Genomic DNA, 72,089 nt, shown 5'->3' on the forward strand with positions numbered 1-72,089 from the left:
GTGGGCTGATGGTATGGAATGGCTGGATGGAAGGCTGCGGTTTGTCTTGATTGGCACTCTCTAATGCTCCACATCCAGGCCATTAAGGACTCACGGCACCCTTTACTCTAGCAACTGCTGACCACATTGGTTCACCGGAGAAACCAGAAAGTGAGAGCAGTTCCAACATTGTATACATTCAAAAAGTTGAAAGCCACCTAGCTGTTATCAGCTTTGGAGGTCTGACCCTGAACTCCACACTCATAACTTGGCTAGCTTGTGCTCTCTTGTTCTCCGGCTTTCGTTCAATTGTATTATAGAATGCATACAAAAATACAGAGAAGTCAGTGTTGGCCCGAGGTGTGCGTGTGTGCGTGTGTGCATGCGTGCGTGCATGCGTGTGCATGCCTGATCTGTGGGTGCATGGTGGTACCATTTCCTAAGGAAAGAGAGGAGAAGTATGGAATGGGTCTTGGTAGGAAACAGTGTATTGTGATTCTGGTTTGAAATGTTCCCAAGTGAGTTGAATCAGTTTTCATTTACAAGTCTGGGAAGGCTAAGGACAAAGTCTCTAAAAGTACATATTGTAGCTTTTTGTGGAAATGTTGCCTTTTATTTTACAATTCTTTGTCTCTTTAAACTAATATAGCTACCTTGTTTGAGGGTTCTGCATGGGATCTTCTTCTATCCCTCTCCTAACAATATCTTCTCTAGCTCAGCTCAGCACCTTGTGGTTCAACTGTCATCACTGTCTTCTCAGTCTGCTAGTCCAATTTACTTTCAACTGTCTCTTATTTTTCACTCTTCAAAATCTCTACTCTTTTCTAGTCCGACTCCATCCTCTTTCTTCTTCTCTGGCCTACGCCTCTGTCTCCTGGACCCTACTTCTGCCTCCTCCTACTCCTCTCTCCAACACATATGTCTTCAGAGAGAGGGGGTGGGGGAATACTTGACAAAGTGCACAACCATACTGCATACAAGAGACAAGCACCCAAGTAGTCACTGTATTCTTCACTCTTGGTGATGTTTAAAATGTTTTATACTGAAACTTGATATAGGTTTTCTTCCCTGGGGCTGCAGACATTGCAAGCTGGAGTTACCAGACATGAGAATCGAACTTGGATTATCTGGATGAGCAGCAAACCATCCTAATCCATGAGCTATTTTCCCGGCCTCCGCTTAGTCCTGTAGAAAGAACCTTGAGGAAATGACTAAAAGGAGGGATAGGGATTGAAACCCACCTCTTACTTTGCTCATGGGAAAGATGTCCCATTTCATGGCCGACATCTACACCAGACAGCTCTGCTGCTGAGAAGGAGGGAACACCTCAGAAGAGATGGGAAATGGGAGCAGGGAGGGCCACGTCACGCTACGCTCAAATGCTTGGAATAAATGAACACGGGAGATGCTGGGCATCTTAGCACCTAACACTCACACCTTGGTGAGCAGCATCCCACTACCCTGATTTCCCATCCATCTGGGTGTTACCATGCCTGCTTTTCTTACTGTCAATCACAGAGTTGCACTGCTGAAGGGAGAGTTTAAGCAGTGTTGCATGGATATTCTGCTGTGGCTCAGAGAAGGGAGATCTGTGTCCAGCTTCCTGACAAAAGTACTTCACAGATCTGAGCGAATGAAGAAGGAAAAAGACACAGCTGGCTTCAGGCTACGTGTGTTCCAAGTGACCAGGTTGGCTGAGATGGACTGAAGACAGACTCTTTCCCCAGAGTGAAGGGGTTTCCCAACCATCCACTTTTCTATCAGGAATACGTCAGAGAGAGCTGGATCCCAGATGGCCACAGACACACAGGAGCCCGAGAAGGCTGCAAACCGAGTCCCTGATCGTGGCAAATGGGCCAGCAGTAGATTGGGAATGTCCTGTAGTTAGCATGATCTGGCAATAGACGCTGAGAGGGGAAGAGGTAAGCACAAGCTTCAGGACTGACTCAGTGTTTGGAATGTCATGGATGATGCCTTCGTAAGAGGCTGGAATGTTCCTTGCATCCTGGCTACTTCAGTTACCCTCTCCACTTAGAACACCCCTTTATGGAAATGCTGATGCTCCCTGCACCCCTTAGTACAAATTACAGTGCACAGCTGTAGGAGCAGCAGAAGCCCAGACTCCAGGAGAGAAAGTCTGGAGGACTGACTAGGACAGGGCCGGGACGGAAGCATCCCATACTTCCCAGAGAAAACAGTCCAGTTCTCACTCTCCCTTCCCCTTCCCCCTCCTCCCTCCCCCTCCCTCCTCCTTCTCCCTCCTCCCTCTTCCTCTTTCTCCCTCTTCTGTCTCCATCTCTTTCTGTCTTTACCTCCTCTGTCTCTGTCTCTTTCTGCATCTTCTCTCTGTGCCTTTGTCTGTCTCTGCCTCTCTCTCTCTCTCTCTCTCTCTCTCTCTCTCTCTCTCTCTCTCTCTCCTTTAGCTTTTTATCCTTTTCCTTTATCTCTATCTGTCCTTTTTCTCCCTCCTCCCTTCTCCTACATCTCTCATTCCCCTTCAGGGTCTCAGGGTCCCAGTGTGTCCCAGGCTAGCCTCAGACTCACTGTATAGATGAAAATGACCTTGGCCCTCCTGCTTCCTCTTCCTGAGAGCTGGGATTCTATGCACCCACTCCACTGCCTGGTTTATGTGGTGGTGTTAAGCTTCCTGCATGGTGCTAGGTAAGTACAGTACTAACAGAGTTACATCCCCAGCCCCAAGAATCCAAATGCTGCCTGTAAACCGTTATTAGCTGCCAGAATCCTAGCATTCTTGGGACTTAAAAGGCAAGCAGTCACAGTTTACTAATCAGCTGAAGGAAAGCAGGACAGAGGAGAAATGTGGCAAGATCCCCACAGACCTAAGTGTGTCTGTTTGTCTGGTATGAGAACTAATCCTCTCTGGGTGACCCCGAATTAGGCTCACAGGAGAGAGGCATCCTGCCTGGCCTTTGCTTTGACCTGGAGCTTGCGCACCACCAGGCCAGGGCCCCGGAGCTGACTCAGGGGTGAAGCCTTCCTATCTCACCCCATGTGAAGGAAGCCTCGTTGAAAGGTATGTGTTGATTTTCAAGAGAAGTTGTTTAGGTTCCGAGCCTAAACAGTCCGCTGTGAAATGTGTAAATCATGGTGGAATTCAGCTGTGGTGTTGGTTGGGCTAAGCGTACCCTATCTGCATAGCACAGAAGTTGATATGGATACATAAACAGGCTGTTAACTGATGTCAGGATAGGGGAACTACAGATTTTCCATAGTGCCCCTCTGCCGCTGGAAATCAAAGCTACTCATGTAGCAAGGCGTGTGCATTTTGATTTGATATTGACGTTAGTGAAGCAGCAGTTATAACACATGTCCCCAAACATTATCAAGAGAAGAAACTACCTTGATTTTTGTTGTTGTTGTTGCTGCTGCTGCTGTTGTTGTTGTTGTTAAGATAAAACAAAACTCATCATATCGAAGTTGGCAAGGCAAACAACAGAAGAAAAAGAGCCACACGAGAAGGCACAGAGTCAGAAACCCACTCACATGTTCTGGAGTCCCATTAAAGTGCTAAGGTGAAAGATATGATAGCTACACAGAGGACCTGGTGCAGACCCCGGCAGGCCCTGAGCTCACTGCTTCAGTCTCTGTGAGCTCATACAACCTTTGCTCAGTTGATTTAGAGGGTCTGGTTCTCCTGGTGTCCTGTGTCCTCCACACCTCTGTTCTGCTCCTTCAGGTTCCTCTGACACTGAGTTCTCTGAGCCCCAAGGGGGAGAGGTTTGGTAGAGACATCTCTTTAAAGCTATCGCTCTCTCTCTCTCTCTCTCTCTCTCTCTCTCTCTCTCTCTCTCTCTCTCTCTGTGTGTGTGTGTGTGTGTGTGTGTGTGTGTGTGTGTGTGTGTGTGTGTGTGTCCTGGGACATTTTGCAGTCAGAACAGATTTTAGACCAAAGGTTTTGTGGTCGGGTGGGTGTTTAATTTCTCTTTTGGCAGCCTGCAGAGTACCTAAACATACCACAGTCATCAGAGATGGGTTGAGGGCTCTATGTAGTCACCAGCTCTACCTCTCCATGCTCCATGAATTGTGTGGGTGTTGTCTTCAACAGTGGGTCCTTACTGTTAATTTGTAAGCTATTGTCTTGGCAACAGCCTGGGTTCTTTGGGGATTCCCATGGAACCCGTCTGGCCAACAATTGGATGAAACCCAACACCAATAATGGAAGCTTTCTTTAGTGGCAGGAGATGATCAGTTGGGATAACCTCCATTTTTAGGAGACCTCACTAAATTCATATATTTTAGCAACGTTTCAGTGCACTGGGTTACCATACCGTCCTCAAACATCCCTCAATTCTAGCTGTCTCTCCTCACATTCCTTCAATCCCATCTCCCCTTTCCCTTCCCCAATCCTTGTTTCTGCCCCGCCCCCTTGGAGGAACTTAGCCAAGCAGGCCCAGCTACAATGCTGGCATAAGTGCCGCTGATACTTCCTCCCTGAGACATCCTAGAATCCGTTGGCACAGCAAGAGACTGCTGATGGAGAGAGCCACTGAGGAAAAGACAGCACCACATCTGGCTACTTGAGAGCCAACGAGATGCTGGGGGTGGGGGTATCAGGTTCGTCTGGTTCCTGTAATAAACGAGTCTGCTTTTCCCACTTGTCCAACTCCCAGCCGGTGTCATTGACTTTGCACCTTCCCACCCCTGCTCCAAAGGGTCCTGGTTGGGGTGGCAAGCAGCACCCCCTCACCAGCCCAAACCCCAATCCGCCTGTAAAATTTCTTCTATTTCTTCCTCTCAGGGAAATCTACATGTTCCCCCGTCCTCTTCCTCTATCTCTAACCTGAGTCTACTAATAGCCACATGTAAGTCAATACATATCGTTTTTATTTTTCTAGAACTATGCTACATCAATCTGGGTTTGGTTTTTTTGTTTTGTTTTGTTTGGTTTGGTTTGGTTTTTTTTTTGTTTTTTGTTTTTTTGGGTTTTTTTTGTTTTGTTTTGTTTTGTTTTGTTTTTGTTCCATCCATTTGCCTCCAAATTTCATGCTGTTAGGTTTCTTTTTTTTTTTAAACAGCTGGGTAATGCTTTGTCATGTAAATGTACCGTGTTTTCTTTATCCGTTCTTCTGTTGAGGGACATTTAGATTGTTTCCAATTTCTGGCTATTTTGAATAGAATAGTAATAAACAGGAAAGGAACCACCTTGTTTTTTAAACAAGACAAGGTTTTTTAAATGTTACAGATTTTTAGAAATAAAAAAACCACCGCCAGGCTCATCCCTCTACAAGGCAACGGTGTCTTTCTAAGGAGACCAGATTGCTCTCGTTTTTATCGGTGCCTTCTGCTTCCCTGTAGCATACAGTTTCCAGACAAAGATCTCTGTCTCCATCCCCAGCTGAAAACACAGCTTTAAGCACCCGACCCCTTTGTTCACTGCCTCTCGACCATCGTCGGTCTAGCTGTTTACTCTGCTCCTTTATTGACTAAAGGTGATGCAGGATTCTTTAGTGTGGACCAGAGAAGAGGTCCCCCTTTACACAGCTTCCTCTGTCAGCACAGGGAGACCACACCGTCTATTAGCTCGATACATATCTCTACAGTACGTTCAGAGACTGGTACTGCATGCTATGCCTTTCTTTGAATCCACGCTGGATCTCTAACTCTGCTGTGATTCAGTCTCATATTAAAATCTCATCATGACACTAATTTCTCGTGTTTTCCTTTAAAGATAAGCAAGCCCAGGGGCCTAAGACACCGACGTTTTATAAAACTAAGCAATGCCTGGCTTGCATTACCGTAAATGGGCAGAGTGGGTATTCACTTCCTACAAGACACAAAATGCCACAGGTTGCACAAATCTTGTTATTTCCCAGAGACTCCTCCTCCTCTCACACCCAGGTGAATTATTGTAGAATCCTGTAATAAATGCCTAACCCTCTCACAACCTTCTGACAACCTGCTCCATCTCGCCATGCTGGCCCGCCATCTACCTAAGCAGAGAGTTACCCAGACAACTCTCTGGAGCTTTTCAGTCAGAGTATAATTTATGTGCCAAATCATAATATCTATCTTGAAAATATTTAAAAAGTCAATATAGTGAAAAGCTTTCCCTTGTCTCTTTCTTGAAATTCTTCTCCTGCTTAACCCAATTTTCTAAGTCACTTAGAGGCCTTTAAACAAAATGAAATCTTAATGACGGCTCTTCCATGAATAATTAATTGTTGGTGTACAATCATCTCAACAAAATCCATTCTCATTAGATTAGAAGTTCCGCCAAGATGCATGGGAGCGTTGTAGGCATTTCTACATCTTTCTTGTATCTCCCCTTCTTTCTATTTCTTGTCTGTGTTTGGGACCCGTGATTCCATCCCCCTGACAGCTTCCAAAGAGAAATAACTATAAGACCATTAAAGGCCCTGGGGAAGTGTAAGCTGCATTCCTGCTTTGAAATACAGTGGCTTAGCTGAAGACAGTAGCAATGGGGAAAAGCTTAGAACTGCTGCGGCCGGAGACGGGAGTTTGTTCTTTCAGAGGGAGCAGTGTCATGTGCCTAACTCCCTTCGTACAAACTGATTTCTCCACTGATCAGATGCCTGTGTTTTCTGTCCTCTTGATGAGCAGAAAATTTGGATAGAAGGGAACATTATAACAAGAGGTTCTTGAGAATTCAGGTGACACAGGGCAACGTTATAGTCACAGCGGGAGACACTAAAGGTCATTTCCCACTCAGAAAGCAGAGAGCTGAGACCCTCACCTGTAACAGTGGCACCACTGTGTCCATACCTTAGAGCCTTCTCCCCATTCCTCCTTAGTCCTTACACATAAATACATTCAGGGGTTCCAAGGGATTGCAGAATCGAATCTCACTAAATCTCTGTTTTAAGTTTTAAAAAGCTAATCCAGAAGAAGAAAGATCGTATATATAACCTTAAACACGTGTTTACATTTTTTTCTAAATGGGTTGCATGACTTTTCCCTACAGACATGGGAACAAGTTTCCATTCACCCTACACAAGGCACGAGCAGCAGAGCAAATAAAGGACTCCAGTCAAGTCCAGGATGGGGAAGTAGAGTTTATTGGACGGACTTACAGGAGCATGGGTGACGAGTTGCCTGCAGGAGCTTGAGCAGCTTCGTACCTGAAACGCCCACCCCAGCATGGATGCCGTCCAAGGAAAGCTGCATCTCTAGACATCCTCACCCACCTTTCGGTCACCTCCATTTCAAAGTGTCATCTCCACAGTGTGCACTGCTTAGACCACCTTGGAGAGGCACTTAGGAATCTTGAACTGTCCGTCCTTTCTGAGTTTCCTAAGTTTCTTAGCTTCCTAAGTCTTCTGAGCTTTCCTTCTTGCTCCAGGAGAAAATAATTCAATCCAGGGGAAATAGCTACACAATGAAGCATTTACGTTTTGGAGTATAACTTGGGCACTGTTGTTTTTCAGAGTAATGGTCTAAGGAACACCCACTCTGGACTGCAGTGGCAAGGGCTTTTGCTTCACCGTGGTCGTAGGTAGTGATAATCCTCTTACAGACTACTCTTATATACTGTTTCCCCTCATTTAGTCTCATTGCCGTCTCTGTGGTGCGGTCTCCACAACGGTGATTTAAAGGCTGCCTGGTATCTCTGAGTAGATGCGACCCAGCAGCCACTTCTCTCTCCATTTCTCTCTCTCTCTTTTTTAGATTTATTCATTCATTATATATCAGTACCCTGTCAATGTCTTCAGACACACCAGAAGAGGGCATCAGACCTCATTACAGATGGTTGTGAGCCACCATGTGGTGGCTGGGATTTGAACTCAGGACCTCTGGAAGAGCAGTCAGTGCTCTTAACCCCTGAGCCATCTCTCCAGCCCCTCTCTCCACTTCTTACCACTGACGGTACTGTTGCAGGTGAGCATGTTTCTGGGTGAACTTTTATCCAAGTTTGTGTTCCTAGGTTCAACTATCAGAAACAAAAATCATCCTATAAAAAGAAAACCCTTTTTGACAGTTTGTGAAGGTTTCCATAGAACCACTGTGCTAACATGTGCTCCCCCACATTCTCAGATGCACCCAGATAAAATAGGCCAACCAACCCTCAGCTCCATGTACACAGGAGAGTAGGCTTGTGGTTTTGTGAAATGCCCAGGACAAACAGAAGTATTTGAAATGTATTAAATCCAAAGAACAGTAAAATTATACTCATGTGTACATTACCCCGGTTAAGAAAAAGTGTAGTATGACTACCTCAAATGATGTACGTAGTATACAGTACATACATCATTGCTATACTGGAGCAGTCACAGACAGGTCATACAATCTCCTTGACTTAAAATGCCAGGAACAAAATGTCATAATAAACCCATTCCTATGTTAAAAAAATAATGTATGGTAATAATTTTAAAGTACATGCAAACATTGGGAGATACAGTTCACAAACTCTAATGGAGGCCTGAAACAGTATATAATACCAACCCTTATAGAGCTGGATTCTGATGTTTGAAGACTGGTCCCACATGAAAGGCAGAAGACAGGCAGACAGATCTGGAATTACACAGAACACAGTTTACCGGAGGATGACCAAAGCGTAGTCCTAAGTAACAACAAAACCAGTAGAATTCCCAACATGTGGATCAGAGAGATGTATTTATGGATTAGACAAAAGTAACTGTTTGATCTCTGGGATGTACCTGGCTCATGTTAAGATGATATTAAAGGGAGACACAGCTCTGGAGAGAGGGTCTGATGGTCACAACCTACACAGGACTCCGAGGACTTGTATAAGGTTTTGTCAATTTGTGTTTTGCTGCACAACCGTGTAGACAAGCAAGCTAGGACTACTTAAGGGCAGTCCTGGTAGGGATGACTCAGGAAGGCTGTGGTCATGTCGAGCTGCATCTACATGACTAATAAAAAAAAAAAGCATTACGATATGCTGCAATCAAGTTCTGTGGCTGTGCTTGCTCAGTGTCCTATTGTTCCGTTCTTGCCCTGCCTACGTGCCGACATACCATCTCCACGATGGGTGACGCGGGAAGGGGGTCAACGGACACTGTGAGGTCCCCTTAGGCTGTTACAAAAGGGTCATTTGAACACTACCACTGCAATGACAACATAGAGCACAGCACGGCCTGAAACTCGTGCTTTGCTCATTGGGGGACGCTCCCACTTAATATTTTCTGTGCACAGTAACCGAAACCACAGAAGGCAGGATGTCTATCACAGGTCACACAGGCTTGCCTTCACCCCAGGAGTAACTCCAGGCGACTCTGAATCGCTTCTATCTTATGACTCGATCACTTTGGAGGGTTCTTTGAAAAATTCATCAAAATTAGGATGAATAAAAACAGCACAGAGAACCTACACTGCTATAATTGCCTCTTCCACCACACCCACTTTCTTTATTGGGAAGAACTGTCACAAGCTGTCGCCTCTACCCTGAGGAGGCTGGCAGCGTGGCCCTACCCTTGCACAGGACTTCCCATCGCAGGTGACTACTGTCACGGTGCCCCATTTCCCTAGGAGATAACCATCCCTGCCTCTACTGTTAGTCCTCCCTAGCTTGTCCGCACGGTTTAAAGACTATGACTGAGAAGCACATGCCTATGGAATACAAAGGAAGCATGAGCACTATTACAAAGGCACGCATCGAAAGACGTAAGATGGCAGGTTGTCTAGGTGACAACTGACTTCAGGTTCCCTGAGGATTTACAAGCCTTTTTAGGCATATCACTGGGCAAGGCCACGAGTGAGCCTTGGAAACCAGAGGTATCAACGTGGGGCATTTAACAGAACAGTAATTTGGGTAATTGACCACATGTCTATCAAAGGGAAAGAAATGCTTTGTATTGTCTTATAAATTCAGAGAAGCCATCTAACAGGCCTAAGAAGCTATTTAAGATGAATCCAAATACCAAGAAGGAAGTAAGGATTTTAACGGTACACCATCGGCAAGTGATGAGAGCATGGACTACTTTCATCAGGCCGCTTTGCCTCCATATATAAGTATGGCATTGAGGCAGCATCTTGGAGTGGGCGGTACTCAGTGCGCAGTGGCCATCTTCTTTGTGTGCTTGTGACAGCCATCCTGGGGTCTTCCCTCACTATCCCCAGGGGCAGTCCCTTCAACTCCCCCATGTAAATCTCCTGGTCCGGCCACTGTGGAAATCACCGTGGCAGCTCTTCGGGAAGTTGAGAATTTCTCTACCTCAAGAACCAGCTGTAATATTCTGGGATGTCCACCCACAGGCTCTCCACCCTACCACAGAGATGCTTACTTGTTCATCCATGTTCACTGCTGCGCTATCCATGGTAGCCAAAAACTGGAAATAGCCTAGATGCCCATCAGTTGATGAAAGAGTAATGAAAATGTGGTACATTTACACCATGGAATAGTATTCAAGTGTTAATAAAAATGAAAGTATGAAATTCACAGGTAAATGGATGGAGCTAAAAAAGAAAGTCTTCCTCAGGGAGGTAATGCAGACTGCAAAAGGCAAATATTGAATGTTTTATGTATGAATTTTAGCTTTATATATATGTGCTACAATCTCCATAGCTACAGAGCTTTGGTGTCTACTTAGGAGCCAGGGGAAAAAGAGGATGTCTTGAGGAAGAAGAAGTAGAATACAGGGTTATAGGAAAACTAGAATATGAGGATTAAGTGGGGAGGAGATGTATCTTAGTTAGGGTTTCTATTGCTACAATGAAACACCATGACCACAAAGCAAGCTTGGGAGAAAAGGGTTTATTTGACTTACACTTGTATATCACCGCTGTTCATCATCAAAGGAAGTCAGGGCAGGAACTCAAGAAGGTCAGGAACCTGGAAGCAGGAGCTGATGCAGAGACCATGGAGGAGTGCTTCTTGCTGGCTTGCTTTCCACGACTTGCTCAGTCAGCCTTCTTATAGAACCTGGGACCACTAGCTCAGGGATGCAACCATTCACATTGAGCTAGGCTCTCCCCCATCAATAACTAACTAAGAAAAATGCCTTGTAAGCAGATCTTATGGAGGCATCTTCTCAGTTCAGCTCCCCTTCTTTCAGATAACTCTAGTGAGTGTGTCAAGTTGACCTAAGACCAGCCAGCACACAGTGGGACAGCAGGGTAAAGGAAGGAGTACATCGATGGATAAGTGAAACTAAAGGCCTTTTGAAAATCTGTGTGAAAACTTACTACTATAGAACGTTTAAAATACATATATAAAGGTAACCTAAGTGACACCCTAAATAATAGAATAGACAATGCCCAACTAGGCATCCTATGCCACCAAGCAAAACCTCCAGTGCCAGGAACGGGTTATATCTTGTTGAGTCATTGGCCAAAGGTATCCCATGGAACCTCCTCTTCTGTGATGGTTTGTATATGCTTGGTCCAGGGTGTGGCACTATTAGGATGTGTGACCTTGTTGAAGTAGGTGTCACTGTGAGCGTGGGCGTTAAGACCCTCTGTTCTATTGAACTACCTGAGGACCCAGCTATACCTCTCCTGGGCATATACCCAAAAGATGCCCCAACATATAACAAAGACACATGCTCCACTATGTTCATAGCAGCCTTATTTATAATAGCCAGAAGCTGGAAAGAACCCAGATGCCCTTCAACAGAGGAATGGATACAGAAAATGTGGTACATCTACACAATGGAATATTACTCAGCTATCAAAAACAATGACTTTATGAAATTCACAGGCAAATGGATGGAACTGGAAAATATCATCCTGAGTGAGGTAACCCAATCAATCACAGAAAAACACACATGGTATGCACTCACTGATAAGTGGATATTAGCCCAAATGCTTGAATTACCCTAGATGCATAGAACACATGAAACTCAAGAAGGATGACCAAAATGTGAATGCTTCACTCCTTCTTTAAAAGGGGAACAAGAATACCTTTGGCAGGGAATAGGGAGGCAAAGTTTAGAACAGAGACTGAAGGAACACCCATTCAGAGCCTGCCACACATGTGGCCCATACATATACAGCCACCCAATTAGACAAGATGGATGAAGCAAAGAAGTGCAGACTGACAGGAACCGGATGTAGATCTCTCCTGAGAGACACAGCCAGAATACAGCAAATACATAGGCAAATGCCATCATTAAACCACTGAACTGAGAACGGGACCCCTATTGAAGGAATCTTAGAAAGGACTAGAAAAGAGCTTGAAGGGGCTTGAGACCCCATATGAACAACAATGCCAACCAACCAGAGCTTCCAGGACCAAGCCACTACCCAAAGACTATACATGGACTGACCCTGGACTCTGACCTCATAGGTAGCAATGAATATCCTAGTAAGATCACCAGTGGAAGGGGAAGCCCTTGGTCCCTGCAAGACTGAACCCCCAGTGAACGTGATTGTTTGGGGGAGGGTGGTAATGGGGAGGAGAACAATCGATAGAGAAGGGAGGGGGGAGGGTTAGGGGATGTTGGCCTGAAACCGGGAAGGGGAATAACAATAGAAATGTAAATAAGAAATACTCAAGTTAATAAAGATGAAAAAAAATTTGGTTTATTAGGTCCCAAATGTCTCAAGCTAAGGATAGCAGGAAAAATGTTGAGTGGTCATATGTGACTCTGTATTAGCTTTGTAACTTCATTGTAACATTTTTTAAACTTCCAGAATTGTAAGTTCAGATTGTAAGAGCTAAAGGAATGATGTCAAAACAGCACTTAGCAATTAAGATCATCTTGGTTTAGATCTTTTGGTTTCAGGCAATAATGATTAAATCCCTGAACTATGGAATCAGAAAAAGAAAGCAAGCAAGCTATTCTCTAGAGAATAGCTAGTGGGCATAAGGTGTGGGATGGAGCGTCAGTAAGCAAAAGCTTAGGGCGTGAATAGATCGGTGCCATTAGAGTCTCTCCAATATTGAAACGGCTCTCGCCTGGAAAGCAATGGGCCAGTCCCACCACCAGGAACTGATTCAGGATGGAGAGATCCTCGGATAGTCGCAGGGAATGGCCAACTCTGTAGAAGACATCTCATTAGCACCTGGAGCGCCCTCCTCTTCTATCTAGCACCTCTGAGCCACCTGTACAAGGACCAACTCTGTTTTCTAATATTCTATAATCATGTAAGAGTAAAAGTTTATACTTTTATGCCACTTTCAATTTTGAAACAACTTCAAAATTTACCATGCATTATAAACAGCACTGAAAAAAAATCCCTGCATACTACTTACCCATCTTTTCAAAGAAAGACACAGTACAATAATCAAAACTGTGACAGGACCTTTGAAGCATCACTATTAGCTAAGCTACAGGCTATATTCGATTGCTAATGGTTGCCCCACAAACATCCCTCATCTGAAGTCCTCGGTGCACCTAGCTACCCTGGCTCCTTATTGTCCCCAATCCCTCACTGACAAGGCAGATTCCCAGTCTTCCTCTCTCATAACCGCCATCCTTCTGAGAAGTGCCATAAACCCGGGAAACCCCCGGAGTGGCTTCATTCAAAGCACCTCTGTGGTTGGTTCCAGGGTGTCTGGATGGACTGGCTTTTCTTGCAGGAAGAACTGCAATCACCAGCAAGCCCTAGAGTAGACAGAGGAGGGTGGGAATACGGTTGGTAGGTGCAGGCCTGCACCGCCCCCAGCCCATGCCCACCACCCCTGGCTTACTGATAAAGGGAGGTTTGTAATCTCTTGTCTCTTTGAACACCTTCCACAGTGCGGAGCTGGTTACCCAGACATCCCCCTCATTCACAAGATCTGCTGGGAGCATGGATGCCTACATGGACTCGTCAGGGCAGCTTAGGACCAGGAGTAATTAGTAACAATGGTCTCCAACCTTCCTTGGAGTTTTACACCAGGACCACATTATCAAGGTCAAAGGTTTCCTCTCTTACATGCTTTTTCTCCTTAAGGTAAGGTAGCATCCTCCCGACCAGGCTCCCCAAGAGCTGAGGAAAAACTGTCAACAGCATAGATAGTGCGGTACTACATCACCACCTAGTGTTCAAAGTAACACAGTGCAGCCTAGACCTACCCCTGCGGTTCTGTCCATCACTGGGAATAACTGGTTCACAATCTTCAAGATACACAAAAACTTGGCAAGCTTGCTCTAAATTTCCAGCATGACAAGCCAGATTTACCAGGGAAAAACTCTGGAGTCTGGCAATCCCTCCTCTTGTTTTAGCAAGCTTTGTTCAGTTACTGACCTTCCTAATACTTTTTTTTCCCCCTACAAATACACGAGTGCTGAATCCATACCAGGCCCAATAAACGTGTTCCCTTTCATCCCCTACACCACTGGTTTCTCAACCATGAGACCCCACAGGGGTGGCATAGCAAATATCCTGCCTATCAGATATTTATATTGCAATTTATAACAGTAGCAACATTAGTTATTAAGTAGCAACAAAACAATTTTGTGGTTGGGGGTCACCACAACACGAGCAGCGGTGTTAAAGGGTTGCAGCATTAAGAAGACTGAGAAACATTGCTCTGTATCTTTTTGTAAACCAAAACCTTCCATATCACCCTGAAATGACCAGAGGAGAGTTCAGAAAAGGCTCCTGAACTCTTACTTTTGTTGCTAATACGTCTGCTCGTCCCTAACATCAGCAGGTGCCAATCATTCTCCTCAGCTCTGGAGCGCTCGTCTCTGGCAGTCCTGCGATCATGGTAATAAATGTTTACACCATGACTTTTCTGGTTTTCACAACAGAAGGCTTGGTGCAAAACAAGCTCACCCTACTTTGCTTCAGAGCTAAGAACCCCACAGGCCTTGTTCGTAAGACTGGACTGTAAATGTTGAGAGTGCACCTTATGAAGCGAACAGAATGCTATGATGTACCCCCTGTGCGGTCTGGAGCGAGTTACTTAATTAAGTGTGGTGTTCTCATCTGGGAAACAGAAGTAACACTTGGAAGTTACGACCTTGAGTTGTTTTGAAAACATTTTAAAATGATGGTGTACAATTGACATAGAATAGGTATCCTGTCTTGTTTTGTCAACTTGATACAAGCTAGTTATTTGGGAAGAGAAATCTCAACTGAGAAAATGCCTCAGTCAGACTACCTGTAGGCAAGACTGTAAGGTATTTTCTTGATTAGTGATTTATGTTAGTGCACCTAGCCAATTGTGGGCAGTGCCACTCCTGTGCAAATGGTCCTGGGTGACATAAGAACGCAAGTTAAGCAAGCCATGGGGGGCAAGCCATGGGGAGCAAGCCATGGGGAGCAAGCCATGGGGAGCAAGCCATGGGGACAAGCCATGGGGGAGCAAGCCATGGGGAGCAAGCCATGGGGGCAAGCCATGGGGGGGCAAGCCATGGGGAGCAAGCCATGGGGAGCAAGCCATGGGGGCAAGCCATGGGGGGCAAGCCATGGGGAGCAAGCCAGTAGGCAAGAATCTTCATGCTCTTCCCTTTAGTCCCTGCCTCTAGGCTCCAGCCTTGAGATCCTACCCTGACTTCCCTTCAAGGTGAACTTTCCTCCCCAAGTTGCTTTTGGTCACAGTGGTCATCCCAGGACAGCAGGAATATGGCATGTGTTTGAACATCAGCCTTAAAGTATCTATTATGTGACTGGGCAAGATGGCCCCAAACCAGCCTCTTCTGTGCTTCTTCCATGAGAATGGCAATGGGTGAAGACCATGTGTGTTCATGGTTTCCCACTTGCCTCTTGTAGCCTTGGGTCACTCGGAGAGGCTGGAGCTGCTGCACATACAGTGCACACGAACAGTGTGTACAAGCAGTGGCCTGCTCATTGTCAGTGGAAGAGTCCGAATTCAGCAGGACTGGCCAGTGAGTGTTGACAAGATGACTTCCAAATGGGTCCCCAAGACTGGGACCTCCAGGATGTACCCAGAGGACGATTCTCAGCAGGCTCCATGGGGTCCTTTAAGGAAAGGCTTGCACTGTTCCATACTCCTGTTCTACATGTTTCCTAATGCTTGAATATCGGAACATCCAAAGTATAATGAATGTAAAAGAAATGCGGCACAATAAATGTGCTTTGTGCCCACCAGAAGGCTGCCACACCTTGCGGTCCCAAGGCTGGACCTTCCGCCAGTGGAGATGAGCCAGCTAGCCGCACTGGCTTCCCAGAGCCTGGCCGGGTTCTACAGCTCCAGTGCCAGCATTCCAGAGTCAACAAGATTCGAGGTAACCACAGTCCACTAAACTGTGGATATGGAGCCTAACTATGAGGGGAAAATTAATCATGGATTTAAAAAAACAAACCTGCCGCTGGACTACACAACTGTGGCTCCAGAACTGGTCTCTAGCCCAGTGCCGTCTCAGCAGTGATGGTGGAGAGACAGAGACGACTTAGTGTACTGGGCTGTGGGGTCACACGGCAGAGCAAATGTCTTCTCTCCCCTGCCCTTGAATCGCCCCTTTCTTTGTCCACACATAACAGAATCTTTCACTGGAGAAAACCTCATCTTTTCTGTCAAGTGTAAGAAATAGAAGAAGTCCTTAGAAGCATTCTAGAGAGCATGGTTCTGGTAGTCACTAGTCACCAGTGGCCTTCGGACCAGTCCCCCGACTTCTGTATACCCTCTTTCCCTATCTGAAAACCATGTTTAAGCAGCACGGCTGTTCGGCACCATCAGGCCCCTCCAAAACATGGCGGACACCTGACTAGTTTGTTTTTACCAAGACTTACTGAAAGTCAGGCTGGTGTGAGCAAATTAACAAAATAGAGATAATAATTAAAAACAGGAACACATTTACTATCTCCAGAACCCGTAGCTACTCCCCTCTCAGGCAAACCTGACCAGCATCTTCCTCCTGAGGCTCGGCCTGGGCTAAGACACAGTATCCTGCAGTGTCCCTGTAACTATGGCACTTCCACAAAAGTGCCCCCAAGGTGCTGCTTCTCAACAAATCCCACAAGGCTTCTCGCTAGCTCCCAACAAAAGGAAATACACTTGTCAGGAGTTCCGATAGCTATGCGTTCCTCTGCTAGAACTGCAGGCTTTTCTGTAGGAGCCTCAGGTCCCAGCCCGGGGAGCATATCTGCCAGCATCAGTTGGCCTGAAAACCAAGAGGTGCCCTTTGGAATGGAAGAAGGCCAGACTGACCTGAAAGACATTAAGTCTTTCAAAAAAACTTGTAAAATTTAAATATACTTTTGCAGGTAAATTAGTATTGAAGAGCTTAAATAAGTATCCCATAAGGCTGTTTATCATAATTGACTTTTTATTTAAAAAAGTACAGGGAGCAATTTCCAGCATATTTTATAAAAGTACTGCCATATCAAACATTTTGTGTCACTTAATTCCAATGAAGAGCTGCCTTTTTTTCTTTTAAGGTACTAATTCCAACTGATGGGACATGTGTCCTTAAAATAGAAAGTTTCCATCATTTATTCAAATGTCAAAATTAATATTTTTGAGAAGTTTATTGCTTTATGGGTGGGCAAGATGCTACTAGCACATTTTAGGTAAATAAACTTTATTAAAAACTATGAGGTCATTTCTGTTTAAAACTTTCAGGATAATTCACAGAAAATAGATATATTTATTCAAAGTACACACTGAAGGGCTGGCCATCTAGCTATGAACATTTAAAGTGTAGCAGCTCTTTAAAGAAGTAACACACAGTGGTTCTGCTCAGCGCACTACACATAATTGAAATGAATAAAACTGGAAGACCAGTACTGTTAGGCTATGTTCTGTTAGGATCTTTAAACAAACAAAGAAAAACCACAAGCTTAGTAGTCCATTTGTGCTTAAAATATTCATATGCATGAGAAGCTTAAAGAAAAGACCTCTGTACATGATCATCAAAAAAAAAGTTATACATTTTTTTTAAAATTGCACTGTTATTTAAACCACTTTCCTAAAGTCAAACCCTCCTTTGCAGCTGGCACAGTTTTTCAGGTCTAATTGGCAACTTGGGGAGGCCCCTCTGGTATTAGTGAAGTAAAAAAGGTGGTGATAAAAGACCAAGCGGAAGCCATTAGCCCAGGCCTTTGAGCTGCACTGGCATCTTCACCTGCATCTTCTCCACTCTCATCTTCGAGTCCATCATCCATAAGGCGCTCCTTTCAAACAACACAAACACACTCCTGAGTACTCGGTACCACACACAAGCCTACACTAGCAGAGGGCTAATGCTTTCTGTGGCTAGAAGAAATCTGAGTGTGTCAGTAGAGCGAATGGTAATCCAGGGCCACTAGAAATCTCTGCGAAGTCTAAAATCCATAAATTCTGCAGTGTGCAAATAACTGACAATGTAATACATCTTTACCGCAGGCATAACTTCCTTTCTAGACTGTGTTTGGAAGCTAATGCTTCCCATTTGTTCTAACATACGCTGTGACTGACTCGGGCATTCCATGCCCAGTACCCAGATGAAACCACCCCAGTTTCTACACTAGCTTTCTCTCCGTGGGCCTTCCACAGGTATCTATGGGACATCCAGGGTGTATCATCGTGTCTGTGCCATGTAGGGCTAAGGGCTATCTGCCTTTAAAAATCCACTCAAACCTCCATAACCTACCATTTCTTCAAGTTCTAGGTTGTTTGCATTCGGCCCCTCGTTGTTAGGGTCAGCATTGTTGGGAGCCTGTTGCTGACCGCCTTCTTGCCTGAAAGGAAACCATCCAGCTTGGTGTCTGTTCAGTGAAACAGAAAGAAAAGAAGCCACAGTCACTTGTATTTGTAACACAATTAAGTAGTGTCCCTCAAGAAAAATAAACTACCGGAGCTATTATAAAAGATAAAGAACAAGTATCGTCCTTCAAGCCAGGGGATTTCTCAAGGTAATGACGGCAAAACAAAACCCAATCAACCCTGAAAGCTTATAGTGCACATAACTGGTTCAGTGTGACACATTAAATCACATAACCTTTGGGGCTTTAAAAAAAGAAAGAAATATAACTAGGTATACTTCTTTGCCTCTTAAAGAGAAGGCACAGCCAGGAAAAAAAACTACTTATAGAAAAGTATGGCCTATGTTTCTAAGATCATTATTGATAAACGTAACTTTAAAGAACAACCTTATGAGAGCACTTATCATATATCTGAGTTCTAAATAACTGGGTGTCTGTGAATCACGGGATTAAACATTTATATAAAATACGATAAACAAAACCTCTACTTTAACCAGGTCTGATAAACTCTTACACGAGACTCTTGCCCTCGCTCTTGGGTAGCAGAGTATGCCAGACACATGAGGGCCCACATTAAAACTCCTCCAGTCAGCAGTGCTGACTGACTGACTGCCAGCCTGTGGTAAACAGTTTCAAAAGCAACGGAGAGAATCACAAACAGTTAATACCCATCACTCACAAATAAACCAGCAGCATGGCTCCCATTACCATGATAAACCGACTAAAGGAAGAGTAGAAGTATACGATGCTGAGGAGGACGGCAGCTCGCGAGAACGTGTACACCCAGTCCAGCCAGTCGCGGTTGAAGTCTTCTTCATTTAGCACTGGGCCGCCCTGTGCATTCATTTGAACATTCTCAGGCCCATTTTCTTGGGCCACTAGGTTGGGAGCTGGTGGGGGCTCTTCTCCAGGAACATGGGCCAAATTCAGAGGTGACGATGCAGCATGCTGGGCTGAGCTGGCACTTGACGTGGCCTGAGCTGTAACTGCAGCTTGACTGAAATGGTCATCAAGATAAATAATTAAAAAAAAAAAAAAACAACCCTTTACCATACTGTGTATTTTTTAAAGATTTATTTATTTAATGTATATGAGTACACTGTAGCTGTCTTCAGACACACCAGAAGAGGGCATCAGATCTCACTACAGATGGTTGTGAGCCACCATGTGGTTGCTGGGATTTGAACTCAGGGTCTCTGGAAGAGCAGTCAGAGCTCTTAACCACTGAGCTATCTCTCCAGCCCTACTGTGTAATTTTAAATGTCTTTGGTATTATAAATTTTATAACAGTAATGTCCAGTACCACACTCTTGCTCTCTATTTCCTAGAAAGCAGATTCCAGTGGAACAGTGGGCTAGTGAAGGGCCTTCTCTTAGCCTGGCCACCTAAGACCACACAGAGAGGAGGAAGAAATAACCAAATATTCTGGTTAAATTGCTTCCAAGCAGAATTTACTCTTTCAATTAATTTTATTATTCTACGTGGGATAATACCTCAGAGCTACCAAATTCCTCTCAGGCCACACTTTGGCATATTATATGAGTCTTGCGGGGAGAAAAATCACTCCTTAACCTCAACTCTGGTTTTTGGGCAACTCCATTTGAGAATCACTGGCTCCTGTCACCTTAGAAATAACTGTGTCCTGAAAAGTGCAGATAATGTGACTGTGTAAGTCAAAACAGCGTTAGCAAGATGGCCCCCAGGGTGCAATCCCTGGAACTCACACGATGGAGGGAGAAAAATAGTCCCACAAGCTGTCCTCTGCTTTCATGTGTGTGACACACTATGTCTGCACACACATCCACACACACAATAAAAATAAAACAAAATTTTGGGGATGTAGCTGAGCTGGTATAGCGAAAGCCCAGGGCTCCATGCCTAGCACCACATAAAACTGGGCATGCATGTGCCTATGTCCCTGCACTGGGGAGCCAGGGGCACAAGCAACCACTGGAGGCCATGTTTGCCTAAAAAGTCATTCTGAAGCCAACCTTGGCTACATACAACCCTGTCTCACAAAGAAAAATAACTTTCCCTCAGAAAAATAATGTGTCTAGGATTTGCATTAAATTATAACAAAAAGGGGGAAGGAGTTGTAGAATAAGACTGGCATGGTTTTGTAAATACTGGGGATGGAACATGGATGCAACACAGGGATTTGTTTTTTTTACTCATTTTTTTTACTTATTTTGTTTTACTACTGAGTATTTTTAAATGCTTACACTGTTTATAAAGTTAGTCAAGGAACCTAGGGAAAATTAAGGAAATGGTATTCCCTAGACTATAAATTCCAATTTAAACAAGGCTAAATAGGACCTTGTTTCTAAATAAGCCTTTTTGTTTCTAAAGCACTTACCTTGTGACCACTCTGAAACATGGGTGAGCTACCTTACAGGTAGGAAGCTGAGATTCAGAAGTGAACTGATGGGCACACAGTGATCTCATTCATCAGTAAGCTCACTTTAGTCTTACTTATGTCACATGGTTTGCATGGAGGTCACAAACAAGTAAAAGGTGGAAAACAGTACTAAGCACAAAGCCATCATGCCTCAGTGATGACATACCTCCCCGGCCACAGCCAGGAAGGAGTGTGGCGACCGCATGTGTCACACTGAGCCCTATATTTCCTGTGGCCCCTTTCCCTTTGACTTTTTGTCTCCATGTGGATCTGCAGCCTCTCAGGGAAACTCTCTTTTTGGACTTCTGTATCATTTTTAAAAGTATCTGAATACTGCTAATTGCTATCAGGGGCATGGAGAAGGGGCTAAGAAAGCCCCTTGTCTGATGTAAAACAGGAAAGCTCTGTCCATTCGCCAATTAAAGTAAGTATCTTCTGAGTTTATAACTCCTTCCTGGTAACTCTGAAGTAACCGGGTGGTGATAGCACTGAGTGCGATCCCAGTCCGACTTGGCTCCAGTGAGAGGACGTAAGAGTGAACCCAGACGCACTTACTATTGCATGTAATACTGGTGAGCATACATCTGTTGCCACCACAGCATCTGCAGGGGGCTGAGCGCAGGGTACACTGGGAACCCAGGGCACGCCTTGCCCAGGAAACTGGTGATCCACATTTCTGCAATAAGGAATAGATTAACTATTAATTCAGCAACTAATAAATAAACGTGTAAAAAAGCTAAAACAAAACATTTTCTGAACTGATTTGTGAACTGTAAGTCAATCACTTTTTTTAAATCTTACTGAAAACATACTGATTTTCAATATTCTTCAAATAACACAATACATTTTACCTAAGTTGGCCCTGGGCCCAAGTATATATAGAGAAAAGAAGTCATCTACAAAAATATGTAGCAAGTGTGAGCAAAGCCAAGAGTACTTTGATTTTTAAGTATATTCCCTTTGAGAATCAAAGCTATCAAATAAATTTCATGACATCATATTTTGAGGAAAGTTATAGCCAAGTAATAAAATTTTATTAATAATATAGCAGCCAAATAATTTAAACTAATATAAACATCCAAATACAAACATTTCAAATATAAACTGTCCTTTATGGTTTCAAAATAAGTTAAAATTCTATTAATTTAACAAAACTTGGGGAAAGTCACCATTAACTTCCTTATTTCTAAAATGGAATCCTCGCAAACTCTGCATTGGATAAACACTAGTTTTGTGATTTGAACATAAAATGCCCCAGGCATGATCATGAAGAGTTGGTCCCCGGCTGGTGGAGCTGTTTTATGAAGTTTTGGAACTCCTAGACGGTGCAACCTGGCTGGAGGAAGTAAGTCAGGGGAGAGTCCTAGCCCGCCCACTTCCCTGCTTCTGACTGTGACCAGCTGCCTCACACTGCAACGGTGCTTTCCCCACCACGATGCCATATCCCCTCCAGCTGTGAGCCAATCAAGCCCTTCCTCCGTGTCTGTCAAACATTTTATCATGACTTTGTCAGAACGAAGAAGAGTTACAGCTAACTAGCTCCGCTTTTCTTCCCCAGCCCTTAAGTAATGTGAGACTTAGCAATAGAAAGGACATTCTGCCACACTCCCAGATCAGAGTCTTCTGCAACCATCGTCAGAGGCTGCTGCAGATGGAGACAAACACAGAGACCCACAACAAACTGTAGAGTGAGAGACCTCGAACACTCAGTCCTAACGGGGCTGTCTCCATCAAACCCTACCTCAGAGCTCAGGAAACTTATGGAGGAGATAAGGAGACTGTATGACCCAGTGGGGATAGAGAAGATCAAGGACACGGGCTCCTCCTAACACGCCAGGACTAATACACACAGGAACTCAGAGACATGACCGTAACCCAAATGGGGTCCCAGTGTGGGAAGGAGAGGGCACGCCCTACTCTTAATGCAAAAGCTATCTTCTTCAACTGATAGCCACTCACAGATGAAAAGTCAGTCTGTGCCAACGGCGTCTCATTAGATAGTCAAACAACTCTTAGAGCCAGCCCCACGCCCAAAGGTAGAGAGAGAGCCAACAAAGAACAAACTCAATGATACTTGTGGAGGTTTCTTGTTTCATAATGATTTGTCTGGGTACTATTTTTATTTTTTCCCTCCCTCACTTCCTTCCTTCCTTTCTTCCTTCCTTCTTCTTTCTTTCCCTTTTTTCTTTTTTTCCTTATAGAACTTTTGCCTATGAATTACAGTGTTTAGTGTTTTTATAGGATTTTTTTGTGTGTTAATATGTGAGTCTCTCTGTGAAGAGACTCACATATTTCTTATTGACGGCTTTTTTTCTCCTGGTAGTTTTGTTTGCTTCATCCTATTCCAGTTTGTCTGAGGCGGCTGTTTATTATGTTGTTATTGTTGTTATTGTAATTATTATTTTGGTGCCTGTTTGTATTCCAGTGACACAGAGATAGGGTGGGTAGGGAGTAGAGAAGGACCTGAGAGGAGTTGGGGGAGGAGAAACTGTGATTGTATGAAAACCAAAAATCTATTTTCAATTTTAAAAAATTCTTAAAGAGATATTGTACAAATCAAAACAACTATGGGGTATATACACCAATAAACAGCACTTGTGAATGTGTTCTTTTCTTTTGTCTGTTATGTGTCTACATGTGTATGCACATTTGTTAATACAGCATGCCTAGACGTGCAGGTCCTCTGTAGTTGCAACGAATATTCTTACCCACTGAGACATCTCTCCAGCACCTAAAACTATATTCTTAAAAACATTTCTTCCACTGCCAGAGACCGTAAACATCCTCCTGGTCAGTTATTTGGAAGCAATTCATGTAATAAGTAAACTTGACTTTCATTTGGGAAGAGAAACAACTTTTTCTATATTTGCTTGTATTTTTGCTCTAATATCTTCTACAGAAGATTGTCTGGTGTCTTGGGAGCTTTTTCCTGTTTTGCTTAGATTCTTGCCTTGTTTTAAAATCTACTTTCTACTTGATTTGAAGTGGGGTTTTTTATTTTTGTTTTTGTCTGTTTGTTTGTTTTGGCTGGAGTATATCATGAATTTCTTTAAGCTTCTATAGTATCTTCATCAAAACCATCGTCACTGTAATCCAGATGACTGGAAGAGTTTTGTACCCTCCACTCTATCTTGTGACTCAGCACCCCTGTCCACGACAGCTCCTACACTATGTGCGCCCCCATGTACAGTGAACCACAGTTTACTGAACAGCACAGGTGGTACGATCATAACCTGGTTCTACTGCCTCCTCTTCCCTCACCACCATGCCTCCACCCTTGATGGGCATTTTCTCCATAAGCCATGAGCCAAAGCAAGCCATTACTCCGTGTGATGCTGTAACCAGCTTTCCAGTGCAGTAACAGAAAAGTAACTACAGAAAACTGGTACCAAGAAGTAGGCTCACTGCTCTGACGAACGTCACCACGGAGTACATAGGTTTGCTAATGAATATGGACAAGTTTCCAGCTATAGGCTAAGAAGCAACAGAATATTCCAGTATGAGTTCACAAGATCAAAATATTAACAGAAATACAGACAGGGAAGGCTGTGCTCATGAGGTTTCTGTGAGGACCGAGTGCTCAGTGCACTTTGTGATATATTGTTGAGATCTCATAGGTGCAGCTTCCCTGTTATCCACAGATGACGCTATCTCGAAGCAGATGTCCTGGTCCTCTGGCTCCTACGACCTTTCTGCCTGTTCTTGCACAGCATTTCTCGAGCCTTTGTTATGGGGTGGATTTACAGATATAGCAGTTGGGGATGAGAACCTATGGTAAGTTGTTCTATGCATTCTGACTAGCTGTAGCTCTCTTTAATGGTCTCCAGTTGGTGGAAAAACAGCGCTGAGGAAAGGTGAGTGTACATAAGTGGTCAGAATACAGTTAAAAATCATATTGGCTTAAGGAAGTAGCAGTAGTAGGCTCTCCTTTAGGGTCCATGTTTTCACCACCACAGGCAATGGGCTAGGTCTGATGTACCAGGCATGAATTCCTTCCTACGGAGTGGGTCTTACATCCAATAGGCAGTTGTTGGTTACCCCCAAGATATAAGTGCCCTTATTGCACCTTAGGGATAGCTTGCTGTTCTGATCATTGTTACAGTTCACAGGCATAAAAACTGTTAGGACTACTAGTCAGTAATTTCCTTGGCAGTTTGCATTACACAGGTCCTCTGACACTATGAAAGCTAGTCCTCAGGAGGAGGCTTCCAGGTCAGATCCAGCTCAATTCACAAAGTCCTGGGTCCAAAGAGTGTGGTGTCTTCACAGTAAGTACCCTATTACTTTCAAATCTGGAAGGCAGGTAAGAACAATGGCAATCACCTATATTTTGGGGTGAGTCTCTTAGGTCCATCTGAACAATAATGAAGGGAGGTTTTCCTTGCCTCCCACTAGGGTTGCGTTAGACAGTCTCTAAAGTTTAGGGGATGGAGGGCATTGTCAATCTAAGTGGTATACCTTCATTTAAAAAATAGAAGTATGTACCTAGTATCTTGAAATTAGCCATGGTAGGAGTATTTATATCACAGGAATGTCAATACTTCACAACCTTAGTGCTACTGAGAGTTCATGAGACTACTGTTTAGTCAAACAGTAATAAAATGTTACATGCACAAGACTTAAATGAGTTTAGGACTTAAGTCTATACCCTTACATCCCGAGGAATTACTGATGCACCAACAAAGAACATGAAACAGACCTAAACTCAATCTAGAGCCAGAATTCAGCAGAACTGTTCTAGGTGACAAACAGACCTGTGACCAAGAAAATAAAATGTCTTAAATATATTGAGACTTTAAAGTAATATGCAACAAAAATAATCCAGTTTGCCTCCGTAGAGAAGCAAACAAATTAATATAACCTAATAATGAAGAGCCAGATAGAATTTATATAGATCTAACATATTTCTAGCCTGTGTTTTTTAAGTTCATAAATAGAATAAAACTTATGGTCTTCCAATTTTAAATGTGTACACAGAAAAATGCAGAAGTATAATTACAAAAACTTCAGTAAAGTTTATTTCTGAGTGGTGGACCACAGATGGATTTTCAGTTCACATACAAACATCAAAGCTGTTACTAATTCAGAGTAACTGACTTGATGAAGGTGAGTGTCTAATAAACTAGTCAGCAATATTTGTAGTCAAATAAATATGACAGCACAAAACAGTCTAAAACCAGTCTGTGTAAACAGGACCTGTAAACCACTACTTAGAAGACAGCATGTGCTTCTGTGCTCTTCTCATGTTTTCCCAAGAGCAAAGGGAGCTCTAACCACCAACCCTAGGATTTCTCAAGTCAAGTTCACCACAGATGGTAGGTAAATTTAGCAGGCTTCTGAGAATCATCTAAAAACATGAAGCTCCAGGGAGTAAGATAAAGAACCCAGCCACGTTAGCCAGCACACCTGAGACAGGGAATGGCTGCTGTGTGGTGGGTACCTGCAAACTAAAGGACTGGTGTTAGAAAAAGGAGAGCAGGGGTTGGGGATTTAGCTCAGTGGTAGGAGCTTGCCTAGGAAGCATAAAGGCCCTGGGTTGGGTCCCCAGCAAAAAAAAAAAGAACCAAAAAAAAAAAAAAAAAAAAAAAAGAAAAAAGGAGAGCAGAACTTTTTACTTTGGTATTAAATTTTCAAAGTCACTAAAGCACTGCTCCTGCACATTTAAGGCGAGAGCTCTGTTAAAGCTGGCCCAGATGCAAGTGCTGCTTCATTGGTAAAATCGTGACAGTGTGTGTGAAGAGAGGGGCATAACTGATGGTGAAGAACAGCCCACTCAGGCCTTGGGTGTAGTCTGCACACACCCCAAAAGTACAGAGTTAAAACATAACTTACGTATTGAACTTCGTTCACTGTTGGTCACAAAAGCACTCTTGCCCACTAAGAGTCTTATTTGTGCTCGCTGGCGTCATTTGAATGTTTTACAGTACCAGGCACACTGGCTGAATATGCAACACTGACCTACAGCAATGCATTTGTAAGTTACTGTTTCAAACACTTTACATACATTAATCTACATAACAATCCTATAGGATAATTTCTATCATCCCTCAGGTAAGGAGTAAGCTAAAGCATGGCGAAGAGACCTGTCTGTCCAAGCTGGTCCATGAACAGTGAGAATTTAAACCTAGGCAGTGTGACCCATGCCATCACTAAGGTACACTGTCCTTCTGGTTAAATATCAAGTATCATTCACCTAGGAATAGAGTCCCTGAATGAATCCCAAATCCCTATGCAGTTGTTACTCTAACATTCCCTTCGGGAAAATAAACACGTACTATCTTCTCCTTTCATGGCTACTAATTTCACAACCCAGTTTAGAAAAGTTACTGACTTTTACAGATGTGTGTGCGTGTGCGTGTGCGTGTGTGTGTGTATTCTGAAAACCTACAATATTATAAACTTTTTGTTTGTTTGGATGGGTGGTTACTTACTTCACTGGTTGGGTGGCTGATTTGGAGACAGGGCCTTACTATGTAGCCAAGGCTGACCTTGAACTTGCAAGCTTCCTATCTTTGCCTTCCAAGTGCTGGGATTACAGGTATGTGTCATTATGCCAGGCTCACAGCTTTCTTTTATTATAATATATTCATTACAATCATAAAAAAGTAAAAAAAAAAAGATAACAGCTGTTAATGTGTTATTATTTGACGGATGGTGGCTCGTACCTTTAATCCCTGCACTTGGGAGGCAGAAGGAAACAGATCTCTGAGTTCAAGGCCAGGCTGGTCTACAGAAGTTCCAGGACAGCCAGAGCTACAAAGAGAGATCCTGTCTTAAAAACCCAAAATAAAAAAAGTTATTATTTATCCCTCTAGGTTCATTTATGACACTCTCACTCACTATTACCAAATGAAATCAATAATATCATTCACTATACACGGAGATAAACTGAATTGTTTTACCATAAAAAAGTCACTATCATAATACAGAATATATTTTAAGCAATTCTTTTATTATGGAAACTCTGAGGATATTGCCTTTTACAAATAACTACTGATTTATAACAATCATTTTAAAAAATATTTTAGAGAGAGAGAGCACGCACCACATGTACGTCCACAGAGGCTAGTAAAGGGTGGTAAGCCTCCTGCAGCTGGAGTTAAAGGTAGTTGACAGCTTCTTAACGCAAGGTGATAAGCAGTGAAGCTGGGTTCTCTGCAAGGGCAAGCACTCTTAACTGCAGAGTCACCTCTCTAGCCCTAGTAATCATTTTCTTAAGACAAAGGGTTCATAAGACACTTTAGAGAACTCTAAAACCAGCTTCCTCTTAACACTTGACAGGAAGTAGGAAAGACTTCAAGAAATATGAGAGAAATGGGGTTTGTTGAATTTTACTATCCATCTTTGCTTTCTTACATTAGGAAAAATGAATTTTGATAAAAGTTCTAAGCCATATGAACTGTTTCTGCTGTCCTGTTTACCAGACCTATCTTTGGTCATATCACCCCATTACCACCTACCTTTTCATTTTCAGCTCCATTACCACTGTAGGGCCAGGACCGTGGTTTGATATACAATGTTACAATGTACAACAGTTATCACTGTTACATTCAAAAGCACACAATGAAAGCAGAAGTACCCAGTAATAGATTCTGCTTTCCTACACCACACGGGCTCAAACAGTGTTCTCCCAGATTTTGCTCTCTGAACTGAAAGATGTGCCTTACCTGTGACTGTTGGCTACATCTCCTATGGAACTGCCTCACTAAGGAACTTGATGTAATGGCTATACATGAGGTTGCCACAGAAAGGTTTGTAAAAAGCTCCCTCCTCTGTGGATTCTGAACAGCATGAATGTTTGGCATAACCTGAAAACAGCGTGGTTTTACACACCTCAGCTCCCAGGACTCACTCATAAGAAACGTGTGGCGCCTTTTAGAGAGTGATTATGGAGTGGAAGCAGGGACAGTCTGGAGAGATGGGCTAGCTGCTAAAAGCACCGCTTGCTCTTTCAGAGGCCTCGGGTTTGATTACAAGCACTCACATGGTAGCTCACAACTGTTCCTAATTCCAGTTCCAGAGAATCCAATGCCCTCTTCTGACTTCTGCAGGTACAGATTCACACATGAAGCACAGACACACATGCAGGCAAAATACCCATACACAAATTATAAAGTGAATTATAAAGTGAAGTTTAAAAATTAGACTGCTGGGCTCAACAGTAAAATGATTACCATCCACTAATATAGTCTGATGACCTGAATCAGATCCTTAGAACCCAGTAAAGGTGGAAGGAAAGAACCAACTTCATAAGGATGCACTATGGCCTCCAACCCCAAAATACTACTACTACTACTACTACTACTACTACTAATAATAATAATAATAATAATAATAATAATAATATTGTTATTATATTTTTATATTTTAAATATAAAATACATTTATTTAAATATAAATTAATATTAACTTTTTTCCTTTTGAAAATTATTTGAGTATAAATAAATGTCCTATACATTAAATATCAAGAAATATCCATTGTTCATTACAAGTCAGGCTATTCTACTGAGGGAACCATGGGATCAATATAGTAACTCATGATACAGTAGTGACAGTTCATTCCAACAGTAGATGGAGTAATGACTTACATGACACAACAAAACCCATCAAAGGATGACACCACTTAAACCCATCTGCAATGCCACAATAGACAACGGTTCTGAAGCGTACTATCAGCAGTCTCAATCTCATCTATAATCTTTATCTTACCAATAGATCATCATACTACCAGAGAATTTAGAGTCTTGTCTCCTTGGTTTAATTTCATATTATTCTTAATGAATGAAAACAAGTCATACAAAGTCAAAGGTACTTTTCAGTTAATCTTTCCTAAGAGAAAAAAAAAAAAGAATCAAATTTTAGTAAAGACAGCTTCCTCCAAGCTATGAGTTCCTTAATGGAAAAAAAAAAAAAAAAGACAGGAGCAGTGTAATTAGCTTTTCCTTCAAAGAAAGGAAATCTGTTTGGTAAACTGGGAGATAATTCCTAGTCCCAGAATTGTTTTGGTTTTTTTTACATCACATGCTGGAATGCTGCATGTCTATGAAGCTGGAATCTGTGGCAGTCCAGAGTCAGCCACCAGCACTCCATCCTTGTTTTCTGTCAGTGGGAACACCTGGAATTGCGGGTGCAGAAGCTGCTGTGGCCTCTCTAATTCTGGGGTGCCGTAGGTGCGGCCCATGGCTTCCTGGGTCCCGTTTGCATCTTCCACCATGTCTTCCAGCTGGCCTTGTATATCCTCAATCTGGTCGACTCTTACTCCCTTGTAAGCCTTCCTCATTCCCTTTACTCCCAATTTCATGGCATCAACCGTGGTCTTGCTGTCCTCCAGTGACTGGATGGTGTAATTAGCTTGCTCCACATTAAAGGACTGTTGGGCAAGGTTGTCTCGCTGCTGCTCAAACATCCACTTTTGCTTCAAAACCCTCAGAGCTTTCTGTTCGACCATGTTCTTAGCAGGACCCTCTCTCATCTTCTTACTATAACTTTTTTTTTTTTTTTTTTTCCGGAGCTGAGGACCGAACTCAGGGCCTTATGCTTGCTAGGCAAGCGCTCTACCACTGAGCTAAATCCCCAACCCCTCTCTCATCTTCTTGATCTGATCCTTATACCTCACTAGTTCAGCATCCAACCTGGAAATCTTTTTGTGAATGGATTCTGCCCTGCTGTCCACCGTCCCAATGCAGTCAGGCTAGGTGGCAGAGCCTTGGGTTTTGCTTTTCCAAAGGATCGGTTCATCTTGGCGGGCGGCGAGGAAACCCAAACACTAGAGGAATGCCAGCTAATTTATTTTATTAATCAAGATTTCTAAACCCTGTATTCTTGAAAGTGCACTCTTCTTCACCCAATCACTCTTCAGAAGAGTGAGTAGTTCTATTGTGAGAATGAGTAAGCCAGTAAGATGGCTTAGTGGTTAAGTGTGCCTGCTGCCAAGCCTGACAACCTGAGTTTGATCACCAGAACTCACAGGATAGAAGAGAACTAACTTTTGCAAGTTGTTGCAAAAATGGAAATGTTGTAACTTAGATGCTTGCTATTCAAAGTGAACCCAGTAGTACCTGAACCCTGTTCACAAGATGCAGAGCCTCAGGTTCTATGGGACCTACTAAACTGTGAAGCAAGTGAATACACAGCCCACAGAATGGCAGAAAATCTTTGTCAGCTCTACACTCAACTGAGGATTAGTGTCTAGAATATACAAAAACAAAAAACAAAAACCCTTTAACATTAAGAAAATATTCTTAAAAATTAGCTATACAACTAAACAACAAACAAAAAACCAATGTCTAGGCATCATAAGAGTACTTGACTTTCTTAGACATAAAGGAAATACAAATTAAAACTACTTTGAGAATCCACTTCACCCAATGAGAATGGCTGACATCGGGAACACGGTACGACAATAAATGCTGGCATGGATTGATGAAAGGGAAACTCTTATATTTAGTGGGAACATAAAACAGTGTAACTGCTTTGGAAATCAGTTCAGAGGTCCCACAAAAATCTAGAAATAGAACTGCCCTTTGACCCAGCTACACTACTCATGGGCTTATACCCAAAGAACTTTATATCCTACCACTGAAACACTTAAAACATCAATTCACTACTGCTGTATTCAGCCACAGAGAGGAAATGGAAACAACCTACCATCAACAGATAAATAAATAAGAAAAATGCAGTATGTACACACAATGGAACACTACTCAGCTGTAAAGAAAAACAACATGTAAGTAAACATATGGAACAAGAAAAAAAAATATACTGAGTGAGGTGAGGCAGGCCCAAAAGGACAATGCCACATGTTCTCTCTCATCTGACCATCTCTTTTAGTTTGTGTACTTTATTTGAAACACAAGTTGAAGCCAGGAAAGTAGAAAAAAGCCTTGGGGGAAGAGGAGATACCATAAGAAAAGGAGGGAGACAGTGAACTAGATTGTTGGGGGGAGGTCGGCAAGGGGGGGAGGATGGGGAGGGGAATACCCATAAAGAAGGGGAGGGGGGAGGGGGATGTTTGCCTGGAAACCGGGAAAGGGAATAACACTCGAAATGTATATAAGAAATACTCAAGTTAATAAAAAAAAATAAAGAAAGAAAGAAAAGAAAAGAAAAAAAAGAAAAGGAGGGAGAGTAGAGCAGAGGTGAAAGGGAAGTAGTGAGGGGAGCAAGGAGAGTGTGGAAATATAGAGAACATCGGGGGAGAAAGGAGGGGACACAGAAGCCCACTATCACAAAAGCCAACTTTAATAAAATGTGGAGGGATAGTAGGACACATGTGAAGAGAAAGGAGGAATACTGAATTGAAAATTTAAGCAGGGATGGGGTTGTGGAACAGAGAGACAATAATAGGCGGGCTAACCAAAACCAAGGATGTATGAAGAAGTATTACAGAAACTGTAGTGAGAACTTTGGCTTCTTTGAAATCCCAGTTGTGTTATGTATGTTTCTGTTTCAATCCCAGGTGTGGGATGTTGGGCTGCTTCAGGATGTCCACAGACACTAACTGTGATTGTCTTGTGCTGCAGATGGGGGGCATGGTTTTTGCCAGCTACAGATGCTTTAATTCTGGAGACTCTGGAGAAAGTATAAATGAGAGTGCCCCTAGAGGGAGGGACTGTGGCAGCTGCTGCCTCAACTGCTGCCCGTCTGCTGCTGCTTTTACTGGGTTGCTGGTTGCAGATTACCTGATGATAGAGACTGGAGATTGGACTTGCACTTAGGAACCCAATGGCCCTAATCAGCAGGAAGTAGTCTAAAGAAGTCTATGCCCCCTTCCCCTCTAACCTTCTTTCTCTCCTACCTTGTGTTGCGGAGTTGAAAGGGTGGTAGATATACAAAAGTCAATAAAGAAGTTCAAAAAAAAAAAAGGTCTGCCAACAGGAGGCGCACTGGTTAGTAAGCTAATTTCGAAATACAACTTCAAAACAGTAAGAATTCAAATGGAATGAGTCTGCCAGGATAGACAATGTCACCCCCAGAAGAAATGGGTTACTACATGTACTTTTCAATAGAAAGCATGGGATACCTTCCTACAAGTTATTGGTCAAGGAGGACCAAGTGGTCTCCAAAACAACCCAAGCTACTGCTGCTGCTCTTAATTACCACCGTAAGCACATGGTAAGGCCCTATGGTTGAAGGTACCAAAAAAACCTGGTTGTAGATCTACAAAAATCAATGTCAAAGTAACCAGGAGACGTGGCCTGGCTAACTTTCATAGTGCCCGAAGGTACAATGGTCTTTTGAACCCTGGGCCGTGGACCCTGCATAAAACAACAGAGACCTGTCAGAGAAACTACACTCTGGCACAATAAAGGCATGACTGTTAGGGGGCAACTAATTGTTTTGTTACTGGCTTGAGGCCTTCTCCACAAGAGAAAGTCCCTGGTCAAAAGCCCATGGCTGGAGAGGTCATGGGCCCTAGAGTAGAACTTGCTATTGTTATTTTGCTAAATAACCATGCTGTCAAGTTGCCTCTGTGGTGGTTTGAATGAAAAAGGTTCTCAGAGGTTCCTATGTTTGAATTCTTAGCCACAGAGAGTGGCAATACTAGGTGTGGCCTTGTTAAAGTAAGTGTGTCACTATGGGGTAGGCTTTGAGGTCTCCTATGCTCAAGCTCCGCCCACTGTAAAATGCAGTCCTGCAGATCAAAATGTTGCACTCTCAGCTCCTCCAGCACCATATCTGCCTGCTTGCTGTTATGTTTCCTACCACAATGATAATGGACTGAACCTCTGAAATGTAAGCCAACCCCAAATAAATGCTGTCCTTATAAGAGCTGTCTTAGTCATGATGTCTTTCAAGAAATAAGACTCTAAGACACCTAAATATTTATGTGTGTACACATAGTCCTAGGCTGCTCTTAACAGTGGTCAGAAAAACGTTTTTCAGTCAATTCAGCCAGTGGAGAGATGGACAAAGTGCTGAGAGAAAAGTGCTCGCCAGCAACAAGGCTAAGGGGAACATGTGGAAAGAAGAGATAGAAGGATGTGAGTGCCTGGGTGAGGTTTGGGACTGCTGTAAAACAGTCTTCGCGGCATGATTATTATAATAATCGTGATCTCACTACAGCTGTGTTACCTGCACAAGACCAGGACGTACACAAGAGCAACCCAACCAAAAGACCTCCAGGCAAAACCCCTTAGGAGGGCCTGACAGTGAAGAGTTGCTAGGGAAACTCTTTTTTTTTTTAACTGTTTGAATTATTTTTTTACATTTTTTTATTTTATTGGATATTTTCTGTTTACATTTTAAATGTTATCTGTTTTCCTGGTTTCCCCTCCAGAAACCTGTTATGCCATCCCTCCTCCCCTTGCTTCTATGAGGGTGCTCCCACCCGCACAGTCCCACCTCCCCACCCTGGCATTCCCTCTACATTGGGGCATCGAGCCGTCCACAGGACCAAGGGCCTCTCCTCCCACTGATGCCCAACAAGGCCATCCTCTGCTACATATGTAGTTGGAGCCATGGGTTGCCTCATGTGTACTCTTCGGTTGGTGGTTTAGTCCCCAGGAGCTCTTGGGGGTCTGGTTAGTTGATGATGTTGTTCTTCCTATGGGTTGCAAACCCCTTCAGCTCCTTCAGTCCTTTCTCTAACTCGTGCACTGGGGACCCCGTGCTCAGTCCAATGGTTGGTTATGAGCATCTGCCTCTGTATTGGTCATGCTCTGGCAGAGCCTCTCAGAAGACAGCCGTATCAATCTCCTGTCAGCATGCACCACTTGACATTGTCTGGGTTTGGTGTCTACATATGGGACAGATCCACCAGATAGGGCAGTCTCTGGATGACCTTTCCTTCAGTCTCTGCTCTACACTTTGTCTCCATATTTCCTCCTCTGAGTATTTTTGTTCCTCCTTCTAAAAAGGACTGAAGCATCCACACTTTGGTCTTCTTGAGCTTCATATGGTCTATAAATTGTATCTTGGGTATTCTGAGCTTTTGGGCTAATATCCACTTATCAGTGACTACATACCATGTGTGTTCTTTTGTGACTGGGTTACCTCACTCAGGATGATATTTTCTAGTTCCATCCATTTGCCTAAAAATTTCAAGAAGTCATTGTTTTTAATAGCTGAGTAGTGCTCCACTGTGTGTTCATTTTCTGTATCCATTTCCCTGATGAGGGACATCTGGGTTCTTTCCAGCTTCTGGGAAAGCCATTTTTTTTTTTTAAGATTTATTTATTTATTATATATAAGTACACTGTAGCTGTCTTCAGAAACCAGAAGAGGGCATCAGATCGCATTACAGATGGTTGTGAGCCACCATGTGGTTGCTGGGATTTGAACTCAGGACCTCTGGAAGAGCAGTCAGTGCTCTTAACCACTGAGCCATCTCTCCAGCCCCAGGGAAAGCCATTCTTTATGAGGATATGGCCACTGCTAGGTTTTCCATGCTCTAGCAAATGCCCCACCTCATGCAAATATGGGAAGCAGTAACTGGACTTGGTGAATTTTTCAAAAAGCAAAACAAAAACATGAAGTTGAGGAAGAGGGCATGCTGGGAACGTGGGGGTGAGTTATAGGGACAATATTTCATTGTATAATATATGAAATTTGGAAAAAAAATAAAACAACTTGTCTATTCATTCAGCCAAACGACTGCACACTGCGGTTATATAATACATTAGTCAGTATTTAATATTTTGTTGCTACTTTTTTCAGCTTCTCACTTTTAGTAATTGCCTAGTTTTATTTCTATTTCCTCTGTTTATATATAAAGCATATGCGAATACTTGAAAAATAAGTAGGTAAATTTCAAATATACTTTAACAAAGTTAAAAACTATCATGAAAAATCAAAAGGAAATTTTTTAATAATTTTATGGGTTATAATTAATTAAAACCCATAATTTCACTTACCCTTGGATTACATATGGAAACTGATGACTCTGGGCTGGGTCAGTCTGTGCTTGTGGAAGAGTACGGTGCCTCAATCCTTCTGAAGAACCAGCAACTAGTGACAAACTCTCTTGACTGGGTGATGGAGTGGTTGAATCAGAATGATCTGAATTCTACAAACAAGCAAGCAAACAAAGTAATTATGTCTTGCCAAACATATATTTATAAAATCCCTCTGAATTTTAGAAACTGATTTGAATCTCGTAGCCAATAAAACATACTTTAATTTTAATAATACTTTAAAGGTCAGAAAGCCAAGGTTGTAATAGTATTATTGCATTTATCAGTTAGACAACAGAATAACAATCTATAAAAATATACATATGAAACTATGCAGATTAAACTACAGCACAAAAAACTCCTTTCCCAATGCCTAACACATAACAAGTGTTAAATAGTGCCACCAATTCTAGTCATGTGAACTGTTACTATAGCCAGATATCTTGTACCGTACATCTGTACCAGTGTTAGTAGAATGGGGAACTTGAGGAAAAGCAGGGATCTAAACTTCCTGTTGTATCTGACACTAACCAAGAGCATAACCTTAACAAGCCATTAAAGGTCTCTATATCCTCCCTCTTAGAAAAAAACAGGACTGCCTGAGATTTTCAGACTGTTTTCAACTCTAAACTTCTATCACTTTATGAATGCCACAAACAATTTTGTTTTTACAAGCCAACAAGATGCCAATCAGGATTGTAGCCCTCAGGCAATGATCGAATGGTTCAGTAAAATACAACTTTGAAAAGTTCCTCAATGAGTAACTGTTAGAAAATTGGCTTTCCAGTGTTTTATATATTTAAAACATAATCGCATTAATTATAGCAGTCTCATCTTGAAGTTAGATACAGTGTTATTTGTAAGTCCTTCTAAGCTTGTTACAATTAACTGCCTCCTGGGGCACAGGCCTCTGATCCTAGGAACTGGGAAGTAGAAGCGGGTAGATCAGTAGTTCAAGGCCAGCCTCAGCTACACAATGAATTCAAGACCAAACAAAGTTACATGAGACTCTATCAAAAAAAACAAATATGATCAGAAAGAAACAAACAAACCTATCAACACCAAGTGTTCTGTCTTTTTATTCAGGTTAGGTTTTTTTGTTTGAATATTTGTTCTTCGTTGTAGTAAGGACTGAACACACAGCCTCACCTATGCAGGTCAAGTACTATACTGTGGAACTATACCCCAGCTCTCTATTTAGTTTTCAGAGCAGTAAGAGAATCTGAAAAGTTTAACTCCCCTCAAAATAACTCACAGAATTGGTGCTGGATGCCAGTGCTCCGTGGCTTTCTCTATCGGTGCTGGATTTTGGAGAACTGGGAGGACTCCGAGAAGCACAGACTAGATGAACCATATGATACTCATCTTGCTAAAATTAAAGAAGATCACATTTAAAGAAAAATGTACAGTACAAAAGTCACTAGCTAAGCTGAACTACTTAAGACTTAAATTCCTTTCCTTTCTAGCCCAGCCATTTTGTTAGCAATAAATTGATCAGTGTTTGCAGGTAAGTTTGCCATTTTAATACTTCGAGGCCTTCTGAATTCAGTATTTTCTCTCTATGCTTGAAGAGTTGTTTAAATACCCAATAATACCCAATAAGTACAGTACTTGACATATGTAAAGCAGACTTGAAGCAACAAATAGTACAAAATTTTATCAACACAAATTGTTATTTCACTAGGAAAGCATGTAGTATCGCACTAACAAAATAGAGGCATGACCTTGATGTTTTGGATGGACCTTTGACTGGTTTCTGAACTTTGATTACTTACATATACTCGGTCTCATTTGCCTTAATTTTAGCAAGGTGAAGTACAGCTTTTTATTGCTTTCCAAATTAAGCCGCCATTTTCATCTATAACATTTACACACAGGTATAGAGCATATCTTTGAATTGTATTCTACATATTCTGAATTATTTCCACAAACGTACAGATGAGGGAACGCACTCTAACTACTGACTGGCTGGCCTTTAGGCTTCAGTGAGGCCACATACACATTTACAGAAGACAAAGCTGATAAGCTGGAGAGCAACTAAGAACAGCAGAGAGTGACATGAGTGAAGGAGACCCTTACATGCAATGAGAACATGCACATGAGCAGGACAGGTAGGCAGAGTCAAGAAAGATCCCAGAGTGAGGAGTGGGGAGGCTTGATCAACTTCCAGGAACCTTAAAGAAACTTAGGACACGGTTAACAGACCAAGCTAACGTACTGGGACACAATGACGGACATATGTCAAAGTCTTCTGCATAAAACTGAGAAGCATAAACCACAATTGCTTTAGGAGCCTAGAGGATGAAGTTCTTAGGGCTATGCAGCTTACGGAAAGGGTTCAGACAGACAGCATGAGGTGGTGTTTCTTAATATATAGAATCTCTCTGCTTCTGAGCAGGAAATACTAAAAAATATCTATCCATTGTGTATCCCTATAAACCCAGTGCCAAAAGATCATACTAATAATGGTTAATCACAGCCCACATTCACCTTCAGGGATACATCTATAGAATATTTTATAACTAAACAGTGTGCAGAGCCAATGGCAACATTTTACAAAACAAAACAAAGAAACAAACAAAAACAACTTTAAGAGAAACAGTTCAAAGAACTATTTAAAATTTAACATGGCCCTTGACAAGGTCTACAACAATCAAATTCTGAGAGTATTAATGTGTAGGTTTTAAGCTATTATTCAGAAAACAATGAACAATAAATGCACCTGTATTTCAAAAAGCAGACAGCATTAACAGTTTTCAGCAGGAAAACAAAACAACTTTAAGGCTAGCTCAGTGGTAGAGCTATCCTAGCATGTGCAAAGTCCTGAGGATGATCCCAGGATCACAAAAGAAACCAAGTGCAAACAATAAACAGGGGAGCGTGGTTTAGAACTAGTCTACTGATACCATAATGGTGGAAACAGATGAGACATTTGTCAAAATCCATGAGACATGCATCACCCAGAGTAATTAACTGAGTATGCATAATTTTGAGTGATAGTGTCCACTGATCACAACAGATAAGTAAAGCTGGGTGGTCACGCCTGGGGGAAAGTGGATGAGAGCTCTTTGTGCTGTAAACACGCTAAAATATTACTTAAGCAGAAGAAATACATTGACACTCTATTTTAAACTTTCTGTGCCAGGGCGAAGTGTCAACTGTTAAAGGCGAGGCACACAACTGAAACATATTTATTAGGTTCCCACAGGTGAGTATAAACAGAGGAGAACAGGTCGGGAATACCTGCATCTACAGTTATGTTAAAAAGCCAAGCACTAAATGTCAAGCTATTCAATTTTGTGTAGTCACAAACAAAAGGTAGCATGTCAAGAGCACAAGGGACAGTGAGGTAAAAGGTGGCATCAACTAACCAGCAGCCAAGCTGACTATCAAAACCTACCCTGACCCATATCCAGCGCTGCCTGAGCATCAGCACTTACACTGGGAGCGGATATGGCACCAAGGCAACTTCCTACTTCCTGTCCTGAAATTAAACTGCTAACTCAAACAATTTTTATTAAATCGTTACATGGCCCGACTGAAAATGGGTTTAAAGAGATGTTCTTTAAATTTAAATTTTTCACTGCTGTAAACACTATTCCTGCAGTCCTGACAAGCCAATGTTTTCTTCTAAAAGACGGAATGCATCTGAATACAAATATGTCACCCCACGTCAGACTTAGCTCGACGGGCATACAGAACTGTTGGCCAAACAACCTCTGTGTCCTGTTGTTTTGTTGCTTGTTTTACTTATTTTTATCTGTTCTGCTACCCCCAGGGGTTGATGAACTACACTGGCTAGACAAAGCCTGAGAGGCGGCTTCTCTCGCTCTTCTAAGGTAGAAGGAGAGCTTACTTTTCTGAGAATGTCTTTCAGCTGCAGATGGTCAGGAAGTAGTCTGCCAGAATACACCAACCTCTGGTCCTTTGTCAACTAGAAATGGTATAGAAAAAAGAAGTCAGCCTTTTAATTACGTAAATTTAAGGTTAGGGATAACATGACTAAATCTGGATAAAACTAAACTCTCCTTGGGGGACAAATAAACAGAAAACACATATTTTAAGATTTTTTTTAGCCCAGGTTCTGCTGAAGGCAGTTAAGAGCTGAGTAAACGGCTGCACATCCATAAACAAAATGTAGGTCACCACCATAAAACTTGACAAACAGGTAAACTAGAAATCTGTTTAATCAGCTATAATGTAGTGCTCTTAACTAAAAGCCTTCAAGCTCATATAAATGAAAAAGCAAAGGACTTCTATCACTAATCAACAGAAGACGCCTTTTCAAGATCACCAATTATCTTGAACTGTTTTTGTCAGTATTTTTTAAATATGAAATATACAGATTTAATTTCTTCCCTCCAAATATAACACGGAAGAGCTGATTGGTCTTAATTTGAAAGTCATTTGCATGGCAAGTTCCATACCTCGTCTCCCTTTAACTGTTCCTGCCACTCACAGTATATACACACACTTAAAACAGCAAAACCAACCCAACAGAAAAGCCAACCCAAGTCCATGGAGATTCACCTCTGCAAGTAATGCATAATAGAAATGTTCTGCTTGGCTCTGTTACACATTGTACTTCATGATACATCTGCTAAAGTTCACATTGTTAGCACTATTTAAAATGAGTGTGTTTGGTAGTTCCTATAAGGCCTATTTGCAAACCATTCCTTGAATTCCATGAAAATAATTTATTAGCCATATCAAATGTCAAATCCCAAATCCAATCCAAGCTATAAATGTAATTTTTAACAAACTTTATTTTCAGCATGGCTCTGGCAAGAGTCATATAAATAAAAGTCATAATAGATATTGTCATGCTGAGTGAGATCTATAGTTCAGGCACTCTTAGACACTGAAGACACTAGGAAAATTCAGTTATCCTTTCAAGATGCTTAAACTGATAGACATGATTTTAGCATGCTATATCTAACATGTTACATGTAAATTCCTATATTAAACACAAAGTTTTTTTTAAAATGCCAAATCTTGAAGCCTATAACCAGTACATAAAAACTGAATAGAGTTCTATGACATTAGAAAAACATATTTGGTCTTCATCTCATTTCCTGCCATTTAACCTCTCTGTAATATCCTTACTCTAGAACAGTAATCCTCAACCTTCTTAATGCTTCAACCTTTTAATGCACTTCCTCATGTTAGAGTGACCCCTAACCATAAAATATTTTTCATAGCTACTTCATAACTGTAATTTCGCTGTTATGAATCATAATGTAATGCATAATGATATGCAGGATATCTGATATGCAAACCCAGTGAAAAGGGGTCGTTCAACTCTCAAAAGGGGGCACACCCCACAGGGTAAGAACCACTCCTCTAGATTTTGTTTGCTAATGAGATAACCAGTATCTAGAGAGAAATAAATAGTCTTGGGATAAGGCTTGGTTTCCAGGGGAACCATCCCTGGGATTAGAGTTGTCAATTCCTGTCTCAATCTCCAGAAAGAGGGTCCAGTTTGAGTTAACAGATGGTCAGTGACTTAATCAACTATACTTATTTCCATCAAAGACCAAAAGGATTGAGTTCCAAGAGTTTCTGGATGGCTAACAGGGAAACAAGTCGAGATGTGCGACATGGCTGGAGACTATGGAGGACCTAAAACTTCTTCACTGCCTTTCATCCACACATACTTCACCAAATGCAGCATGCCCAGCTAGCTACCCAGCAGCATCCTTTATCCCCTAAGGGCAAGTAGGTACGAGAGTTTAAGGCCCATCCAAGAATATTTTGAGCAGCATAATTTGGTCTTGAAGGGCTCAAAAAAAAAAAGATACAAAGTTGAGTGGGTAAAGAGGAGAGGAGTGGATGTGGAAAGAAATAGGGGTTAAATATTATCAAAACACATATGCAACTTGAAATTTAAAGACTAATAAAATTTCTTTTTTTAAAAAAAAAAAAAGTAAAGGTGCATAGAAATTCACCAAGCTCCCTTCTCCCGTATTTCACCCTATGCAGCTCTTCAGCTAAACCTTTGTCCTTCGTAGTAACTGTTTAAGAAACCCCGTCTGAAGAGGGAAGACAGAGGGACAGACCAGTGGTACTTAGACACGGGATCTGACAGTTCGTCTTCATAAATAAGCTGAATTAGATGACATGCAGCTAGCGTCTTTGGAGAAGTTTTCACAGGTAGTGACTAGAAGTTACAAAGTATTTCGAATTGAATGCTCTGATTCTAAGAGAAAGCAAGAGTTTCTTATTCTGCAACCTACAGGCAGTGAATGGTAAATTATTGCACAAGTTCATGCTAGGTAAGTTAAGCAAGGAGTCAATACTGATCAAATGAACCCTAGAGAAGTTCATTTTATAAATATTATAGCATTATAAATCATCATTTTCCCACCAGCCTCAACGTTTCATTAGAGACATTAGTGTGTTATACTATCACTTGACCTAAAGAACAGTCCTTGTGCAAATTCTCCTGCACGAAGTGGATGGAATGAGAAGAACCACTATCATGTTAAAAAAAACCTCTCAAGTATTCATCATCAACTGACATTCTATAGTTCTTATCCTATCCCATTCCTCCCTGCCCCCACAAAACCTCACCTCTAGTAGAGTACATTAAAGCAAATACATCTCTCTTTTCACTTGGTTTGGTGCAATCACTAGGGTTTTGTTTGTTAATAACTGTAAGACTGCCACATCCAACCATGAAGCTCAATGTTTCTCGCTACTCTAAAATTCCTTAGAGATGGTTTGACTCAAACAAGAGCCTCATACAACTGATATGATTGGGTTATATCGCTTTAATATTTTTATGTTTTTGAGACATGTAGCCTCTCATGTAGCCTAGGTAGGTCCCAAGCTTTCTACACAGCCACAGATGACCTTGTCAATTCAGCCTCAGGTGCCCTATATTTTGCTACAAATGAGCTTGAACTTCTGGTTCCCTTTTCTGCACTTCCCAAGCAAGCACCGGGATTACAGATGCGTGCCACCATGTCACAAATGCTGGCCCAGACCTATAACCCCCAAACATTTCCACTTTCTTTTCATTTGTCCTGTGTGCTTTTTAAAGAAGTCATCTCATCTTAGTTACATTCTGTCCTGTTTGAGCCACATGTATCCCCTGGTATTCCACAGCAGTACTTAGTGTGAGAAGGTTAATTGGATTCAGATTAAGGTCTTTGACAGAGTACTTTGTAATAGTGCCATCACTTCCTGCACATCACCGATTTTGGCACATGTAGATTAGGATAGTGACTTTGAGTGACACTGAGCTTGATCAGTGGTTCTGATGTTGCCAGACTGATCTGTCCCTTAAAAATTTACAATCTACCTTACTAGTTACCTACATAGTTGCTCAGACCCATTCTTGCATTAGGAGTAGCAAACTCAGTTTCCTAACTCCATAATTCCTTCTGGTTTTAGTATGACCGTTCCAGAACTTAATCTTATTAACTCTTTTATTATTCAGTCTCTATGAAGAAAACACCACAATGTACAACTACTGCCTTTGTCAGCTTTCAGAGTGAGTGCCCCACGCAACCTCCAGAACGACCAGTGAGGTGCTAATTTTTTTCCCTTTTGTATCTTTGTGCGTTCACAGAATTTTTGCTTTTGAATACTAACTCTTTTTTTTTTTCCCAGTTAGCCTCAGACGCTCCATCTTTGACCATTATGGATCCCTTTAAATTCCCTTTAAAATCCCTTTGACATGATCTGTAACTGCTCTAATAGTTTTCTTACTGTCAGACACAAAATGCCCTTAGGTTCGTTCAGCTTCTACCTTTTCCGATGAGGTAACTTAGGACTGCCACTCTTTTTCATTGAAACTGTACTGAAAGACAGAAATCTGAGAATTTGGAGTACTTACTCTTGTCTTCAGGAACCAAAGCTACAAAATCAGTTCTTGATTTTTAGGGGGAAAAAAACCTTAAGCCTTGAGTTCAGACTTATATTTTCTATTTCACATTTTCACTTATTTGTCTCTTCCCTCACCCTTAAAACTATACTTGATAATGGCATTAATATGCTATCTGAAAATTGTTTTTATCTATTTATAATCTCAAAATAATAACCAAAGATTTTTACATATGATTTGAATGAAGTCCTGATAGTTTTTTCCCCTCCGTATCCTTAAGATAAATACCAGTAGGGTCAGTCAAAATATTGAGTTCCATCTGAGAGCTAATATACCACTGGTACAATAGTGGCATGACCACTGTAGCTTCAAGCTTCAAGCAGTTAGTTTAGACTCATAGCTTGTCAAAAGGCTGAGAATACAAGATTGATAAGAGTCAGTCTGAAACAAGACATCTATTATCACCTCCCTCCAACATGACTCAGGAAAACATTGAAGACGAAAGTATGCACAGCATGCAAACGCTAGAGAATGGAAAGAAGTGTGAAAGACTATCTTCTGGACGTGAAATGGCTAGTCAACCACAAATTTACAGTAGCAGAGGGTACCTTAACAAGGCCTGGGGAGGGATTCATTGGCCCACTCCTCCTGAGGAGCTATGAGCAATGATTGCTGGTAAGGGGGCAGCATATTCCTAAGTGCTATAAGCATTTATAAGTGCCCCTTGTTCAAGTAAATAAAATTTAAGTCCACTTATAACAGTGTATCCCTTCTCATTATATGAATACACATACATAGTTCTCTTTTCCTTCTTACATAAAAGGCAGGAAACCAACTGTGCTTATTTTCTGATGTCATGCTTTCTCAGTATATCCTGTAGATAACACCTTAGGCATACACAAATAGCTTCCTAATTCCTCTTGACAAATTTATAACATTCTACTGTATCTAAGTGCCAATAAATTTATTTATATTTATTCAAATGTTCCCAGGCTTCTAATATACCAGGGACTTTCTCCTCCCACATTAGTCTATTTATCGCTGCATTCCTTGCAAAGCATCCTACAAAACGATCACTAGGAATGCTAGTGAACATTGTAACATAATGTAAACAACCTTGGTAGAATAACAGCTCTATCCCTGACCTCAATCTATACTACAGAGTAATAGTGATAAAAACTGCATGGTATTGGTACGGAGAGAGACACACTGACCAATGGAATAGAATCAAAGACCCAGAAATAAAACAACATACACTAACTAATATGAGCCCCCCAACATATATAAAGTAGAGGTTCCTGGTATGGCCTCAGTGAGATAGATGCACCTAACCCTCAAGAGACTTGAGGCCCTAGGGAATGGAGAGGTCTGGTAGGTTGGGGGGTGGGGTGGGGTGGGGAATGGGTACATCCTCTTGAAGATGGGGGAAGAGGAATGGGATGCAGAACAGTCTGAGAGTGGACCAGGAGGGGAATAAGGACTGTAATGTAAAATTTAACTAATAATATTAACAACAACAACACTGTTACCTACATAGTGGGTCTGTTGATACTTGAACAGTCTGAAACGTGTGTACTAATGCACTCTGTCTCATAACTAAAACAAACAAACAAACCCCAAAACACTCCAAACCAAACCTAACTGGAACAGACTCAAGAGAAAAGAACAGCAATATAATGAAACAGTAATTATATAAAACTAAAAATGCACTTTGCCCCACAGGAGAGAAATACATTGTATTTTCAAGAGAGATGGATTATTGAGAAAGTTAGTTCCCAATTTTTTTTTCTTTTGTGGTTTTTTGGCTCTTTTTTTTTTCTTCCTTTCTTCTTCTTCTTCTTTTTTTTTTTTTTTTTTTGTGTTTAGAAAAAATAATTTTTGTATGCCAAATGAAGAGTCCAATAGAAAGAAAAAAATTGCAGAATAGAAAACATAAAATACAAAGAATAACATCATTTATTTGTTACTAGAAACTGGGAAATGGGGTCTTGTGTATAGGGGCTGGACTCACAGAATATGAGAGAGAGAGGGAGAGAGAGAGAGAGAGAGAGAGAGAGAGAGAGAGTGTGTGTGTGTGTGTGTGTGTGTGTGTACACGAGTCAGGAAATGTGTACAAGATCCTACAGCCACCACCCTGTGCCTGGAATTTCTAATCTACAAAAGGAGGATAATAATAGTATTTACTGCACAGGCTAGAGTCTAAGAACAGAAGATATACCAACCTCTTAGAACAAAGCACAACATTCAGTGATCCACAGATATTAATTTCTGGTCTCTGTATCACATGGTTTCATGACACCCTACAGGATTCTGTGAAATTGTTGGGAGTTGTGTCTAGCATTAAAGCAAAACGTTCAGGATACTCAATACAACACACACACACACACACACACACACACACACACACACACACACACACACACAAACTTGACCAAAGCTACAACTGACTGAACAAGAAAGTCTTGACCCATACTAAAGTAACTTCCCAGTCTCGGTTTCAAATGACATTTCTAATAACAACACAGGTCTTCAGTCTCCTCTGTATGAAGAGAAATACATTTTGATGTTGGCAAAACATCCATGTCCAAAGCTTAAGTCATTTAACCTTGGGTTTTTAGTGGAAAATGGTTTACCAACTGATTCTAAGTAAGTGACTTGTGCATTATCTACTGCAATTCTGAATAGAGTACCTCTACATTTTAATTAAAACTTTAACAGTAATGGATTAATCAGAAACTACTGCTTCTGAGAAAGAAATAAGTGTTAGAAAATGCAGCATTAAGGATCACTGGCACACACACATCCAGTATAATCCACTAATCTATACAATGTTAATAATACATATTAAGTGCACTGAAAAATCAATTTTATAATTTAGACTGAGATTAAATTTTCCCAGAGGCAATAGCTTCAGACACTTCAGTCTTCAGAAGCACATTCTTGAAAACCATGCAATAGAAGTTACAACACATTCAGCAGTATTACTCATTTCAAAACACAGGTCCTAGGACTGGGGAGACGGTTCAGTCAGTAAAATGCCTGCCCTTCATGAATGAGGACCTGAGTTTGGATTCCTAGCACCCACAAAAATCCAGGCACAGTAGCAAACACCTGCAAGCCCCATGTTCAGCAGACAGACAGGTAGACCCTGGAGCCCCCTGACAGGTCTACAGGTTCAATGGCGTCCCTATCTGGGGACGCGGCTCAGCTATTAGACGTGCGTTGCTTGCATCAGTTGCTTCCCTACTACTGTGATAAAACACTGACCACACAGCCCGAGGAGACATGCACCCCCATCCCTGAGAGAGTCAGGGCAGGGACTGGGAGTCGGGAACTGAAGCAGGGCTTACGGTGACTGCTGCTCACTAGGCTTGTCCTCCATGGCCGTTCACTTGTTTTCACACCACCTACAAGCACCTGCTCAGAAGTGGCACTGCGCACAGCTGGCCAAGAAAGTGCCCAGACTTACCTATGGGCAACTGTCCCTCATAGAGACATTTTTTCAACTGAAGTTTCTCCTACCCAGGTGACCTTAGCTTGCATCAAGGTAACAACAAAACAAACAAAAAACAAAACAAAAACCCTAACCAGAATACAGCTTTTGGAAAGGACCAAAGGTCTGCTCCCAGAACCCACTTGGGTGTCTCACAGTTGCCTATAACCCTAGCTCCACAAACACTCAAAAAATTAAAATTAAAAAATTAATAACAAAGTAATAAAATTTCATAACTAAAGTGATCATCCAGACTATTGATAATGACTTTTATATTCAAGATAAATTTTCAAAATCAAGTATTTTGAGAATTCCTAGCTCCCAATCTATGGGTCTCTCATGTGAAAGTATGCATAATTATTAAATTTAAGAACTAAGCAGTCAGGGTTGGGGATTTAGCTCAGTGGTAGAGCGCTTGCCTAGCAAGCGCAAGGCCCTGGATTCGGTCCCCAGCTCTGAAAAAAGAAAAAAAAATTTTAAAAAAAGAACTAAGCAGTCATAACAATGCCCATCATTAGTTCCAACACTTAGGAGGCAGAACCAGGCAGATCTCTGAGTTCAAACCCAGCCTGGACTACAGAGCAAGTTCCAGGACAGCCAAGGCTATAGAAAGAAATCCTGTGTCAAAAACAAACAAACAAATAAATGATCTAGTGCACATCCCATTTAACTTAAACAATGCTATCTAATGACTAAGTTAATAGCCCGGAGAGAATGCCTTTCCCCAAAAACTCTTCTTAAAGCTTATCTACTGAACAGAAAGATGACCAATGACTAACTAATCTTTTAACAGACTGAGGGTAAGACTCAGAAGTACCCAACAAAAGGTTCTGATACTTACGAGATGGTGTCATAGCCTCCCCCATTTATACCACTGCAAGACAGATTAAAGGGTCTGTTCTCATTTCAATAGTGTCACTGATATTTGACCCTATGGCCTTTTGCTCAATTGTCTATCCAATACCCAAAGTCCATTTTCTCTTTCCATCCAGGTGCTTTGTTTCTCTCAGACTGAGACCCATTTATCCAACTGCTCCCATATGTAACAGATTCTATGTTTTAACTGGCAACTCCTGGGCAACACACCAACAATGAACGCCAAATGCCAGGTCCCCCTCTGGGGCTCTTTCTCCTTCCCTATGCCACTGGTTCTTAAAGTGAAATACCTGGGCATAGCCAATCCCTCTTTGATCTTGCCTCCTATATGTAACTGGCATCAGATCCTTTAAGGCTACCTGCTCAGGTCTACCCTTTCCCTATGTCTACTGTTCAATGCCTAATACAAATCATTCTCTCTTGGCTATGCTTTCACAAGAGCCTCTCAGCTCATTTTCTTGCTTCCACTCTAAGCTTAGGAGCTATAGTGATCTTCTAAAAACACCAATCAATCCTGATCCATTCTAAAACACATACGATTTAATTCTAATTCATAAAAAGAATGTATTATTACTATTATGTGAGTTCACAAGGGTGGGAATCGGGTGGACAAACGCCTTCACCCAAAGCTATCTCACAGGGCTATTAATTCTGATCCCCTAATTGTGGCTAGTCGTGACTTCTTATTTCTCTCCAACTTCCTCGAGTAGTTTTTCCTGATCCGCTCTCTAGCCAAGCTAGCATTCACTCATATTCCCAAGTTCTTTGCCAGCTTGGACACCCGAAGCCTAATTTTAGATCCTGACCTTAAAACAGCCTTAGCCAGGCCGCCCTGACTTACCAACTCAGTAGTTTCTCTTTTCACTCATCCTCTTCCTTCCCGTCCTGAAGCAAACCACGACCACTAAGTTTATTTACATGTTTGTGTCCATAAAAGAAATACGAACGTTAAGAATGGAATGGTTCATTTGTGTTCCTACAGTCTAGCACTGTGCTTAAGTAGACACTAAATGAAATGTTAAATGAAATACTGAAAGCTCAAAATAGTTTGCACATCTTTGGGGGGTAAACTTCATTTTTATCATTATTTTACAAGTCATTAAGGAATAAAATGAAATATCCCGTTGATCACATTACCTACTTTGAAACACTAGAAGAAACCCACTTTGCTAATGTCTACAAATGGCACACTAATATTAGCAGATTATACAAGCAACTGTGTGTTAGTACTTTAGCATTTCCATCTAAACAGTGGTTCACAGCAAGAAAACTATTCAGAGAAGCAGAACACAAAAATGTAACAAAATCACAAGGAAACCTTCTAGAATATGTGGAACAAAAGCAAATGCAGACACAGGTATAGGGTGATTAGAACTCACACATCACTGATGGTGTAAAATGGTGTCACTACTGTTGAAGACTTGCAATTCCTTAGAAGTGAGAAAAAGCCACCCTAAGACACAGCACATACATCCAATTACATCCCTAGGTATATACCACAAACAACTAAAGTCAAATATCCACATCAAAACTTATGTAATGGGGGGGAGGGCGGTAATGGGGGGAGGATGGGGAGGGGAACACCCATACAGAAGGGGATGGGGAGGGGTTAGGGGGATGTTGGCCCAGAAGCCGGGAAAGGGAATAACAATTGAAATATAAATAAGAAATACCCAAGTTAATAAAGATGGAAAAAAACAAAAACTTATGTAATGTTCATAACCTCATTGCTGATAATGGCCAAAATTAGAAAGAACCCAAATGTCAATCTACTACTGCATGAAAACATAAAGTACAAGCATACACACATACAATGATATATTCAGCCCTAAGACATGCTGATTCATGTTATAACACATACAATGACATATTCAGCCCTAAGACATGCTGATTCATGTTATAACACACGCCACTGTGATGGTAAGTGAAAGATACCAGATATAAATAAAATGTCTTACATCTATGTTCCCTTTACATGAAATGCCCTAAATAGGCCAGACGATTAGTGGTTGCCAAGAGGTTGGAAACAAAGAAGAGGAAGTGACTATTAATTGGGTAAGGATTGTATTTGGGAGGTAATGAGAATGTGCTGCAAGGCAATAGTGATAACTGGAAAAATACAAAAGGCCACTGAGTTCTATAATCTAAATGACAAATTTTACATTATGTGAATTATAATTTGGTAAAATATTGTTGCTCTCAACTGAATATTCAAATGCATTCAGATTATCCTAAGTTTTAAAAGAAAACTGAATTGATTTTGAAAACAGAAGATGACTTTTTCATATGCCTAAGTTAAGTAAATGACTTAAAACTTTTCTTTGTTAAAAATTATTTCAATTTAAGTACCAATGAACTGAAGCATGAGGCAAGCCAAGTGAGAGTAAATCTATGTGTGAAGAGTTGCCTTGGCATAATCTCCAGCATTACAGAAAATACAGAATTTGAGATCTCAATCAGTTTAACTTGAATAAATGATACAACTTCATTTATTCACCTTTTTCCTTGACTGAAAGCCCACTTCTCTGGAGTGTGAATTTGACCAAAACAGAATGTATCAAGTCTGTAAGAACAAATTTTAAAGTGAGGGGAGAAAATCTACTTCTCTTCTAGTTAAGCCAAGTGATGCTAGCATCTGTAACAAAGGCCCAGATCTGAGTACCTTAACACACTAAAAACAAACTTTGCACTTTCATTTTAAGAAGTAAGAAGACTCAGTATTAGCAAGTTAGAAGTACCGAACTGTTTCTATGGCTCTGCAGCACAAAATCAATAAAGCTATCAATGTTAGCAACACTTTTCTTCTTAGTATTCACTCCTACAACCGACAGTCAGCTTCCCATCAGTACACTTCCTCACTAAGTTTTCCCTAAAGTGGTCATGTTCAGTGGGGCAGGGTTAGATAACAAACAAGGTGGGATGATCCAGACCTGTCTCTCAGGAACCTAGAAGCAGAGCTAGGGTACTCAAATATCTGCTTAACCAGCTGGGCAGAAAACCTCTGCTACCCAAGTAATGCACAAAAACGAAAGAAAGAAACCTGACAGAATATTTAAAAAAAAACTACTACTCTGGAGAAAGTTTTTCTTTTTAAGAGGTTTGAACAGAAATAGATTGAAACCACAGAACCAATTATATAGGACAGAAGCTCCTGAGCTCAGATTTCTAGACTTTATCCTATGAAGTTCACACTGAACTTGGCTACATTGACTGGTCAGTAAACCTAGGAATCCTCCTGTCTCTGCCTCCCCACAGCTAAGATTACAGGCATGTGTGACTCTCTGCCGAGCTTTTATGAATATCCTGGCTTGAATTTGAAATGTCCCTGAAGATCAATGCGCTAGATTGGTTGTCAGCTGATGGGGCTTTGGGAAGTGATTGACTTGTGAAGATTCTGATAGATTAATCTACTAATTAGTCAGATTGATGGTACTGAAAGTGATTATGTATGCACCACCACAAACAGCAAAGACACAGGTACCTACCCAGAGGCAAGACACACAATCACAAGGCACTTTGACACCAAGCACTGGAAAGGTTTGCCTTCAACATCAAATTTAGGGTACGTCAACTCCATGTCTAGCTACCATTTGCAAATAAGAACAGTTAAGTACGTGCCTAACCGGGCTTTGGTGAACTCTATGTATTTTTAATCTTTATTGGATTGTACATTCTACTGAACATTCTAAGTTCAACCGTTTTGGTACTTACGTATCTGATAACTAAGTCCAAATTCAGACTAGAATCCAACACTCAAGAAACAGTGATGGGGTTGGGGATTTAGCTCAGTGGTAGAGCGCTTGCCTAGCAAGCGCAAGGCCCTGGGTTCGGTCCCCAGCTCCGAAAAAAAAAGAAACAGTGACCTTGGGGCTGGAGAGATGGCTCAGCGGTTAAGAGCACCCGACTGCTCTTCCAGAGGTCCTGAGTTCAATTCCCAGCAACCACATGGTGGCTCACAACCATCTGTAAAGAGATCCGATGCCCTCTTCTGGTGTGTCTGAAGACAGCTACAGTGTACTTATATATAATAAATGAATAAATAAATCTTAAAAAAAAAAAGAAACTGACCTTTTGACAGGTATTTTCAACACCCTGTAGCAATTACTGAAATTTAAGAATCATTATTTCACACTTCAGGCCAATTTTAGGACTGAAAAACTAAACCCATCAATAATAGCAAATGTCCTATTAAAATATACTTTGTAATTATCTAAAACACTATGACCATAAACTGGTTCCCAATTCCTAAACCAATTACCAGTATCTTTGGAAGTTAACTGAGTTCCAAAAGCTCAATTCCACATAGGACGTTTTTAATGATTTATAAACACTTTTCAAATATATAAGACAAATGTCTAAATTCTTAACTAAAAATTATCTTCCCCTCCATGCCCACTAAATAGCCAGTCTTTTTACTTATAGCTGTATTGCTGATTATTATAGTACTATAAAGTTTAGGGTCATTAATGCAACATTAACTCTAAAAGAATGGTAGTTGTGGGGGTGGAGGAAGAGGGGAAAAGGAGGAAGAGGAAGAGGAGAAGCAATAGCAGGAAAGTAGAGTAATGTATACCTATAGTCCCATAACTTGGGAAACTGAGATGAATCACTTGAGCCCAAGAATTTGAGATCATGGGGTATAACATAGTAAGACTTTGAATCAGAAGGAAGGTGAAACACGCACACATGTGCACATACATGTAGGATACAATACTTAAAACATTTAAAGAGCCAGGGTAAGTCATTGTGGGCAGTCATAGGAATCTAAATTTCTGTTATAATCTTAACTACAAAAACGTTTGGATTCTATTATTTTAATTTTATTTAATCTTTTTTTTAACACTCCGATTTTATCCCCCTGCCAGTCCACCCTTTGTTCTGTATCCCATGCCTCCTCCTCCCGAGCCGTCTCCACAAGAGTGTCTCTACCCACTAAATAACCTTACAAAGACAATGTGTATGACTCCCAATTCTAGAGCTGATGTCTTCTATAGCTACAGGATACCACTACTACAGTTACACAACAACTGTGATATTGCAATGTAATCTCAAGTCTAATAATTACACAAAGTTTTCAACCTAGAAATGAACTTGACAGGATTACAATCCACTCAGAAAACTTGCTGGAGAAACGTTACAAGGTTAAGCATTAATGATAGTATGTGGTGCAGCCTCCAAAAGAATTTCCAGTTTGTCTATGAGGCAGACAAGTCAGAAAAGACAGTCTAGCAAGTGATCTCCTCAGGCAGGAGTCCAAGGTGCTCCCACAGAACCCCACTAGTGACTACTGACTACCTGTGCAAGTGAAACCCTCCAACCTCAAGAAGGCTCCTCCCAGGGCATACAAGACAAAAGGGCTTCACAATTTCTATCTTACAGTGTTTTTGCTTTGAAGAGAAAAGTTTTAGAATAATATTAAATTTGTTTTGGTTTAGAGGACAGGATCATGTTAGCTTCAAATGACTCTGAAACACTGATCCTTAGCTTCTAGCTCAAGTGCTAAGACTACACATTAGGCTTAATGCAAATTCTTGATCCACACACCAAAGACCAAGAGTCTAACTGTGCAATAGTATAACACATAGATCTCAACCAAGTACATACCATACAGGTGTACACAGTCTTAAAATGTATTTTAAAATATTTTATGGTCTACATAAAAGTGTATATAGACTTAAAAATGTACTTTTAAATTTTTGGGCTGTGTTATAAACTGTACTGTGGAAATGTATGCCTTTCAAGTACAACTATTCCCTCAAGGTACTTTCTGTTTTTAAAATGTGGGAAATCAAAAACATGTAATAGAAAACTCTCATAAGTCTTAATTTCTTTGTGAATTGTTATCCTCATTGTGTAAGTCTTAACTTTGAAACGTAGGCTTTGAATAAGCAAAAGCTCTAACTTTGTAAATACTTTGTTCCAACTACTTGAGTAACTTCGTGTTCCCCACACACAAAAAACTATTTGTGTCACAAACTGAGCTAATGCCAAATGAGTTTAAAAAAAAAACAGCTTTTGCAATAAACCAATCCAGTGGTTATTCTGGAAGTCTAAATCTTAAACAATACTACAACAGACAAGGTTCATAAACATCTTAACAGTTACTGATCAAGCATCTTCCATACTTCAGAGCACAGAGCAGGACTAAAAAGCAGTTGGTGCACCATCAACCAGTTAGTGATAAATATGCCAAAATATTTCCCACCCTAAATTGCAAGCCTTTTTATTATTTTAAAGTAAGATTTAGTAGTTGAATACTAGATAGTCAAGAATGAAAAAGCTATACGATACAGAATATGAAAGTCTCACTTTAATATCCTCTATGACATAGTTCTCCAAACTATCCCAAGACTTACTACATCCCTTCAAATCTGAACTAAGGGACAAATGACTCCATTCTGTTTATCTTTCCAATACCAAGACAGAGTTAAGAACTGGAAACAAAGCCACACTGATTTGGGACAAACAGATGATACAACAGAAAACAAAACAGGCATCAAATGACTGAGGTATGTGGAAGGACTGAACTTGTCTCAATGTCTGTATCCTCTTCAGGAGAAGTGGGAGGTGGGAGACAAAGTGAATCTGCAACTTAGACCAGTGCAATGAAGCGATGGTTAAAGTATAATTTTCACTAAGTCACATACTTATTCCAGGAGGGGGAAAAAATTCTCTTCACCACGAACCAATTTCTGAGCCTAGAAAGCAACAGAAGTTCTAATATGGACAGTGATTCTTTATCTGAAAAACAAAAATAGCATCTGACATTGACATTTGATGACTTTAAATTCCACGGAAGACGGTCCCTTTGCTGTAACTGCAAATTCTTGTCTCTTGGTATTTCTGTATACTCACTAATTAACTGAACCTCATTAGGAAGATAATGATGGATCACTCAGGAGACACCCGCAACCTCAGAACCAAAAGTATTTCGAATGAAGACCTATTTGCCCAGGAAGGGGCAAGCTGGGAGAAGGGAGGTACCAGGTTCCCAGGCAGCAGGTCAGAGCAGCTGCACCCAGCTTTACACTTACTGGTTTGCTAGGGTACACGTTAGATAGATGCGTTTTTAGTTTCCCCACGGTCCAGTTCAAGAAGCAGCTAATAGTCTGGTCACTGTATTTCTGATTCGGTGCTTTAATGATGAGAGTCACAGGAATCTCCATCCCACTTTGGTCCATGGTGCTCTCAAAGTCGGACAGTCTAGAGGCGCGGCTGCTAAGCCCAGTGGGCGGGCACGGCTGGGATGGGGACAGAAGTGAGTTCTCAAAATTCCAGGTCCAAATCAGTCACAAGCACATCGGGCGATACGAAGGCCATTGCCGGTACCAACGATGGACGGTGGCGGTGGTGGCGGCAGGCTCTGGGTGCCGGGCCGGGTGCGCTGCTGTCCCCGCCAGGTCTGGGCTCCGCCAGGCTCCGGACTGCGGAGGAAGGCGGGCAGAGGACCTGGGGAGGACGCGAAGGGGAGGCCGCGGCGGACCGCTCAGCGCCCCGCCCCTGCGGCGACCCCCGAGCTGAAACGCAACAAGGCCCCACGCGAGCACCCGCGCAGCCTGGGCGGCTGAGGGGCGGCGGCCGGAGAGCGAGCCTGGGAGGAGGAAGGCGGTGGCGGGGAGCGAGCCTGGAAGGGGGTGGCAACAGCCGCAGAGCGAGCTTGAAGAAAATGACGGCGGCCGGAGAGCAAGCCTGAGACAAGCAAGGCCGCGACCGAGGAGCGAGCCTGAAGGAAAAGAAGGCCGCGGCCGAGAGCGAGCCTGAGGAAAGCAAGCCTGCGGCTCAGAGCGGAGCGAGCCTGAGGGGAGGAAGGCCGGCCCAGCGCCGCGCCTCCGCCGGCCGCTCCCTTCCTGCTCCGCGGCGCTCGCCCTCCTGGTCTCGCGGGGCGGCGCGGTGACTGTGGGCTACGGCGGCCGGCCCTCCTGACTGCGGCTAGGCAGTCCCCGCAGGCGCGGCCGGGCGGCAGGTGGCAGGCAGGAGGAGGGCGGGGACAGGGCCGCGGCGCCGCGCGAGCGCCCGAGATTGTTGTTGTGAGGAGGGTCGGGGTCCCGGGTAAGCCGGAAGGCGCGAGGCGGAAGTGCGTCACCCGCGGCTACTCCCTTTCGCCTGGCGGAGTCAGCCCCGCCTGCGAGGCCTGCTGTGCAGCCGAGAGGCCAGCGGGGCAGCCAGTCCCTCCTAAAGCGCCACCGGTGGCGTGGCTGGCATTAGTGCACCCCGCCTCCACCACACCCTCGAAAGCGTTGGAAGTGCTTCGTCCCACGAGCCGGCTCGGCAAAGTTAATAATAAATCTTCACCCTGGTGCTGAGTCAAACTTAGGCTAATTTCCCTGGGTGTCAGCTGACGGCAAAACACTGCCACGTGTCCTGTAAGGAGCTCAGGCTGAGCCAGGGCTTGGGAGCAGATCCTGCTCCATGAGTAAGTGAGCTGGCAGTGGAGAGCCAAGCATATGGAACATGGCTGTCTCTCAAACTTCAGTCTGCCCCAGTTCCCCTAATTCTCCCAAAATGTATCAAGTGGGCGTGAAGGTGGATGATAGTGTTCGTTTCCTGATTTGCAGGTTTACACTTGGCAATGCAAGGGTGAATCCACTGTTGCTCCCCTGCCCCGTTCAGTTTTTTGCACTAGTTTAAGGATCCATTCAGTAAATTGAAGTTTGCTAGATGTGCGTTTTCTTAGATTCAGGCTTCCACTTGGAGGATGGATTTTCAAGTTGGTCTCTCCTTTTTTTTTTTTTTTTTTTTTTTTTTTGTTTGGTTTTTGTTTGTTTGGTTTTTTTTCCCCTTCAGAAAAGACTTCAAGCTACCACTGGATAAGTGACCAAGGGAAATTCTTCTCTGTAATTAAAGCCTTAAAAAAAAAAAATCCCTTTAAAGCAGTGGTTCTCAACCTGTGGGTCATGACCCCTTTCTTAGTCACTGTTTATCAGATATTTACATTGTGATTCGTAATAGTAGCAACGTTACAGTTAATGAAGTTAGCAACAATAATTTTATGGCTGGGGATCACCACAACATGAACTGTGTTAAAGGGTGGCAGCATTAGTAAGGTTGAGAAATCCTTCTGTACACCTTCCTTCCCTACACAACCTTGTATTTATGTTAGGATACCCTAGATGGCATAGGCTGTACTGTTTAAATTCTATTCTTTAGTAAGACTGAAGTTCCCATATCAAGTCACCGTGACCATAAGCCCCTAGACTCAAGGTCTTCTCTAAGGCTGTTCTTTATTTACCAAAGTTACCACTGTAGAACCTTAATTCTAGATAAAAATCCTTTTTCAGGCTTCCTTAAAGCTAGTGGCTATTGGACTTTGAACAGCTTATGTGTTCATGATGTACATGAAGCAACAAAGAAGATGGAAAAGAAAACAAGAACAAATAATGGAGACAGGGTCTTTATGACATTGTGATGTCTTCACAAGACTGTTTTACGTCAGAATCCTGTTTAACCCAGGATCTCCCTATAACCCCCACCAACCAGTTCTGTAGCTCCTGTCATGTAGGCTTGTGACTCAAGCTTCCAAGAATCCTTTAGAGCTGATGTAACCTTCTCACGCGGCACTATAAAATGTACATTAGCCACAAAATGTTCCTGATTATTAAGACATTCAGGCATTTCACAATGGTAATTAGAGTTCATCCAAGGTTTACTAGCAGAAATAAAAACATTAAATCAAAACGATCAGGAAATCCAAATATCTGGGGTAATTTTAAACCTTATAACCTCTTGTATTAAAGGGGGTTCCTAAAAATAATTCTGCTCCTGTTGAACTGGGGCACAATGTGCAAATGTTCTATTTTATTAAAAATCTGTAGCTATAGAATGTTATTGGAAATGGTAGTCTCTGGGATATTGGTACTCATTGGCTTTGAATTTGGGATGTTTAAGTGGTAGCAGTTGGTGAAGGGTTTCCAAGGTACTGATATGCCTGTTGAAATCTCTACATGTGGCAGATAAAATTTGAAAATGCAACAGAACAATCGTACACTTATAATTTGTCACTAAAGACATTCTAAGAAAAACACTTGATTTTCAGTTATTTGGGGTTTGGGTTTTGTTTTGTTTTTTGCTTGTTTGGGTTTTTTTGGTGGGTTTTCCTTTATTATTTGTCCCCATTGCTCTCTTAAGAGTACTGTGGTAGCAGATAATGAAAAATTTGATTGTTGATGAGTCTTCTTCAGCATTATTAACTTTTCTGTATGGATAAGCTAGTGATTCAGGTTTTTTATCCACAGAGTAGTGCTTGTTTAGAAAAAAAACAGTAAAAGAAATATAAAGAAAATTATTCTAGCAAAAAGGTAATTTCCAGTATTTGTGGAATTTGCTTACGTCTGATTCTTTTAATCAGCAAGGTGGGGGAAAGGCAGAAAAAAAATAATAAAGTTTCATTCTGTGAGATTCTAGCTTCTTCTAAAAATTCAATGAAATCTAGGCACTTTATCTGAAATTTGAAGCACCGTCTAAGAACCTAAAATTCTTTCTGGATGTCGTCAGCATATGCTTGCTGGTTGGTCATTTGGCTGATTCGTTGGTTGATACATTTGTTACCATCTTGGGACCAAAGCCTTTGTTAAGTCACTTTGCAGTTGCAGATGTGAAAGGTGATAATGGCCACCTGATTCTGATTGGTCCATTTTCTTTCATCACCTGTGACATCGTTTTTATTATGCCATGCCACAGAATAGCTAAGCAAGTCTCCATCAGGTGTAGTGCAATTTTCAAAAAAACCCTGAGAACCTGTGGTACTGGAAGCCTATGAAAATTAGCTCGTTTTTGCACTGTTTTTAAAAATCGAATTGGTCTTGGATGTTTGATTATAAACCATCTTTTAGAAAATGGAAAAGAGCTATCCCAGTGGTACATACGTACAGTGGTCCCAGCTATGAAGCTGAGACTGAAATAGGAGGATCAGTAGAGCTCAAGAGTTCAAGACCAGCCTGGGCAACTTAACAAGACACCATCTGTGGTAGTTGGACTGTGCTTGGCCCAGGGAGTTGGCACTGTTGGGGGTAGGCTGGCTTTGTTGGAGGAACTGTGTCACTGTTTGGGTGGGCTTTCAGACCCTTTCCCTAACTGCCTGGCGGCAATCTGTTCCTGGCTTCCTTTCCACTAAGATATAGAGCTCTTGGCTCCTCCAGCACCATGTCTATCTGGACAGTGCCATGCTTCCTGCCTAAATGATAATGGACTGAAACTCTGAACCTCTAAGTCAGCCCCTATTAAATGTTGTCCTTTATAAAAAGTTGCCTTTGTCATGGTGTCTCTTCACAGCAATGGAAACCCTAAGACACTATCTCAAAAATAAATAAATAAATAAATAAATAAATAAATAAATAAATAAATAAAAGAAAAAAGAAAAGCTTTTCAGAAACAGCTTGTTAGAAGCAGCTAGATAAGCCTTTCAAATACCATGGTCAGGCTCCCCGTGTTTCTGAAGGGCTAGGAGACATTTGCAGAGAAGAACCGGAGCATGGCCAGGTGTATAAACACCCACAGCTGTTGGAAATGAGTTAAAGTCTGCAGTTTTAGCATTCATCCTTAGGCCTACTCTTCCCCCTTGATTAATTCAAAGTATGTTTATTCTTGCTTTTTTATCAGTGCTACAGGGAGGGTCTCCTACATGCTGGGCAAGCATTCTGCAACTGAACTACATCCTTGGAACAAAAAAACATTTGTTCTTTTTAAATTCTTTTCACATTTATGATGTGGAAAGTAAGGGTGCAGATTCCGTCCTCAGAGATTATTGATTTATAAGCATGTACTAATTATAAAACAAAATGCCTGGGGCTGGAGATATGGTTCAGAGGTTAAGAGCACTGACTGCTCTTCCAGAGGTCCTGAGTTCAAGTCCCAGCAACCACATGGTGGCTCACAACCATCTACAATCAGATCTAGCGCCCTCTTCTGGCCTGCAGGCAGAAAGCTTTATGATGTATATGTAATAAATAAATAATTAAAAAAAAAAAATACCTCCAAAAACAGCGTGTTAGAATTGGGGAGCTATTTGTGGCTTGTAATGGCATTGCATCAAGCTTTTGGCTAACACTCGGTCATCTGCAAACACAGTAAGCAATGGAGGACCTACTTAGCAGGTTCCTGACTCATCCGGCTATTAAGTTGTAGCTGATTATTGGTTATGTCTAAGTTCTTCTCTGTTCTGCCCCTTTACAGGACAGAGTGTCCCACACATGCAGCTGGGTTTCCCTAGAAGAAGACGCCCAAGGGACCACTAGAGAAGCCATAATGCCTGTTACGACAACCATGGAAATCCTTTGGTCACCTCTCTTGGGCTGTGCTGGCCACATTAACTAGCCCTGATGTGGGAAGAGGAGTATAGGCATGAGAACCAGGAAGTAGAGCGTGCCCCTCTCATCCCAAGCAAGCTGTCATAATATACTTAACTATAGCACAGCAGATCACAACAGAGCTTCTAACCCTGCTGTGTACGACTGTCCAAGAACAAGTCCCAGTGACTCCCAACTGCTCGCCCCTCCGCTGACAGGCTTTCAGAGCTTTCCTAGCCCTACATTTAGAACTACTGACCATTTCTCCAGTGTCTGTTATCTTCGTTGCTGAACAACATCCAAATAAAATTAAGACTGTGACATTAAATTTAAATAAATCCGAAGAGGAGTTGTCAGCCTAACCTGCAGCAGGGAGGCAGTTGTTAATCTACCTTTTGGAGATAGGCATGCAGGATGCACGAACCTCTGAATCGTCTACAGGTCTGTGTTTGTATGGACATATATCCATTTATCTATAGGAAGAGTCCCCGGCTTATTTGCATTGCTTTTCAGAGGTCCAGTGAGATACAGTTCTCATTGCAGGATTTTGTTTCAATGAAAGGAAATAGATAGTTAACACTATTACTGTAAGATTGGAATAATTGTATCATTCCTGTATTCTTTGAGGTTTTGTTTGTTCCTTCCTGGCCATCCCCTTGCTGCTGTATGTCCTTCTGATAAGTAGCAAACTGAACCCTTGTATTCAAAGTAGTGTATGATTTGTCCTTTTTTATTTAACTTGGGCTAATACAGAATTTAATTTTCAGGGCTGGCCATATCTTTTCACTGACCCTTTGCCCAGTAAGATGTAGAACTGGAGATCTATGGTACAGGGGTATTGCCGTTAGATTTTCTTCTGAGTGTGATGGTGAGAAGATGAAGCAGGTGGTCACATCCTGCACTTGATCACGTCGGCCATTATGGTGACAGTAAGATGAAAAAGGAATATTTGAGCTCTTGCAGAGACAGAGTGGGAGGTACTATTGAAAACCTAACACAGATTTTACTCTTGGTCTGGGTATGGTTGCTGCATTGCCTGAGCTGCTCTCAAACCCTTGAATTCAAGAAGTCCTCCTAGTGTGGCCTCCACAGTACCAGGAATAAAAGCAACCACCCCTAGTTTCAAGGTTTTAAGAGTTGCTGATTCACTAATTGGGTGCACACTCATGTCTTCTTAGTCAGGGTTTCTATTCCAGCACAAACATCATGACCAAGAAACAAGTTGAGGAAGGAAAGGGTTTATTCAGCTTATACATTCACATTGCTGTTCATCACCAAAGGAAGTCAGGACTGGAACTCCAGCAGGTCAGGAAGCAGGAGCCAATGCAGAGGCCATGGAGGGATGTTTCTTACTGGCTTGCTTAGCTTGCTCTCTTATAGAACCGAGGATCACCAGCCCACAGATAGCATCACCCACAATGGGCTAGGTCCTCCCCCCTTGATCACTAGTTGAGAAAATGCCTTACAGCTGGGTCTCATGGAGGCATTTCCTCAACTAAGGCTCCTTTCTCTGTGATAACTTCAGTTTATGTCAAGTTGACACATAAAACCAGCCAGTACACATATCCAATTTGGGGTGTGAAAATTAGGCCTTGACTATTAGAGAAGCATCTGCTTGGAACCATGTAAAACTACCAATCTTGAAACTCCAAGTCACCCTAAGCCTCTAAGATTTTCCTACTAGCAAAAGTGACTTTCCCACTGATTGACTGAACTCGAGCTCAGCAGTAGCCCACATTTACAACAGCTTTCCTGGCATAACAGGGCTAAAGGAAATGATGTTGAGCTGTATGCATCTCAGCTGCAGGCTTAAGGGACTTCCTTCAAGAACAAGGAGGGTGTTAATGAGAGCACCCACCCCCTGGGGAAGCTCTGAAGTTGCTCTCCTCTCTAGGCCAGATGAACCTCCTGATTATGGCTGAAGTCAAGAGACAGCAATGTTGAAAGATGAGGATTTCAAAAGCAAAGGAAAGGTTCTCTTTCACACTATAAAGTATGAACTTTGAATGAGACAGGTATATGGGCTCTAATCGGTGTCAGTGTTTATGACAGTCGCTGTTACGAAAATGTAAGGAGAAACACAGTCCACTTCCTTTCCAGAAGTTTATCGTCTGCTAGGAGAAAATGAGGCAAGCACCCAGTGACTATAAAAACAAGAGTAAGGGAGGTGTCCCAGGCCCTTCTGCATTGCCAGCCAAGAGCAGAATTAAGTGAGGAAAAGCATGTGATCTAACTCACTCACTCACTCACTCACTCACTCACTCACTCTATCTATCTATCTACATACATATATACATACAGACAGACCATTAATTCAAGTGAGCTATAGCCATTTTCAAAATGTAAACAAGAGTTTGGCATAGTTTTTCCTTCACACGCTCTTCCACAATTTCTCCCAAGTTCTGAGTTAACATATCCAGTGTCTTTCTTCCAACTCAGATGAGATTCAGTTTGGCCTGTCAGGAAATAGACCCTGTAAAGCACAGGATCTAGGATGAGCCCACGTTACTAGGTGTCTATTTCATACCTGCTAATTCCTGTTCTTCTTTTTTCTTTTATAGAGGCGGGTCTCACTATGCAGCTTTAGCCAGCGTGGAAACTCATACTCATGCCTACTTACGCATGGCTCATGCCTGGGCCATCAGCAGCTCCACTGTCATTCTGGAGGATAGCCTCATCCTGTTCTTCACTTGCTTGGAGACTGCCTCCCATTTTACTTGTAAAACCCACTGCAATTTCTTTATGTTGGTATTGCTCTCCTAGCTAAATGATTTTAAAATCTGACACTAGGTCAGGCACAATACCACAAGTCTCTTGAGTACAGAAGGCTCACCAAAAGTTCAAAGGCAACCTGGTATGCATCCTGAGTTCTAGGCCAGCCAAGGGTTACATAGCAAGACACTACCTCAAAACAAAACCAAACTGTAAGGCCAGGTGTGGAATCAGGAAAACATCCATTAGTGTGACTGACAGGAAAATATCCATTAGTGTGAATGCCAAATCTTTCAGAGAACAATCTCAGCTGAGTTCATGTAATTCACTTTCTTGGTCTCTTTTGTATGGTGCTTTTCATGACTCCCTAGGATTTGTAAACTACAAACCCTTTGAAAATTCAAGTTAGGGAACGCTCTCTGAATTCCAGGCATTAGAAGATTCTGGGCCAGCTTATGAACACTGCCTTTGCAATATTCGCTCTTCAGACCTGCAGGAGTTTATCTCCAAAGGGATTTATGTTTCACAACGTTGATGTCTAGTGGGAAAATGCTCAGTTCTGCTGCAGAAATGGATAACCAAAGTCACTGTCAAATGAAGACAAACACATTATAGAACCCCTCTTTCACTTGTGGAGTGTACTGGGTATTATTACAGGATAATCTCTTGGAATACCTTCCAGGTAAACCCTGAACGCCATGTTCAGATTCACCCTCACTACATCCCGAGAGCTTGCATGCTTCCATGTAAAGTAGAATTTTTCATTAACTGTATGATAATTCACTAATATGCCTGACCCATACTAGGCTTTGGTTAAATATATTTTAACCTCCTTTTCCAATGCTCCCACATAATTCTTTTTGCACGATAGCAATAATTTTGTCAATTGAATGATATTTATTTTACATGGGCTATAGAGAAATGAGTATTTCACTTAGGACCAACCACATAGTAATTAATAGAACACTTGCTACAGAAAGCCTTGTGGTACTCTGAATACAAATGCCACCATAGGCCTATAAGGAGTAGCACTATTAGGAGGTGTGGCCTTGTTGGAGGAAGTGTGTCACTGTGGGAAGGCTTTGAGGTCTTAGATGCTCCAGCCACACCCAGCGTGGCATTCTCTTCTCGCTGTCTGCAGATTCTGATGTAGAACTCTCGGCTCCTTCTCCACCACTGTGTCTGCCTGCACGCTGCCATGCTTCCTGCCATGATGATAATGGACTAGAGCTCTGAACTGTCAGCCAGTCCCAATTAAATGTTGTCCTTTGTAAGAGTTGCCTTGGTCATGATATTGCTTCACAACAACAGAAGTCCTAAGACAAGGCTTACAATTTTATGTTAACCATTTGTTTCTGTTTTACATCATTCTGGCCTCAATCATTCGGTGCTTTTGTACAACCACGTTGTGGTCTCTGTCCTACATGATGATAGACAATAGAGTGGGAACACCTTGACCATGTTAAGGTTAGGTCACACAGTTAAGGGAAAGGACCACAAAATTGCCACATGGACAAAGTTCCAAAACCTGGCGTAACATGTTGCTTTGTAGACATCTATTAGGAGTCTCAGGTGTCTGAAAACAGCATCCTGATTCACAAGGGAAAATAGCCACAAGATTCTGCATTCTACCCAATTCTTATCTCTTATGCATGTTTTCACTTGAGGATCGACCTTAATGGAACCAATCTTCCTGCATCTTCCATGACGAACAGAACGTTAATCTAGTAACAATTGTGTTACGTATGTCACGAAACATCTGTGTCCATGAAGGTCACTCTTTACCACAGCCAATTTTTATTCATTTCTATAGCAAATTGCAGCTCACTTCTTTCTTCATAGACTCGAAGCTCTTGTCATGCAGAACTTTCCTTGCTTGGCTAGAGTCACGCCGAGGTATTTTTATATTATTTGTGACTATTGTGAAGGGTGTCATTTCCCAAATTTCTTTCTACAATTTTTAATCTAATAATTAATTTCATCAAACTAAGGTAGCAACTCATTTTTTCATATTTTCTAGTTGGCATGATATGTACTTATCTATAAGTAATTCATGTACATAAAGAGTTTTTAAAGTGATAATTGTCCATACAGAATTTTAGAAATGTCTTTTTTAACCTAAAAGTGTATTTGTAGAGTGTAGAGAGATGGCCTAGTGGTTAAGAACACTTCCTGCTCTTGTAGTCAACCGAGATTCAGTTTCCAGTGCCCATATTAGATGAAGCTCTGGCTCCAAGGGATCCGGCACCCTCTTTTGATCTCCACGGGCACTGTCATGCAGGCAAAATTCTCATATGTGTGAAAAATTTTGAACTATATTTGTAAGTTCTTACACAGATACACACATGTATATGCCGCAGTTCTACAGCTTACATAGTTTGGAAATCACTGTCCCATACTAATAAAAGAACTTGTTTCTGACACTTGGAAATTAAGCTCACCAGGCTCAGTATCAGTCTGCTGCTAGAGTGAGCAGTTCAAGAGAGGAGAAGCTGATTGACCATTGTGAACTAGATCCCATTCCTGTACTGAGAAGCAAGTTGACCCACTTGCCTCAGCCTTTCTGGGCTGGTGGATCTCCCATAACAGGTCAGTGGATGCCAACAGATGCCTCCTCCCATGCTAAGTATCATAATGTTTAGTCCAGTAATTGGATTAAAGACACAATTTTAGATTTCAATGTGACATTTGATAAAATTTGATCTACTTTTTTACTACTGAACACAATAAACCATTGTAAACATATTTTGGCTACTTAATTAGGTTCTTTTACCTACCACCCTTCTCCATCCCAATCCCTTCTGTTCCCCCAACATTAGGTCAGAGGAAACGAAGGTTAGAGGGAAAGTGGGGTGACAGTCTTATTAGATGACTTCCTAATAAGGGTCAAGTTCCTTGGGACAAATCTGATCTTTGCCATAGGTTATCCAATTCCTCCTTCTCTTTGCTGTCTCTTTGCTCACAACCACCTGACTGACTGCAACAACAGCAACCTCCTCACCCACCCTCTTGGGGCTCTGGCAGCTAACCTCCACTGGCAAAATCATGCCCTTGCCAGAGCACAGGACAAGGCATAGTCAGCTGCTGTGGGCCATCTGAAGCAGCTCTATATCCCACACCTGGAATTAAAACAAAAACATGCTCATATAACATTTCTACATTTTTTAAAGAAACCAACATTCTCTTTACAAACCATAGTTACTTTGTGGGTCATTATATAAACAGGATGCCTGGCGGCTGGAGAGATGGCTCAGTGGTTAAGAGCACTGACTGCTCTTTCAGAGGTCCTGAGTTCAATTCCCAGCAACCACATGGTGGCTCACAACCATCTGTAAAGAGATCCGATGCCCTCTTCTGGTGTGTCTGAAGACAGCTACAGTGTACTTATATATAATAAATAAATAAATCTTCTATTGAGTTGGGGTTTTTAAAAAAAAGAAATTGAAAGATTAAACAGAGACCACTAAAGAAAAATCAAACAGAAATCTTGGAGCCGAAGAAGCCCTTAAATAATAATTCTAAATACTCTTAAGAGCCTTGGAAAAATTTGCATAACTATCTAGCAAAAATTATTTAAAGAAAAAAATTAAGGACATCTATGAGAGAGAGTTATGGACCACAGTCAAAAGGACACACTTATCCGTGTGCACCTGGCCAGAGCCATGAGACGAGAGAAAGGAAGTGACCTGGATAGCACCAGAAGGAGAAGTGACCTACAAATTAAGAAGGCTAACAAACGTAAGGGCAGCATACAGACTAACAGGCTTTTATATCCTGGCAACGAAACTCCTGAGAAAGGCATCGGGGAGAGCAATCTGATGCATAATAGTAATAGGAAATTCTAAAATACCTGGGAAAAATTAGAATCCAGAAGTGGATGGCCTCGATAGCGGAACTTATCCACTACAGGCAAACGAAAATGAAAAGGGTGCCAAGAACCAAGAAAGACACTGTGTTAGTGGATTGAGGAATTATTTTTATAGGAACCTATTTATTTTTATTTTAGGTGCATTGTCTGTACATAACGTCTATAGAAGATCTCGTGAAACTCAAGTTACAGACCATTGCGAGCTGCCATGTAGTTGCTGGGAATTGAACCCAGGTCTTCTGGAAGAGCAGTCAGAGCTCTTAACCACTGAGCCATCCCTCCAGCCTTGAGTTAACACTCTTAAAATGTCCTAAATGGGGGCTGGGGATTTAGCTCAGCGGTGAGCGCTTGCCTAGCGAGTGCAAGGCCCTGGGTTCGGTCCCCAGCTCCGGAAAAAAAAAAAAAAAAAAAAAAAACTAAAAAAATGTCCTAAATGGCCTTTTCTTATGTGTTTGTTCTTTTGAAGTAGGGTGCCCTGTAGCTGTCCTGGAGGTCACTGTGTAGCCCAGGCTAGCCTCATCATCTGGAGGCGAAGCCCAACATCTAACCAGTCTTTCCTAGCTCTCTCCTAGTCCCACCAGTCACTCTCATGTTGCTTGTAGGGATGTTTTTAGGACTGATTACTTGGTGTTGGACAACTAGTTAAGGGGTGATCATCCCCTGAAAAGACTGATTATGCAGACAGTTTTTTAAATATGACCCCAAGACACAGACAACAAAAGCAAAAGTTGACCCGTGAGATTCTACCAAACTCTAAAGTTTCCTACAAGAAAAGGTTCAATACACAGGCTACAAAGACATTCCCAGAACATGAAAGCCTCTGTGTATTGTTGTCCTGACTGTGAATCCACAGATCTCAATAGCTCCACAGCAAAACACAGGGGATCTGACTTAAAATGCACATTTTTTAGAAGGCTGAAAAGATCCAAACTTGAGAATCTTCATCTGAATTCATCTGGCCAACCAGCCTCAGGTGCTAGTGGAGAATGGGCTGGATTGGCTCTTGAATCTAAGTTTATCTCAGTGGGAACTGGGGTCCCAGACATTGCCAGCAGGTTAAGCCAGGTTTCCATTTCTCCCTTCATCCCAGCACAGACATGACCCTGCAGTCCTGTGCACCTCCTGCAACACCTCCGGGCTGGATACAATCTCCATGTTGTCACAGATTCGAGCAAGCAAGGACTTGATAACAAGATTCGGTCTTAAAACCAAAATCACTGTCACCACATAACTGTATATATTATAATCAGGATTGAAGGAGGAGTAGGAGAGGGAAGAGAGGAAGGAGGAGGAAGAGAAGGAGGAGGAGGAGGTTAAGAAGGAGGAGAGTGCTTGGGGATTTAGCTCAGTGGTAGAGCGCTTGCCTAGCAATCACAAGGGCCTGGGTTCGGTGCTCAGTTCAGGAGCTCCTGAGCTCAGGAGAAGGAGAGTGGTTGGGGATTTAGCTCAGTGGTAGAGCGCTTGCCTAGCAATCACAAGGGCCTGGGATCGGTGCTCAGGTTAGCTCAGGTTAGCTCAAGTTAGCTCAGGTTAGCGCCTGAGCTTTTATGCATTGAGCCATCTCTGAAGCCCCATACACCTAATTAAAAAAAAAAAAAACAGACACTGGGATATAAGGCTTGCCAATTAGGCTAGGCTACCTCCCAGCACAGGGATTCCAAGAGTTACTACCCCAATGGTTTTTCATGTGGGTCTTAAGGATCTAGCCCAGGACCTTACTCATGTTGTGTTGCAACCACTTTACTACCTGAGCCGCTGCCTCCTCACCCTCTTAAATTTTGTTTTAATTTCAAGTTCCAAATATTAATTTCTTTAAAGAATTCTTCCCTAAATTACAATTAAAAATAAAATATAATGAAATAATCTAAATTCATGTTTAAAAATATTTTTACATAGTCCGGGTCAAGCCTCAGTTTTTTAATGGCATTAAAGCCATAGATTTATTATTTACTATGTCATTCTAGTTCTTCGTAGGTATATTTAATGTCTATTTTCAAGGGGAAATGTACGCACAGAAAACAGGAAGCGGCCATGGCGAAATGTGTTGCATTAACCACACCAGCCACTGGGTGTCGCCATTGCGTCACCTCACTCACTTGCTGATGGAAGTTTCAATCAGATGGAGAGGAAATTTTTATTCACAGAATTCTTTCTTTATACTTTAAAATGTTTATTTTCATATGTATGAGTGTTTTGCTTACCTGTATTTGCATCATGTCCATACCTGAAGTCCAGGGATGTCATAAGAAAACATCAGATTCTCTAGAGATCTTCTGGGGCTGGAGTTAGGAACTGTGGTGAGCTCTGCATGGGTACTGGGACTCAAACCCTGATCATTTGCAAGAACAAGCATTCTTTACTGCTGGGCTACTTCCAGTCACCTCATGGATTCTTAATGAAGAAGACCCAGCACTTTCCTGTCAGACGTCCTGTTGAGAAACAGTTCTTTCTATGTTCCACATTTTCTTTCATTTTTAAAAGCTGGGCACTTCATTTTCCAAAGCAAAAACTTTATTGCATCCACTTTGCAGACCTATTTTAACAGCTGTCATTTCCAGAGTCTAAAGCTCAAATAAGAGCCTGAGATCCCATGCAGTTCTTTTGGAGAAGTGGGGTTCTATGCTCCCTCATGCAGTGTAGGAGCGTTGTGTTCGGGCATTGTGCACAGTAGAAAGCAGCAGCTACAGAGAAGGCCTCTGCTGAGGGATCTTCAAGACCAAACATCTTCAAGGCACACAGGAGGCACCTGGCAACCATCTACTGCCTGAAAAAGCTCCTTTTCCTGTTTCTCGTTTTGTTTTTGTTTATTTGTCTTATTTCGTTTAAGCTACATCGAACAGACAATTTTTGAAGAACTACATTGTAGTTGTACTTTAGCCCTGAATCATTCCATTAGAAAAAGGACATTCTAGCAACTACGTAGATGGTGACAGTTTGAAGTAACCCTAAGTATGAATACTTGCATTAGTAGTCCCAAATATTAGTGTTGGCCTCAAACTGATTTACCTATCTGTTCAGAGAAACTCATAAGTGAAGAAATCAGATGAAAAGAATTGGGAATTCGAACAGAAGTGAAAGCAGAGTTCATTTTTCATTCTTCAAACTATAAATAGAGGGACTAAACACAATTCAGTGATGAGAGAACTCCAAGTGAGAAACTAGGATTTTAAATACCACATTTACCTTCTCAGGAAGAGTGAAGAGAGAAAATTCCACGTTGGATAATATGTAAAATCAAACAGATGAAGAAGTAATATAGAATACTAAGCAGTAGGATTGGGAATAATTTAATACCAGACAACTCACAGAATCACTTTCAAACTAGTAGAATAAGGAGTCTGGTAGGTCGGTCAGAGAAGGTGATTCACGACCACCATCTTACCCAAAAGGAGAAGTCCACACATAACCCTGGAGCATTGCTCATATAGGCTAGCCTTAGGATGGACCAAATTACCTCCTGGATGTTACATATGTCAATAATATTTCAAATCCTGCCAGAAAAACAAAAGCCCAATGTGGCCAGAGTGTGGAGCAGGGTGGGGGGCCACATCCACATCCCGCCATGAGCTTCCCCATCCTCAGAGGCCTCTGACATCAGACATGTCCTCATAATCAGATTCTTTGCAGTGGCTAGATTCCTTAGGATATCATCTGCGTTTAGGTTAAACAAATGTGGATGGGGCTAAATTGTATAACTTTTATCATAAACAAATTAGTAAAGCTTAAATCCAAGAATGTCTGCGTGTTCTTGAATGTCTAGTATATTTTTGTAAATATTCAGTTTCAAGGTCTGGAAGTGCATCTCGGTGTAGCAAATATTCAGTCCCTCCGACAGCAACTTGGTTCTCTCATTCTTTTTTAATTTATGAAATATTCCAAGGATGCTAAAGTGCATAAAGAATATTAAAATGCAATTCTCGTTAAGTCAGTATTTGCCAGAGCTCTCCACTTAATACTTTTAAGGCTTTTGAAGTATTTGTAATTCAGATAAAATCTGTTTTCTCTCCCAGGCCTCCTGCCCAACATCCCTACAGGTGCCACATCCATGGATTTGCTGGTTATCAGCCTCTGCACGTTTTATAGCCTGACAACATGTGTGTTCCTAAACACGATGTGCTCATGCCACCGTTGTTACTCTTTTGGATGCTGGGGAATGAACCCAGGGCTTCGTGAATTCTAAGCACATACCGTATACCGCTGACCTGCAGCCCCAGTGCATTGCGGCTGCTTTCATAAAACTGCCACGGTATTCTAATAGCTCTGAAATGTGTTTCTTCCTTTTCCAACAGAGTCTTTTTAATATTCAACCATGTCCTACAGTCACCATTCAGTTTGCTCTCTCAGGCTCCAGCGCTCACTTTTTCCTCTGTTTGTTTATTCTCTGAACAGCTGAGACACAAATGTGCCATCGAGTGGGGAGAATGAAGGATTGACTGCACACGCATTTTAGAAAGTCATGGTTTTAATCTCTCCTGTTTCGTATGATGAGACGGAGTGAGGAACAAGCACATTTTCAGACTCTACCGCCAGATTTTAAAAGAATCTGAGCTATTTAAGTGTTTTCCCCAAACGTTTTCTATGTATAGTGAAGACGAGTGACTGGGAGCTGTGCGGGGAGCAGATAAGTTCCTGAGAGAAAGTGTATGCCTCAGACCCAGTGGGCATGGCAAAGCTCTGAGAGATGGCAAAACTCTCCTCTGGCCCAAGCAGACGTGTTGATGAGCAATTGACCTTTATCTACAGAAGGCGTCAACTGCAGCTTTCTCCTTCCTGATGTGTACAACCTGAAACCGCTCCCGTATGCAGACCTCCCACTAACCCCTCCTCCTCCTCATGTTGACATAATCAGCCTTTACATTACTGGTTGCATAATAGGTGTCCTCCATCAGAGCCAGCACAGCCTACCCAACCCCAGATCTTTGGCATGTGTCTATCATTTCTTTGCTCCAGAGTCACCTCAGTCAGAGTTCCAGGACCAAGTTATTCAGGACACAGCATAGCCGGGGAGATGATCTAGTCAATAAAGCGCCTGTCTCACAGATATGCAGACCTGATTCTATTTCCAGTATCCACCAAAGCGAGGTGTAGTACAGTAGCACAGGCCTGTGATACCAGCCCTTGGGAGGCAAAGGATACCCTACCCAGTTAGCAAGCCCCAGCTACCAGTGAGAGATGCTGGCTCAGACAACCTTGACTCTGACCTCCATGAACACACACACACACACACACACACACACA

The 72,089-nt window shown here is 42.0% G+C and overlaps 1 protein-coding gene and 1 pseudogene across 1 annotated transcript; both read right to left on the bottom strand.

The window, feature by feature from the left end:
- Positions 1-17,061: 17,061 nt before the first annotated feature.
- Herpud2 (HERPUD family member 2) lies at positions 17,062-55,687 on the bottom strand. The gene is given in 9 exon segments (XM_032909486.1): positions 17,062-17,928; positions 18,387-18,501; positions 19,178-19,495; positions 21,452-21,538; positions 21,540-21,572; positions 35,752-35,903; positions 37,046-37,159; positions 39,647-39,724; positions 55,025-55,687. Coding segments are annotated over 9 exon segments (1,206 nt in total). The 5' UTR covers positions 55,172-55,687; the 3' UTR covers positions 17,062-17,766.
- On the bottom strand, positions 29,937-30,948 carry LOC116906695 (annotated as a pseudogene).
- Positions 55,688-72,089: the final 16,402 nt, after the last annotated feature.

Source organism: Rattus rattus, chromosome 8 (assembly GCF_011064425.1).
Source record: "Rattus rattus isolate New Zealand chromosome 8, Rrattus_CSIRO_v1, whole genome shotgun sequence".
NCBI classification, from domain to species: Eukaryota; Metazoa; Chordata; class Mammalia; order Rodentia; family Muridae; genus Rattus; species Rattus rattus.